Genomic DNA, 71,579 nt, shown 5'->3' on the forward strand with positions numbered 1-71,579 from the left:
GTACCCACAGCATGGTGTGTACCCACAGCAGAGCATGGTGTGTACCCACAGCACAGCATGGTGTGTACCCACAGCAGAGCATGGTGTGTACCCACAGGTGTGTACACAGCATGGTGTGTACCCACAGCAGAGCATGGTGTGTACCCACAGCAGAGCATGGTGTGTACCCACAGCAGAGCATGGTGTGTACCCACAGCAGAGCATGGTGTGTACCCATGGTGTGTACCCACAGCACAGCACAGCATGGTGTGTACCCACAGCACAGCATGGTGTGTACCCACAGCAGAGCAGCATGGTGTGTACCCACAGCACAGCATGGTGTGTACCCACAGCAGAACATGGTGTGTACCCACAGCATGGTGTGTACCCACAGCAGCATGGTGTGTACCCACAGCACAGCATGGTGTGTACCCACAGCAGAACATGGTGTGTACCCACAGTGTGTACCCACAGCACAGCATGGTGTGTACCCACAGCAGAGCATGGTGTGTACCCACAGCAGAGCATGGTGTGTACCCACAGCAGAGCATGGTGTGTACCCACCCATGGTGTGTACCCACAGCACAGCATGGTGTGTACCCACAGCAGAGCATGGTGTGTACCCACAGCAGAGCATGGTGTGTACCCACAGCAGACAGCAGAGCATGGTGTGTACCCACAGCAGATGGTGTGTACCCACAGCATGGTGTGTACCCACAGCACAGCATGGTGTGTACCCACAGCAGCATGGTGTGTACCCACAGCAGCATGGTGTGTACCCACAGCAGAGCATGGTGTGTACCCACAGCAGAGCATGGTGTGTACCCACAGCACAGCATGGTGTGTACCCACAGCAGAGCATGGTGGTGTGTACCCACAGCAGAGCATGGTGTGTACCCACAGCAGAGCATGGTGTGTACCCACAGCAGAGCATGGTGTGTACCCATGGTGTGTACCCACAGCACAGCATGGTGTGTACCCACAGCACAGCATGGTGTGTACCCACAGCAGAGCATGGTGTGTACCCACAGCAGAGCATGGTGTGTACCCACATGGTGTGTACACAGCATGGTGTGTACCCACAGCACAGCATGGTGTGTACAGCACACATGGTGTGTACCCACAGCAGCATGGTGTGTACCCACAGCAGAGCATGGTGTGTACCCACAGCAGAGCATGGTGTGTACCCACAGCAAAACATGGTGTGTACCCACAGCACAGCATGGTGTGTACCCCCACAGCACAGCATGGTGTGTACCCACAGCATGGTGTGTACCCAGCATGGTGTGTACCCACAGCACAGGTGTGTACCCACAGCATGGTGTGGTGTGTACCCACAGCAGAGCATGGTGTGTACCCACAGCACATGCATGGTGTGTACCCACAGCAGAACATGGTGTGTACCCACAGCACAGCATGGTGTGTATGCCCACAGCACAGCATACCCACAGCACAGCATGGTGTGTACCCACAGCAGAGCATGGTGTGTACCCACAGCACAGCATGGTGTGTACCCACAGCAGAGCATGGTGTGTACCCACAGCAGAGCATGGTGTGTACCCACAGCATGGTGTGTACAGCATGGTGTGTGTACCCACAGCACAGCATGGTGTGTACCCACAGCACAGCATGGTGTGTACCCACAGCATGGTGTGTAGCATGGTGTGTACCCACAGCAGAGCATGGTGTGTACCCACAGCAGAGCATGGTGTGTACCCACAGCATGGTGTGTACCCACAGCAGAGCATGGTGTGTACCCACAGCACAGCATGGTGTGTACCCACAGCAGAGCATGGTGTGTACCCACAGCAGAGCATGGTGTGTACCCACAGCAGAGCATGGTGTGTACCCACAGCAGAGCATGGTGTGTACCCACAGCACAGCATGGTGTGTACCCACAGCACAGCATGGTGTGTACCCACAGCACAGCATGGTGTGTACCCACAGCAGAGCATGGTGTGTACCCACAGCAGAGCATGGTGTGTACCCACAGCAAAACATGGTGTGTACCCACAGCACAGCATGGTGTGTACCCACAGCAGAACATGGTGTGTACCCACAGGTGTGTACACAGCATGGTGTGTACCCACATGGTGTGTACCCACAGAACATGGTGTGTACCCACAGCACAGCATGGTGTGTACCCACAGCACAGCATGGTGTGTACCCACAGCAGAACATGGTGTGTACCCACAGCACAGCATGGTGTGTACCCACATGCCACAGCAGAGCATGGTGTGTACCCACAGCAGAGCATGGTGTGTACCCACAGCATGGTGTGTACCCAGAGCATGGTGTGTACCCACAGCACAGCATGGTGTGTACCCACAGCAGAGCATGGAGTGTACCCACAGCACCCAGCATGGTGTGTACCCACAGCAGAGCATGGTGTGTACCCACAGCAGAGCATGGTGTGTACCCACAGCAGAGCATGGTGTGTACCCACAGCAGAGCATGGTGTGTACCCACAGCAGAGCATGGTGTGTACCCACAGCACAGCATGGTGTGTACCCACAGCACAGCATGGTGTGTACCCACAGCACAGCATGGTGTGTACCCACAGTACCCAGCACAGCATGGTGTGTACCCACAGCACAGCATGGTGTGTACCCAGCATGGTGTGTACCCACAGCATGGTGTGTACCCACAGCAGAGCATGGTGTGTACCCACAGCAGAGCATGGTGTGTACCCACAGCAAAACATGGTGTGTACCCACAGCACAGCATGGTGTGTACCCACAGCAGAACATGGTGTGTACCCACAGCACAGCATGGTGTGTACCCACAGCAGAACATGGTGTGTACCCACAGCACAGCATGGTGTGTACCCACAGCACAGCATGGTGTGTACCCACAGCAGAGCATGGTGTGTACCCACAGCACAGCATGGTGTGTACCCACAGCAGAACATGGTGTGTACCCACAGCAGAACATGGTGTGTACCCACAGCACAGCATGGTGTATACCCACAGCACAGCATGGTGTGTACCCACAGCAGAGCATGGTGTGTACCCACAGCACAGCATGGTGTGTACCCACAGCACAGCATGGTGTGTACCCACAGCACAGCATGGTGTGTACCCACAGCAGAGCATGGTGTGTACCCACAGCACAGCATGGTGTGTACCCACAGCACAGCATGGTGTGTACCCACAGCACAGCATGGTGTGTATCCACAGCACAGCATGGTGTGTACCCACAGCAGAGCATGGTGTGTACCCACAGCAGAGCATGGTGTGTACCCACAGCACCCAGCATGGTGTGTACCCACAGGTGTGTACAGAGCATGGTGTGTACCCACAGCAGAGCATGGTGTGTACCCACAGCAGAGCATGGTGTGTACCCACAGCAGAGCATGGTGTGTACCACAGCACAGCATGGTGTGTACCACAGCACAGCATGGTGTGTACCCACAGCAGAGCATGGTGTGTACCCACAGCAGAGCATGGTGTGTACCCACAGCAGAGCATGGTGTGTACCCACAGCAGAGCATGGTGTGTACCCACAGCAGCATGGTGTGTACCATGGTGTGTACCCACAGCAGAGCATGGTGTGTACCCACAGCACAGCATGGTGTGTACCCACAGCACATGGTGTGTACCCATGGGTGTGTACCCACAGCAGAGCATGGTGTGTACCCACAGCACAGCATGGTGTGTACCCACAGCACAGCATGGTGTGTACCCACAGCAGAGCATGGTGTGTACCCACAGCAGAGCATGGTGTGTACCCACAGCAGAGCATGGTGTGTACCCACAGCAGAGCATGGTGTGTACCCACAGCACAGCATGGTGTGTACCCACAGCACAGCATGGTGTGTACCCACAGCAGAGCATGGTGTGTACCCACAGCAGAGCATGGTGTGTACCCACAGCAGAGCATGGTGTGTACCCACAGCAGAGCATGGTGTGTACCCACAGCAGAGCATGGTGTGTACCCTATGACTATGGAGGCAGTGAGGAGAACATTTCTAGACAAAAAGAGACATGGAAAATATGGTCCAAATACTTTTTTTTTTTAAATGACAGTTTCCTATGCTGTGCTTCTCTCTGATGAGTTGAGACTGAAGTACATCAGCATGGTCGTTGGACAGGCTAGTCTGGACCGATTAGATTAGAGTAACTCACCTCAAATTCATCAACTGGTTCCAGGATCTCAACTCTACAGCTCTACAACACCTGGAAACAGAGTTTGTGTTATATTAGGCATGGCAATGACCATATGATTTGGCAAAACAGCACAAACAGACCTTGGACCAGGCCACTGCTTGACACAGTGGTCTACAGCTTGTACATAGTAACCCCATAGTAACCTGCACCAGAGATACAGTAGAAACACAAACAAATACATAGAGGAAGGTCATTCTAACTCTACAAATCTATTGAGTGTGTGTGCATGTTATCTTAGCGACCTGTTGATGAGAGGGGCTCTCCTAAACTCCTTAAACACAAACTGCCTCAGGTAGTCATCCAGGAAGTAACCCTGAGCTACAGCAGACACCTTACTGAGCACACTGCTGTCATTGGTCCCCTGCACCTGACACAGCAACAACACAACACAGTCACAACAGTATAATAACATTTATTTATTTATTTTTTACCTTTATTTTACTAGGCAAGTCAGTTAAGAACAAATTCTTATTTTCAATGACGGCCTAGGAACAGCGGGTTAACTGCCTGTTCAGGGGCAGAACGACAGATTTGTACCTTGTCAGCTCGGGGATTTGAACTTGCAACCTTTCGGTTACTAGTCCAACGCTCTAACCACTAGGCTACCTGCCGCCCCAAACATATAGCTAGTAGCCACAAACACACAGTTTCCACATTACAGACAAACTAATGAACAGAAAGGGCACCTGCATAACAGCAGTTATTACACTGCTATACTACTGATATGATTGCTATACTACTATTGCTCCAGTAATATTATGGCAGTTGCTGCATTAGATGTAAAGTCAAAGAGCAGAACATCAGAGCATCTCTCCCCTGATTTTGCTTTTCTTTTGTTGGTTACTGGCATTATCAGAACATCTGTCAATGAATTAGCTAGCTAGCTCACTTGTTCGTTTATTCATTAACACGTGTGCAGTTCTTCTTTCGCCAATGTTATTGGAAGAGAGATGGACCTATTAATTATTTAACTTACGTCACCTGAAATTAAATCAATTAGTAAATGAATTCAGGAGCTGGTTACATTGTTTATACAGATAAATAGAGAGAAGTGTTTTGATTTTGCAGCTTTGTCACGTGACGCCAGAGCTAGAACAACAAGGGTTGGTTAAACAAATCTTTGGTGGCGCTTAGGTTCTCTCTGGATGAAAAGAGCACAGTTATGTTGATCAAAGCTCTTACTGCGCCATCCTGTGGTACGGAGGGAAATGTGTCTTTGTTCAAAGGCAGGTCAGATACTTCTATGTAGGGCATTATAACCTCTGGCACAACACTAAGTAAAGGTTTAACTGTGACCTCACCTATCTATGAAAGATTGCCAGGATAATAATAATACATTCACCCGAATCAAATCCATGTTGACATAAAAGAAAGGTAATTGCCAACAACGAAATCTGATCATAGAATGTGAAAACTTTGGATGAAGGCACATGTGTCAAGGGCTTCTAACAATCGCAGATTACAAAAAGAATGCCAGTCACGTCGGACACCAACACCGCTCTACCGGACGAGGTAAACACCTTTTTCTCACGTTTCAAGCAAAACGACTAAGCTGCCGATGAGAGCCCCCTGAGGACAACAAGGATTACGTGCTTACGGTCTCCACGTGTTGACCCTCGTAAGGCTGCCGGCCAAGACAGCATCACTAGCTGCGCCCTCAGAGCATGTGCAGACCAACTAGTTGCTGTGTTTTCTGACATTTTCATAAAAATGCCCAAGAAAAGGAAAGTAATTGAACTAAACGACTATCGACCCCATGAAATGCTTTGAGAGGCTAAATTTGGTCGAAGACCAAATCATCTCCTCCCTCCCCAACACACTCGACCCTCTCCAATTCAATGACCGCCCCGACAGATCCATCGCCATTGCCATTGCACTGCCCACTGCCCTCACCCACCTGGACAACAGAAATGCATACTAGTTCATCGACTACAGCTCAACCTTCAATACCATAGCGCCCTCTAAGCTCACCACTAGTTGTTGCAAAGGGTCTGAAATTTTCCATGGGAAGTTAAGCCCAGGAATTTTGGGAATTTTGCTTAAATTCATTTTTAGAAATTATCTTATAACAGTGAACCTTTTTTTGTGGGATACACATAAGGCAATTCTAGGTCTTGTAGCATATTTTGGTTAAACTATCCCAAATTCAATGGAATTGCAACTCTCTGTATGCACAGTGCATTCTTCCATCACATGTGCAGTGCACTCTTCCATCACATGTGCAGTGCACTCTTCCATCACATGTGCAGTGCACTCTTCCATCACATGTGCAGTGCACTCTTCCATCACATGTGCAGTGCACTCTTCCATCACATGTACAGTGCACTCTTCCATCACATGTACAGTGCACTCTTCCATCACATGTGCAGTGCACTCTTCCATCACATGTGCAGTGCACTCTTCCATCACATGTGCAGTGCACCCTTCCATCACATGTGCAGTGCACTCTTCCATCACATGTGCAGTGCACTCTTCCATCACATGTACAGTGCACTCTTCCATCACATGTGCAGTGCACTCTTCCATCACATGTGCAGTGCACTCTTCCATCACATGTACAGCTGATTCTCAAGATTTCGCACACTAATGAGATACTATTGAGCCCACACTACTACACTGTCTGAGACAAGAACTACAATCTTTCTGATAAATGTTGATTACACTGGATGGGGTGAATATATATATGACATACATTATTTTTTGTTAACTAGTAAATAGTAGCCTACATCAAAGTGTGTTTAAATAATTTCTAATTTGTTAAAAAATTCTGCTAGTTAGTTTTTGCCACCTTGTGGATTTTAGCTGGCTTGAGCCTGCTAACTGAGGAGTGTTAATTCACCTGTTTCCAAACATGTTTTATTTTAAAACATTTATCTTACAAAGGAGTTGTTTAATCTGCTTAACTGCTTAACTATTTATCTGTACATGGAATTGTATTTGGGTTTTTAAACTTTTTTTCTTTCTTCTAATCTGTACAGGAAAATGCCACGGGCACTATCTGATCTGTGGAGACTTTTCACTGCAGCTAATGTAGAAGGAAACGCTGTGTACATTTGCAAATACTGTGCCAAATCATATGTGAAGAATGCAGCAAAGTTGCAGAATCATCTGGCCAAGTGCATAAAGATCCCTCAGCGCTCACAACAAGCAACCTCCGACAAAAGTCCCTCTACTTCTATTTGAAGTGAAAATGATAGATCAGACACCTTATCGATAGCAACAGTCCATGGTCCTCCTGGAATCAGGAGTTTATATGACTCAATGGAGGAACGTAGTCAGAGAAATGCTGATGAATGTCTTGCTCGAGCTGTGTATGCAACTGGTTCCCCTCTGATGCTCATAGACAATGTGTACTGGAAGAGATTTCTGAATGTTCTTCACCCAGCATACACCCCTCCAACCAGACATGCTTTATCTACTCATTTGCTGGATGCAGAGTTCAACAGAGTTCAAGTGAAGGTCAAGCAAATCATAGAAAAATCATATTGCAATCATCTCTGATGGGTGGTCGAATGTTCGTGGGCAAGGAATAATTAATTACATCATCTCCACCCCTGAACCAGTATTCTACAAGAGCACAGACATGAGGGACAACAGACACACCGGTCTCCATATTTCAGATGAGCTGAAGGCAGTCATCAATGGCCTTGGACCAGAGAAGGTATTTCCACTGGTGACAGACAATGTTGCGAATTTTTTTAATATATATATATATTTTTTTTAAATATTTTTATTTCACCTTTATTTAACCAGGTAGGCTAGTTGAGAACAGGTTCTCATTTGCAACTGCGACCTGGCCAAGATAAAGCATAGCAGTGTGAACAGACAACACAGAGTTACACATGGAGTAAACAATTAACAAGTCAATAACACAGTAGAGAAAAAAAGGGGAGTCTATATACAATGTGTGCAAAAGGCATGAGGAGGTAGGCGAATAATTACAATATTGCAGATTAACACTGGAGTGATAAATGATCAGATGATCATGTACAGGTAGAGATATTGGTGTGCAAAAGAGCAGAAAAGCAAATAAATAAAAACTGTGGGGATGAGGTAGGTGAAAATGGGTGGGCTATTTACCAATAGATTATGTACAGCTGCAGCGATCGGTTAGCTGCTCAGATAGCTGATGTTTAAAGTTGGTGAGGCAGATAAAAGTCTCCAACTTCAGCGATTTTTGCAATTCGTTCCAGTCACAGGCAGCAGAGTACTGGAATGAAAGGCGGCCGAATGAGGTGTTGGCTTTAGGGATGATCAATGAGATACACCTGCTGGAGCGCGTGCTACGGATGGGTGTTGCCATCGTGACCAGTGAGCTGAGATAAGGCGGAGCTTTGCCTAGCATGGCCTTGTAGATGACCTGGAGCCAGTGGGTCTGGCGACGAATATGTAGCGAGGGCCAGCCGACTAGAGCATACAAGTCGCAGTGGTGGGTAGTATAAGGTGCTTTAGTGACAAAACGGATGGCACTGTGATAAACTGCATCCAGTTTGCTGAGAAGAGTGTTGGAAGCAATTTTGTAGATGACATCGCCGAAGTCGAGGATCGGTAGGATAGTCAGTTTTACTAGGGTAAGCTTGGCAGCGTGACTGAAGGAGGCTTTGTTGCGGAATAGAATGCCGACTCTTGATTTGATTTTCGATTGGAGATGTTTGATATGGGTCTGGAAGGAGAGTTTGCAGTCTAGCCAGACACCTAGGTACTTATAGGTGTCCACATATTCAAGGTCGGAACCATCCAGTGTGGTGATGCTAGTCGGGCATGCGGGTGCAGACAGCGATCGGTTGAAAAGCATGCATTTGGTTTTACTAGCGTTTAAGAGCAGTTGGAGGCCACGGAAGGAGTGTTGTATGGCATTGAAGCTCGATTGGAGGTTAGATAGCACAGTGTCCAATGACGGGCCGAAAGTGTATAGAATGGTGTCGTCTGCGTAGAGGTGGATCAGGGAATCGCCCGCAGCAAGAGCAACATCATTGATATATACAGAGAAAAGAGTCGGCCCGAGAATTGAACCCTGTGGCACCCCCATAGAGACTGCAAGAGGACCGGACAACATGCCCTCCGATTTGACACACTGAACTCTGTCTGCGAAGTAATTGGTGAACCAGGCAAGGCAGTCATCCGAAAAACCGAGGCTACTGAGTCTGCCGATAAGAATATGGTGATTGACAGAGTCGAAAGCCTTGGCAAGGTCGATGAAGACGGCTGCACAGTACTGTCTTTTATCGATGGCGGTTATGATGTCGTTTAGTACCTTGAGTGTGAAAGTTGCTTGGTCTAAAGTGGAGGAGTCCTACCCTCACATCACACCCATTGGCTGTGCTGCTCATGCATTGAATCTGCTCCTCAAGGACATCATGGCACTGAAAACAATGGATACAGCGACCTGTTGATGAGCCAAGGAAATGGTTAGGTATGTGAAGGGTCATCAAGTTATGGCAGAAATCTACCTCACCAAGCAAAGTGAAAAGAATAAGAGAACCACTTTGAAGCTGCCCAGCAACACACATTCGGGTGGTGTTGTCATCATGTTTGACAGTCTCCTGGAGGGGAAGGTGTCTCTCCAAGAAATGGCCATATCACAGTCTGCCGATATGGACAGCCCCATCAAGAGGACCCATCTGGATGTATTTAGTTTCTTACCTTCATTTAAATAGGCAAGTCCGTTAAGAACAAATTCTTATTTTTAATGACGGCCTAGTGGGTTAACAGCCTTGGTCAAGGGCAGACCCCACAGATATTTGCCTTGTCAGCTCAGGGATTCGATCTTGCAACCTTTCAGTTACTAGTCCAACGCTCTAACCACTAGCCTACCTGCCGCCCCAGTTTTCCTGAAACCTATAGCAGTAGCCACTGCACGGATTGAGGGAGACAATGCCATCCTGTCTGATGTTCAGACTCTGCTTGCAGATGTAAGAGAAGAAATCCGTACTGCCCTGCCCACTTCACTGTTGCTCCATGCAGAGGAAACTGCAGTTCTGAAATACATCAAATAGCGTGAAGACTTCTGCCTGAAGCCCATACACACTGCAGCGTACATGTTGGACCCCAAGTATGTTGGCAGAGCATCCTGTCTGGAGCAGAGATCAACAAGGCCTATGGTGTCATCACTACCGTGTCTCACCACCTTGGGCCTGGATGAGGGCAAGGTTCTTGGCAGTCTGGCGAAGTACACTTCCAAGCAAGGGCTTTGGGATGGAGATGCAATATGGCAGTCGTGCCAACATATCTCATCAGCCACCTGGTGGAAGGTACTTTGTGGATCTGAGGCTCTTTCCCCTGTTGCCTCCATCATCCTCCAAATCCAACCAACATCAGCTGGAACACACACACCAAGGCAAAAGAAATTCAAAATGTCCCAGAGTACCCTCAATGTTCTACAGAAGCACCATTGAGAGCATACTGACATCACAGCCTGATACGGCAGCTCCACCGCTACTGAACATTTGTAAACATGAGTATATTATTATTTTTGTATTATTGTTTCATTCACACTTGCACTCTTGGAGCTTTAGTATTTCACTGTACACTGCAACTACATCTGCGACCCTGTGCATGTGACAAAATAAAAACCATCTAAATCTTAACTAATGTAATCTGCTGCCCCTCTCATTGAGTATCTCAAAATGAAGACGACCGGGGTACTGCAGGCTGCCATTATCAACTCAATTATATTATAAAGTAATTGGTTAAGGAAATACATCTGGTGAAATAGAAGCAATTATTTGTACCACGATTGTGTTCGATTTGTTTTTATAGACGGATGTCCACGAATATTGACCACGAGGATCGCCATTACCCCATTCACTATAATTTCACAATTTAATATAATGGGCAACCTGTTTTCTGAAACAATGCCTGCAGTACCGCGGTTAGCCTTCAATTTGAACTCTTCAATGCGAGGGGGCAGTCGTTTTCCGCTGCGTCTGATTAAAGGTAGGTAGCCGAGTCGAAATCCATTCTCTACATGTGTACACCTCATTGTACAATGGTCCTCATTTAGCTTTGAATTATTTTGTTGTGATTATACATTTCCATAATAGGCACAATAGACCATTCAGATACGGAGGCATCAAATTACAACCCAACCTATATGTATTAGCTACTGCAGTTCTGTTCTGATGCGGTTGTAAAGAAACAGTTTAAAGACATATTTTTGGTAATGAAAAACAGTCTGTTTTGAGACTGCGGGCCTTTGCACCTGACGAACTAAAACGTGGAGGAATGCGGTTATCTATCCGTTTAAGAAAATCGAGAATGCGACACTGACTGCGACTGCGCGAATTTGCAGGAAGTGTTAATAGTCGTTTTACCAGCTGATATATTGTCAACAGTCTCAAGACGGGGACCTCTGATCGTTTCAGAGAGCGCCGATATCGTCACTGGTATGTATTCATATTTTTCTACTCCCCGAGTACATATGGGATGTGGAGCTGCAAGAATGAAAGTGAGACGGCCGTCGAACCAGAGCTGGGGCGGATTTGGCTTAACCGCAACGGAGTCCATTCTGTACGGAGATACAGCAGTTTACAGATAAAACTGACGATACCTGCATAGCGCCTATTTTAATATTCATACCCCGATGTAAAATAAAATATACAGCTAAATGCTTAGCAGATAATGAAAAACAATGGCATACGGGGTTTGAGCTCTCGTGGTAATGAAAGTGAAAACACTGTGCGTGCTGTCACTCCACTGAAATGACAATAGCTCGCTGCCTGGCAAAATTCCAGCTTTTGGATGAATGTGACAGTGGGGAGTGGGACATCAACTCGCCGTTGTTGGTGCGCGCGACTGACATGACCAGGTCCATTCGTTCTATCAAATGGACCAGGAACAGCAGAAGCCAGTCCCATGTTTCGACCTCTCAATGACCCCTATGGCGGTTAATTTATATCGCTATAATAAATAAACCCAGCAAAAAAAGAAACATCCTCTCACTGTCAACAACAGGGGGGGGGCTCAAAAGTAACAGTCAGTATCTGGTGTGGCCACCAGCTGCATTAAGTACTGCAGTGCATCTCCTTGTGGACTGCACCAGAGTTGCCAGTTATTGTAGTGAGATGTTACCCCACTCTTCCACCAAGGCACCTGCAAGTTCCCAGACATTTCTGGGGGGAATGGCCCTAGCCCTCACCCTCTGACCCAACAGGTCCCAGACATGCTCAATGGGATTGAGATACGGGCTCTTCGCTGGCCATGGCAGAACACTGACATTCCTGTCTTGCAGGAAATCACGCACATAATGAGCAGTATGGCTGGTGGCATTGTCATGCTGGAGGGTCATGTCAGGATGAGCCTGCAGGAAGGGTACCACATGAGGGAGGAGGATGTCTTCCCTGTAATGCACAGTGTTGAGATTGCCTGCAATGACATGAAGCTCAGTCCGATGATGCTGTGACACACTGCCCCAGAGTACAGGCCTCGGTGTAACGCTCATTCCTTTGACTATAAATGCGAATCCGACCATCACCCCTGTTGAGACAAAACCGCAACTCGTCAGTAAAGAGCACTTTTTGCCGGTTCTGTCTGGTCCAGCAACGGTGGGTTTGTGCCCATAGGCGACGTTGTTGCCGGTGATGTCTGGTGAGGACCTGCCTTACAACAGGCCTTCAAGCCCTCAGTCTAGCCTCTCTCAGCCTATTGCGTACAGTCTGAGCACTGATGGAGGGATTGTGTGTTCCTGGTGTAACCCGGGCAGTTGTTGTTGCCATCCTGTACCTGTCCCACAGGTGTGATGTTCGGATGTACCGATCCTGTGCAGGTGTTGTTACACATGGTCTGCCACTGAGAGGACGATCAGCTGTCCGTCCTGTCTCCCTGTAGCGCTGTCTTAGGCATCTCACAGTACGGACATTGCAATTTATTGCCCTGGCTACTTCTGCAGTCCTCATGCCTCCTTGCAGCATGCCTAAGGCATGTTCACGCAGATGAGCAGGGTCCCTGGGCATCTTTCTTTTGGTGTGTTTCAGAGTCAGTAGAAAGGCCTCTTTAGTGTCCTAAGTTTTCATAACTGTGACCTTAATTGTCTACTGTCTGTAAGCTGTTAGTGTCTTAACGACCGTTCCACAGGTGCATGTTCATTAATTGTTTATGGTTCATTGAACAAGCGTGGGAGACAGTGTTTAAACCCTTTACAATGAAGATCTGTGAAGTTCTATGGATTTTTACGAATTATCTCTGAAAGACAGAGTCCTGAAAAAAGGGGTGTTTCTTTTTTTGCTGAGTTTATTTACATAGCACAAATCCGTAGGCTGGTGACAAGAAGGCGTCACACAATGAAATATGACTGTCATGCTCAAACATCCTCTATGCATGTGTTTTTGGTTTTGTCAGTCATCCTAGATTTGTGTGGATGGGCATTATTGCAGAACATGTAATAATGTTGTCATAAATAGATCATGATATTAATGGTCATCTGAACTGATGAAAAAAAAAATGACCCACCTGTCCAGACTGAATGACACCTGCTGTCATTTGAGCCAATCTTTCCTTTTTCCATTACCAGCATTGTCAATTACCAGTCCCCTCTGTTCTGTTCTCATATCTATTCCACATCAAGTAACCTGTGCAGTAAAATCAGATCAAATAAATAACACTACACCTTATGGAACAATGTGGACTGTGAGGACACACACACACACACACGTTTACGCACACACACACCAGCACACACACAGTTTTATTATATATATATATATATAGTGGTATTATAAATGTTGTATTTTAGATGTGTAATAATGTTTTTGCCTTCATTTGTTTGGACCCCAGGAAGAGGATCTTGAACCCCAGGAATGGGGATCTTTAATAAATACAAAAATAAAATCTTCTCTCATCAGCAGAGAGAAGAAGAGGGGAGTTGGAGAAAGACTTCACGTCCTAGAGTCCCCTGTAGTCTGAGCTCCCATCACTGGGAGGCTCCCGCCCTCCTCATCTCTGTCACCATGGCTACCAGAGGGAGTGGCCGGCCCAACTGCATGCTGCCCCAGACAAAGATATGCCAGTTTAAACTGGTGTTGCTGGGAGACATGGCTGTGGGCAAGTCCAGCCTGGTGCTGCGCTTCGTCAAGGGACAGTTTGATGAGTTTCAGGAGACCACCATTGGAGGTGAGGAGAGAGGGGAGGGGGAGGAGAGAAATTGACTGGCACACTGTTGGCCCCAGATCAGGGTTGGGCAACTCTGTTCATGGAGTGCCGTAACAAAATCTTCTGTTAAAAACACAGAGATTTTTATTCCTGGACCAAGAAGGGAGGGTTTGCAGAGATGAAAGGGTTGAGTTTTACATAATTAGTTTTACATTCACTCTCTCGTCTTCTCTGTCTCAGCTGCATTCCTGGCCCAGTCTGTGTGTCTAGACGACACCACTGTGAAGTTTGAGATCTGGGACACGGCGGGACAGGAGCGCTACCACAGTCTGGCTCCCATGTACTACCGCGGGGCACAGGCTGCTATTGTGGTCTTTGACATCACCAAGCCGGTACAGTCATCATTCAGCGCACCACAGAGCTGCATTTTCAGAGCTAACTTAAGGAATAAATAAATGTATTGGGTGATTCCATGCCAGCAGGAACAGAACATATGTTTGGTATCTGATAGAAACTTCATTGGGAGGAAGGATGTTTACCATGCTTTTACATTTGTATCACAAACCATTTTTGAGAAGATCATGATGAAATGGCCAATTTTAGACATACACTGACCGTACCAAACATTAGGAACACATTGTTAATATTGAGTTGAACCCCTCCATTTTGCCCTCAGAACAGCCTCAATTCGTCGGGGCATGGACTCTACAAGGTGTCAAAATGGTTCAACAGGGATGTTCGCCCATGTTGACTCCAATGCAAAGTTGTGTGAAGTTGGCTGGTGGACCATTCTTGATACACATGGGAAACAAACTGTTGAGTGTGAAAAACCCAGAAGCGTTGCAGTTCTTGACTCAAACCGGTGTGCCTGGCACCTACTACCATACCCTGTTCAAAAGGCACTTAAATATTGTCTTCCCCATTCACCTTCTGAATGGCACACGTACACAATCCATGTCTCAAGGCTTAAACATCCTTCTTTAACATGTCTCCTCTCCTTCATCTATGGATTTAACAAGTGACATCAATAAGGGATCATAGCTTTCACCTGGATTCACCTGGTCAGTCTGTCATGGAAAGAGCAGGTGCTCTTAATGTTTTATATGCTAAGTGTATACCTGTCTCCTGGAAGACCCTATGATGCGTGAACCGTACATGATACAGACAACATCTTGGTGTCATTATACTCCTTATAGTGTTCTCTCAAATATGGAGTGTCAAGATTCAGAAATAAAAATGTTCATTTATTCAACATTACAAATATTAATATCTCAACTTCCTTTTTTGACGTAGCTTAAATTTTAGACACATTGTAACAGTACTCTTAAAACACATCACATTTCAAGAGTGGCTCTCTGATACTATTAATGATATGACCCATTTTATACATAGAAATTGACATTCTAGGTCATTAACCAATCACAGCCCTCCTTTAGGATTGCACATTCAGCAAATCACCAGCAGTGGGAGGGAGTTCCCTTTGAATCCCTTTACAATTCACTGTATTGCTGGTGTCCATATAAATGTGTCATACCTTCAGAATTAGCAGAGAGTCCACTCTGGAAGTGTGATGTACTTGTAGAGGTTATTGTTCCAAACAATATGTCTTTTGAGATTACAGATTTTTTTTATGTTGAATAAATGAATGTGCAAAATTATATTTCATAATGTAGACATTTTTAGAGCACACTATAAGGAGTATATTTTATTTAACCTTTTTTTTTTTTTTTTTTAACTAGGCAAGTGGCAACTAAGCCGACCGAGAGGCAAAATTCCTCCTAAGGGGATGGGGGCTGGGATTCTAATAAAACATTTAGGATAAAACACATATCACGAAAAGAGAGACAACACTACATAAAGATAGACCTAAGACACAGCATGACATCAACACAACATGGTAGCAACCTGACAACAGATGGTAACAACATGGAAGCAGCGAATAATGACACCAAGCTGCTGTCTGTATCCTGTACGGTTCACAGATCATAGGGTCTTATAGTATAATGACACCAAGCTGCTGTCTGTATCCTGTACGGTTCACAGATCATAGGGTCTTATAGTATAATGACACCAAGCTGCTGTCTGTATCCTGTACGGTTCACAGATCATAGGGTCTTATAGTATAATGACACCAAGCTGCTGTCTGTATCCTGTACGGTTCACAGATCATAGGGTCTTATAGTATAATGACACCAAGCTGCTGTCTGTATCCTGTTCACAGATCATAGGTTTATAGTATAATGACACAGATCATAGGGTCTTATAGTATAATGACACCAAGCTGCTGTCTGTATCCTGTACGGTTCACAGATCATAGGGTCTTATAGTATAATGACACCAAGCTGCTGTCTGTATCCTGTAATTCACAGATCATAGGGTCTTATAGTATAATGACAAGCTGCTGTCTGTATCCTTCACAGATCATAGGGTCTTATAGTATAATGACACCAAGATCATAGGTTCACAGATCTTCTTATAGTATAATGACACCAAGCTGCTGTCTGTATCCTGTACGGTTCACAGATCATAGGGTCTTATAGTATAATGACACCAAGCTGCTGTCTGTATCCTGTACGGTTCACAGATCATAGGGTCTTATAGTATAATGACACCAAGCTGCTGTCTGTATCCTGTACGGTTCACAGATCATAAGGTCTGACAGGAGTAATGTACAGGTATAAAATGGCCACTTTCACCATGTTTAAAAAAAAAAAATGGCTTGTGATACAAATGTAAAAAGCATTTCAAAGACCCTTCCTCCCTTCTATGTGAGAACTGCCAGAACAATCTGAGATACCAATATTTTCTGCTGCCATGGAATCGCCCCATTGTACTGTATAGACGCTCTAGCCCTCTATCATGTGAACATTGCCATGTTATTTAAATGTTGCACTGTATCTGACTCCCTCTTTCTCACCAACTCGCCCCTCTCCTATGGCCTCTGCTTTGCCCTCCTGTAGGAGACGTTTGAGCGAGCCAAAGCCTGGGTGAAGGAGCTACAGAGGCAGGCTAGCCCCAACATTGTCATCGCTTTGGCAGGGAACAAGGCTGACCTGGCTGAGAAGAGACTAGTGGAGTACGAGGTACTGTACTCTCCACTGACTCAGTAACATGTTATAGTCGTCCCTATACACTGACATAATACTATATCAAATTGGATTCCCAATACTGATGGATTGTTGCCTCCTGTCTGACAGGAGGCCCAGACTTATTCTGAAGACACTGGGCTTCTCTTCATGGAGACCTCTGCCAAGACGGCCATGAATGTCAACGATCTGTTCCTGGCCATTGGTAAGCTTCCATCTTCCCCCATCAATCTATAGGGATACTTATAGGTGACAAGATTTTTGTTCATTTCAATTGTTAACAGTTTTTCATGACATGGCCTGCCCAAGAAAAACCCCAGGCCCTAGTTAGAACTAGGTCAGAATAGTAACAGTGTGTTTCACTGTCTCTGCAGCCAAAAAGATGCCAAAAACAGACACCCAGAACCCTACACACTCAGCACGACACAGAGGAGTGAACCTACAGGACCCTGATGCCCACAACACCCGATCCTGCTGTGGAGGAGGAGGAGGGAACTAGGACCGCTCCACTTCCACCCTGCCATCCCTGCTCCCAACCTCTGGGGTCGGCAAAGGGACACCCCCTTCAAACCTCCACCCTCCCTCCCATCCACCCTGTCAGCCACAGAGAGATAGAGACATAGGGAAAGAGTCGGAACAGGACGGTTGTCTTTTGAGAAGACAGATAGATTTCTGACAGACAGAGTCTGATAAAGACTGACAGACAGGAAGAAAGAGTGAGTGTGACAAGACTATATTATTTAGCACTAATCGTGGATGTTGTTTTGCCTTCTGTCTGTCTCGATTCATTTCAATCATGGTTCCATTTCATTATGCAATCGCTGCAGTGTCGGTTCTTGAGTGGCAGAGAGGGAAGAAAGGAGAGCTGGAGCGAGGGAGTCTTAAGGGATGAGGGGGGAAAAGAGTGAATGGGATGCAGGTCACACTCCCCCAAAGTATTCCCTTTACTGCTGTCCTGAATGCCCCCTCATCACCCCCTCTAGCATGAGCCCCAGGCTGCCTGAACAACCTAAACCCTGAAGCCTTGGCCTGAGCCATTCCAGACACTTCCTGGTTGCCACAGATAGAATAACCCATGTTAGATGGCACAGTTTACCCACAACCGCATGAGAGGGAGGGAAACACAGTTCATGGCCTCTTCTGATGCCCTTATTTCCTCTGGCCTCATTTATTTATTTCCCCTAGGCTATATTATTATTATGATGATTATTATTATTACTCCTCAGAGCAGCGGTGTTGTGAGACATCATGATGCCAGTCTGGTATCATCCAGGCCCCTCGTCCTCGATCTCACCTCCACCCACATATGTACAGTAGATATACACTGAAGAACCCACAGTACAGAGTGAGTCTGCTCTATGCCATGTCTGAGTCTGGCCCTCGCTGGAGACCACCGCTGTTTCTAACAATCAATCCACTGTCTAGTGCAGCATTTCACAAACTCCTTCCTGGGCCCCTCCTGGGTGAGTGTTTTGTTTTTGTTGCCCTAGCACTACACAGCCAGGGGGCCCAGGACCGAGCTTGGAAAACCCTGGTTACTGCAGTGATATCCAGGGCTGCAGTTTCTCCTGGTCAGGAGAAAATCCTTGCCTCTCCTGAGTGATAATATATAGTAGGATCTCAAAACCCTAGCCTGGTCTCAGATCTGTTTGTGCTGTCATTGCCAAGTCCCTATGGTTGACAATGATCGTGGAGCTAGACAGAAATAGCAGATCTGGGACCAGGCTACAAACCCCTCTAGGGATGAAGTCCTGTAGTTAGGAAACCATTGTATCTTGCCTGTCATGTTGTGAATGCATGGGCCATGATATACATGCTATGTTCTGCTGTTCCTCGTTTGTCCTGTGTCTTACTGCGTAAGAGTTGATGTAAATTAAAACAATGTGATAACGCTTTTAATGACTGACTAACGAGCTGATGCTGTTCAAAGCACTGGTTTGGAGACGGACAGCTGTGAATACAGAGCTACCCACTCTGTTGATGGACTCCATTAACACATAACCCCTATACATTCCAGATAGGTCTGGATGGATGAGAGAAGGCATGTTTGCTTCACCTTGTCAACTGATCGACTGGGTGGATTTATGTTTGCCATATTGCTTCTAACTCTCCATTTGTTTCAGATCTACAGGGAAGTAGGTAGGTGATGGGGGGGGGGGGATCGTTTTGGAATTGCATATGTTTAGCTAAGAAGAATAAGGGTGCTTACAAGGGGTTTGAAAAACAACAAAGTGCCTACTCTGTTTTATTCCCCTGTATGCTCTGGGGTGTGCTTAGTAGGTAGCAGTCCAAGTAAAGCACATCCCTGTAACTATTAGCTGCCTGCACGTTGTCTGTCAGTCTGCCCTTTGAACTCTTGTCAAATACACTATGTATTCTCACCTAATTGTATTGAACCTGTTTTGTTTGTTGATTTTACTGACTAGAAGACCTATGTCATCCTGGAATGAATCGCTAACTAAGGACCCTAATCGATGTGATGAGCTCTACTTAATTTAACTAGTTGTTTCATGGGCTCATCATGATTAACTGATGAATCCATGAGTCACTCATTCATTAACTCGCTGATCACAGGTTGTGTGTAATAAAGTTCACACAATGTGGGGGAAAAAACTGAACTCCCATCAGCACCTCTGTAAAGCGTTGTTCAATAAAGATGTTCTATTGCGCCACGTGTGCAGTCAGTGACTGAACCGATAGTATGTCTCAATGGTTTAGTCAGTGGTGACACTGCTCTCCTGTCATGGGTTTTGGCTTGAAACTGTAGTTTTTTTGTGTGTGTGTGTGTGGTGGTTGGGGGGTCTGCTAAAGAGCTCAGGAACCACAGGTCCTGGGGCCCCTCCCTGGGTGCACGTTTTGGTTTTTGCCCCAGCACTACACAGCTGATTCATATCACCAACTCATTATTAAGCTTTAATTATTTGAATCAGCTGTGTAGTAGTGCTGGGGCAAAAACCAAAACGTGCACCCAGGGAGGGGCCCCAGGACCGGGGAGGGGCCCCAGGACCGAGTTGGGGAGACCCTGGCCAGTTATGAAGTTGTCCATGGACCCTCTTATCTGTGCATTTGTATAAAACAGTCATATCTTGTGGACCGATTAAACGGTGAACAGGAAATTAAACTTTTGCAAGAATTTGACTTCTGGCTAAAGTAAAGTAACGATGTCATAAGGTTAATGTTCAAAATTGGTTTATGACTATTTGGTGTACAAACATATTCATGTTCTTAACGTTTTCTTGTTTCCCAACACAGCCCTTTGGAAGTTGACCCACAGTGGAAAACTACTGAGGAAACAGTGTGCCTCATCTGAAATTAAACTGATTTTTTTTCTTAAAATCACCATTTTCTTTATTTCATAATTTAAAAAAAGGAACTGAACAGACTTAAAAAAATACATTTCCATCAGGGATTCTCCACTCTCCCTATACTAAAAAAAACTGTTGGTTTGCATTGAAGGACAATAGCAATATAAAAAGGAGATAATAATAATCTTCTATTTGACAACAGTTCCTACTGACTTCCTTCCCCCTGAAACCTGGGTCAAGTTCCAGCCCTAGTCCTCACTCTCGTCATCGTCCACTGCAGTGTAGATGACCTGGTTCCTGCGTTTGATCCTAGGGGTGCTGCCTGTACTGATAGGGTCCCCCGTCTCCCCACTGGTGCGCTTAGGGATCCGGACATGGGGCTCCTCCTCCTCCTCCTCCTTTTTCGGAGGTGAGGAGTGAGAGGGGGGAGGTAGGTTGAGGGACAGGCGTGAGGGAGGAGCAGGGTCTGATTTGGGCTCAGGCATGGTCAGAACCATGCGGCTGGGGGGAAGCTCTCTAGAGGGAGGCCCCGAGTCCAGTCTCCCCCCTGCCTCCCCCTCTGGGACCACTGCATCAGGGCTCTTCCCCCTTCCCTCTTTCTCTCCTCCCTCCTCCTCCTCCCACTCATCCTCTATGGTGATCTCATCAGGGTTGTAGGAGCTGGACAGGCCTGAGGTGTCACTAGGGTACTCACTGGGTTCATCTCCACTCTGGACTTCATCATCCTCCAGCTCTGGGGTGCCTATCTGGCCCCCATACCCTCCCTGCCCAACCTGGGCATAGATGTCTCTGAGACCCAGGGTGGCACAGAGCTCGGTGGTCTGCGGGTTGGTGCTGTAGCTGGGGTGGGCATGGGGCTGTGGCCGGGCAGGGTCGTAAGCTGGCACGGTCAGGCAGAAGTTGTCAGGGATGGACAGTTCACCCCCCAGGTCACCCACAGCCTCCATCATGGCTGCCTCAGAAGCACTGAAGTCCCACCTGGACAACATACAGAAGTAGGTAGACACAGATCATGAGCAGCACATTACACGTGTGTGTGGGGGAGTATGCATGTGAGACAGCAGGGTTTAATGTGAGACAGCGGGGTTTAATGTGTGTGTGAGAGAGATGGCGACAAAAAAAAAAGAGATTGAGAGAGAGGTGTGTGTAGTATATGAGAGAGAGAGAGAGAGAGGTGTGTGTAGTATATGAGAGAGAGAGAGAGAGGTGTGTGTAGTATATGAGAGAGAGAGAGAGAGAGGTGTGTGTAGTATATGAGAGAGAGAGAGAGAGAGAGGTGTGTGTAGTATGTGTGTGTGTAGAGAGAGAGAGAGAGATATGAGAGAGTGTGTGTATATGTATATGAGAGAGAGAGAGAGAGAGAGGTGTGTAGTATATGTATATGAGAGAGAGAGTGTAGTATATGAGAGAGAGAGTGTGTGTAGTATATGAGAGAGAGAGAGAGAGAGAGAGTGTGTGTAGTGTGTGAGAGAGAGAGAGGTGTGTATATGAGAGAGAGAGAGAGAGAGAGAGAGTGTGTAGTATATGAGAGAGAGAGAGAGAGAGGTGTGTGTGTATATATATGTGTATGAGAGAGAGAGAGAGAGAGAGAGGAGAGAGTGTGTAGTATATGAGAGAGAGAGAGAGAGAGAGTATATGAGAGAGAGAGAGTGTGTGTAGTATATGAGAGAGAGTATAGAGAGAGAGAGTGTGTGTAGTATATGAGAGCCAGTGAGAGAGAGAGAGGTGTGTGTAGTATGTGAGTGTGTAGTATGTGAGAGAACCAGTGAGAGAGAGAGAGAGAGAGGTGTGTAGTATGTGAGAGAGAGAGAGAGAGGTGTGTAGTATGTGAGAGCCAGTGAGAGAGAGAGAGAGAGTGTATGTAGTGAGAGCCAGTGAGAGCCAGTGAGAGAGAGAGAGAGAGAGAGAGGTGTGTAGTATGTGAGAGCCAGTGAGAGAGAGAGAGAGAGAGAGAGTGTGTGAGAGAGAGAGGTAGTATATGAGAGAGAGAGAGAGAGAGAGGTGTGTGTAGTATGTGAGAGAGAGAGAGAGAGAGTGTGTGTAGTATATGAGAGAGAGAGAGAGAGAGAGAGAGAGAGTGTGTGTAGTATAGCCAGTGAGAGAGAGAGATATGAGAGAGAGAGAGAGAGTGTAGTATATGAGAGAGAGAGAGAGAGAGTGAGAGCCAGTGAGAGTGTGTGTAGTATGTGAGAGAGAGAGAGAGAGAGAGAGGTGTGTGTAGTAGTGTGTGAGAGAGAGAGGTGTGTGTAGTATGTGAGAGCCAGTGAGAGAGAGAGAGAGTGTAGTATGTGAGAGTGAGAGTGTGTGTAGTATGAGAGTGAGAGAGAGAGAGGTGTGTGTAGTATATGAGAGAGAGAGAGAGAGGTGTGTAGTATGTGAGAGCCAGTGAGAGAGAGAGAGAGAGAGAGGTGTGTAGTATGTGAGAGCCAGTGAGAGAGAGAGAGAGAGTGTGTAGTATGTGAGAGCCAGTGAGAGAGAGAGAGAGTGTGTAGTATGTGAGAGCCAGTGAGAGAGAGAGGTATGTGTGTAGTATGTGAGAGCCAGTGAGAGAGAGAGAGAGAGTGTGTGTGTAGTATGTGAGTGATGTGAGTAGCCAGTGAGAGAGAGAGAGAGGTGTGTAGTATATGTGAGAGCCAGTGAGAGAGAGAGAGTGTGTAGTATGTGTGAGAGCCAGTGAGAGAGAGAGAGTGTGTAGTATGTGAGAGCCAGTGAGAGAGAGAGAGAGAGAGAGTGTGTATGTAGTGATGTGAGAGCCAGTGAGAGAGAGAGAGAGGTGTGTAGTATGTGAGAGCCAGTGTGTAGTATGTGAGAGCCAGTGAGAGAGAGAGAGAGAGTGTGTAGTATGTGAGAGCCAGTGAGAGAGAGAGGTGTGTGTAGTATGTGAGAGCCAGTGAGAGAGAGAGAGAGGTGTGTGTAGTATGTGAGAGCCAGTGAGAGAGAGAGAGGTGTGTGTAGTATGTGAGAGCCAGTGAGAGAGAGAGAGAGGTGTGTGTAGTATGTGAGAGCCAGTGAGAGAGAGAGAGAGGTGTGTGTAGTATGTGAGAGCCAGTGAGAGAGAGAGAGGTGTGTGTAGTATGTGAGAGCCAGTGAGAGAGAGAGAGGTGTGTGTGAGTATGTGAGAGCCAGTGAGAGAGAGAGCCAGTGAGGTGTGTGTAGTATGTGAGAGCCAGTGAGAGAGAGAGATGTGAGAGCCAGTGAGAGAGAGAGAGAGTGTGTAGTATGTGAGAGCCAGTGAGAGAGAGAGAGAGCCAGTGTGTGTAGTATGTGAGAGCCAGTGAGAGAGAGAGAGAGTGTGTGTATGTATGTGAGAGCCAGTGAGAGAGAGAGTATGTGAGAGCCAGTGTGTGTAGTATGTGAGAGCCAGTGAGAGCCAGTGAGAGAGAGAGAGTGTGTGTAGTATGTGAGAGCCAGTGAGAGAGAGAGAGAGAGAGAGAGAGGTGTGTGTAGTATGTGAGAGCCAGTGAGAGAGAGAGAGAGAGAGGTGTGTGTAGTATGTGAGAGCCAGTGAGAGAGAGAGGTGTGTGTAGTATGTGAGAGCCAGTGAGAGAGAGAGAGGTGTGTGTAGTATGTGAGAGCCAGTGAGAGAGAGAGAGGTGTGTGTAGTATGTGAGAGCCAGTGAGAGAGAGAGAGGTGTGTGTAGTATGTGAGAGCCAGTGAGAGAGAGAGAGTGTGTGTGTGAGAGAGAGAGAGGTGTGTGTATGTAGAGCCAGTGAGAGAGAGAGAGGTGTGTGTAGTATGTGAGAGCCAGTGAGAGAGAGAGTGAGAGCCAGTGAGAGAGAGAGGTGTGTGTAGTATGTGTGATGTGAGAGCCAGTGAGAGAGAGAGTATGGAGCCAGTGTGTGTGTAGTATGTGAGAGCCAGTGAGAGAGAGAGAGGTGTGTGTAGTAGTATGTGAGAGCCAGTGAGAGAGAGAGAGGTGTGTGTAGTATGTGAGAGCCAGTGAGAGAGAGAGAGTATGTGTGTGTGTGTGTAGTATGTGAGAGCCAGTGAGAGAGAGAGTATGTGTGTGTGTGTAGTATGTGAGAGCCAGTGAGAGAGAGAGAGGTGTGTGTAGTATGTGAGAGCCAGTGAGAGAGAGAAAGGTGTGTAGTATGTGAGAGCCAGTGAGAGAGAGAGAGAGGTGTGTGTAGTATGTGAGAGCCAGTGAGAGAAAGAGAGGTGTGTGTCTGACCTTGTGTGCAGGCCGTTGTTCTGCGGGGGGTTCCAGTAATTAGGGCTGACATTCTGCAGGCTGTCTGTAGCTTTGAGGATGGCCAGCCACTCAGTGAGAGAGAGAGGTGAGAGAGAGAGTGAGAGAGAGAGAGGTGTGTGTAGTATGTGAGAGCCAGTGAGAGAGAGAGAGGTGTGTGTAGTATGTGAGAGCCAGTGGATCATACTCCAGACCCTGGGACGATCCTGGCCTGTCTGCTACCTCTACGATCTGAAACACACACCCTACAAGTCAGCATCAACTCAGACATGCACTACAGAGAACACGCCTGTAGCAAATACTAGCCCAAAATAAGACCCACACGCAGGCTGTTTCACAGACCAATATGAAAAGATTCTCCATTCAAAAGTAGGTTTAATCTGGATCTATGAAACCAGAACATAATCCCTTCACATCTCTCTAATCACCCCCTCTCTATAATCATCATCCTCTCTATTAATCACCCCCCCCTCTCTATTAATCACCCCCTCTCTATTAATCACCCCCTCTCTTTTAATCACCATCATCCTCTCTATTAATCACCCCCCCTCTCCTTTAATCACCCCCTCTCTATAATCATCATCATCCTCTCTAATCACCCCCTCTCTCACCTGTAGGAAGTCCCTGTATGGGAGGCACTTATCCAGTGAGAGGAATTTGGTAGTGCGGGGGGCAGCATCAACTTTGGCCTAAAGAGACAAACAGAGCAGTGATATAACCAGTGCTGCATATACAATATCAGTTATGTGATCTGGCAGCACATACATTAGATATACAATCAGGAGAAAGAAGATGTGGGAAAATGTCAATGTCGGTGCTGAATCAACACATCATGCGACAATCACAGAATCTTAAATTCTAATTAATCAGAAAGAATCCAAACTTTGAATGTGCACGGCAGTCTCTCTCTCAACTGTCTTCAGTTCAGCTCACCGGGTGCTGCATTAGGGCAGCGAACTTGACGTGGAGGTGCGCAGAGAACCAGTAGTTAGGCTGCAGGTGGGCCAGGAGCTCTGCTGCTGCAGGACTACCCAGTGTGTTGGACTCCACCTCCTGCCTCAGGAACTTCTTCTTCCTCAGCAGCTCCCCTGTGCTGCCGTAATGGTAGATCCCACGAGGCCAGTCATGGGTCAGGAACACATCCACAGGCATCTGGATCTAGTGGTAAAATAGGGGGGACATAATATGACATATGATAATAATAGGGGGACATATGACATATTAACCCTGTGAGTGGTAGTCACCTGTTTGAGTTTGAAGACATCGATGTTCCTGATGTGGTAAACACTGCGTAGAGTTTCTGGGTTATATGGAGGGAACTCATAATGTCCTGAAAAAAAGAGCATTGATTACATTTTATAGACAGTTGAGCTGCAACACATTTGCAGAGACAGGAGAACATCTACTAGAGCTTTATGATCTCACCTTTCCTGTAATCATGCCCTTTGAAGAGTCCAGACAAGCCCCCTATCCTTACTCCTTTATGACCTCACCTTTCCTGTAATCATGCCCTTTGAAGATTCCAGACAAGCCCCCTATCCTTACTCATTTATGACCTCACCTTTCCTGTAGTCATGCCCTTTGAAGATTCCAGACAAGCCCCCTATTCTTACTCCTTTATGACCTCACCTTTCCTGTAATCATGCCCTTTGAAGATTCCAGACAAGCCCCCTATCCTTACTCCTTTATGACCTCACCTTTCCTGTAGTCATGCCCTTTGAAGATTCCAGACAAGCCCCCTATTCTTACTCCTTTATGACCTCACCTTTCCTGTAGTCATGCCCTTTGAAGATTCCAGACAAGCCCCCTATTCTTACTCCTTTATGACCTCACCTTTCCTGTAATCATGCCCTTTGAAGATTCCAGACAAGCCACCTATCCTTACTCCTTTGTAGCGCACAACACCAGCATAACCTGATGGAAGACCATATACACTGTTATTATTAGATTAACATTTTCGGGCAAGTGAACGCTCCCAAATTTCCTGATTGACAAGTGGCATTGAGAGAGCAATCCATGGAACTTGTAATATGTGTTTTAGCTTCGTAGCCAGAGTGTGAAGGTAAGGTCTTACCCATGTAGTAGATGTTGGGAGCCACCCAGCCCCCGTACGGGAGCTCCTGAAGATGGTTGGAGGCCTCGTGATTCCCACCGATGAAGATAGTCAGGACCGGAGCCTTCTTCTCTCCAGAGTAGTACCTGCACGAACCAAGATACAACCATCAGAAATACAACAGATTGTCCCTTAAACTAAAGGAACCATAAGTAGTACTGACAGGGTTGGGCTTAACCAATTTAACCCACCTGGATGTTGATTCCTATGGCATCTAAAGCCATAGGGGTCAACAGCCATCTCTCAGAGTAAGGTAAGGTCTAGAGTTTTTCCAGGATCAGGTCATGCAGGGTTCAGGAAAAACTCCTGGCCCTACATGAAAGAGAGAGAGCAGAGGTGATAGGAAGGTACTAACTTGTAGAAGGTCTGCATCTGCCTGTACTTTTGCGGCACAGCCATGCACTTCATGTCCCCCTCGTTCCTCACAGCCTGGAAGTCTCCACAACACAGCAGCAGGTCTACCTTCACCCCCTCCTTCTGCTCCAGGTAGCCAATCGTCTCATAGATCTTATCCAGCTCTCCATGGCAACACCCTTCCACAGCTATTTTCATGGCGGATGATTGGCTGTAGACTCCCGTAAGGGCCTTCTTTTTCTGTGATGAGCTGAATTATATGAGGAAGACGATTATATAATTGAATAAAATACAATGTAGCAAGTTAGCATATTAGCTCAATAATTTGTGTTAATTGATTGCTACTAGCTCCAGTAGATAACTGCTAGCTATCACACGTCCACTGTCCGGGGTTGTAGACTTGTCCTGGCTAAGAGATGCATGCAATGCAATCACTAGTCAAATCAAACTAACATGTTCAATTGTTTCTCGTCTTTTGCACTTTGACGTTACGATAGAGTTAGCTAACTAGCCACCATGATTATGTTGGTTTGTTCTGTTTATCTCAACCAAAATGTATGAACGTTTTTCCCACCTCCGCGTAGTTAGACCTCAGCGCATGCTCCAATATTCCCCAAAGTAAATCGACTGATGGATTCGTAGGTAGCACTTTCCACAATCAAAATAATTTACAAATAGTCAAATACCTATACATTATCCCAAACTGTAATAATTCCCAATACCAGCACTTCTTTACGAATACAAATGTTTGTTGTATGCACATAAATGCTTAAAACAATCGCGTCTTAATCAGCCATGCTTCAATGTCAAACCTGCGCGTTTAGAAGCAAAATGTACTTGATTGAGTTGATTTACAAATTGACATTCGATCATCTACAATGTAGCCAGTTGGTAAATATAAATACTAGTTTCATTAGAAAAGGAAACGATATTTGTGGCTCAAACAGACCAAAGACACTCGACATAACCCATCATATACTAACTTATTCTGAAGTGTTGCGTGATTAAGCTATATTTACTTTTTAAATCTGAGCAGCTGGTCTGGAGGGCGGGGTATTCGGAAAGTGCTGCTCGGATTGGGGCGCTCGATAGGGGGAAGAGATGGCGTGCTTGTTGGAGGCCCCTCTCCGCATCAGCGTGTTATCTGTGAGTGTCCCACTTATACTATTGAATAAATACTAACGTTTTCTGTGCATTATTCAGTACATTGGATAGTGAAACTCTTTTTGTGTGTCTCATCAATAGCAATGTCTTTGACGACATGCACTGAAGTTGCTGCTAGCTAGCTAGCACAGGCTTTGCAACATGTACTGTATCTAGCTAGCTAGCAAGGGCGGTCTCCCGACTGTCACCCGGAATGAGTTAGTTAGCAACCGGTGACACATTTTATGTGAATCCAATTAAGATGAAAAATCCCAAACATGTAGCTAACAACTTTATTGCACAAAACGTTAACGATGCAATCAAAAGGTTATGCTAGTTAACTGGAACCAACCGCTAGTTAGTTAGCTGTAAATAACCATAGTTACTCTAGCTACATAGACACTGGTTCAACTGCTATCTGCAAATCACTCATTACTGCCGCGCACAGGTTGGAAGTCTAGAACAGCTCAATACATTGGAGGTGCCGAAGATGATTTCCCCCCGGTTGTTTGTACATTTTATCTTTAGACGATTTTTGAAAGTACAGCGAAACTCCATATTTGGTGTAAACGAACGTATTTTGACATAACTCTTGCAGAGCTGGTAAATGGGAGTTTGAATCTAAGCTTCCTGGGCGTTATGCTTCGTTCACACCGACAGTGTTTAGCGCAATACACGACGCAGCATCATCTGGATATGTGTGCGACAAAAGTTCAACATTCACCTTCTGCTACCATTTCTGTCAAGCGGTCTACTAGTTTGACGCATACATTCGATAAATGCAACAATGCACTACAATGAACGCACTGCAACTGTCGCTGCTAGGCAAACACAGTATTTCATTGGGAATTAATGTAATTCTGGTGTACCAAAATGAAATGACGCTTTCGGTGCCAACTGCTGTCAGTTTTGTGATCGAGACGCTACTTTTTCAAACTTTAACGTTAGCACTTTGCTTACGCTTCGAACACACCGACAGCGTTTTGCATTTTGGTACACCAGAATTACATTCATTTCCAATGAAACGCTGGGTTTGCCTTGTTTATAAAAAAGGTTTACCTTTTATTTAACCGGGAAAAGCCTATTGAGACCCAGAGTCTCTTTTTCAAGGGAGATCAGGCCAAGAAGACAGCAACAATCAATACATTACAGAATTAAAACATACAACCCGATCCAGACTAAAAAAAGCATTTTACAGTCCTCTGTAACAGAGTATCCCTTCAATATTTTAAATTCATTCAGTGGCACTAACATATCGAGATGAAGCATGGATTGTAGATGATTCCATGAGTCTGGTGCACAAGAAGAGAAGGCAGTCTTGCCTAATACTGTGAATGTCCTGGGGACTTTAAGTAGCAACCACCTATCAGATCGGGTATGGTAAGGAGACCAGACTACAGAGTTAAAGAGGGAGTTTACCCAAAAAGGCTTTGTAGATGAACACATACAAATGTATTTTTCTGCGCATATAAAGTGAGGTACCAAATGGTAGGTTGGACAATGTGCAATGACGGGTGAGTGACTTGGCATTGGTAATAATGCGCTAGAATGGACTCTGCTTATCGTGCAGTCTCTAAGACTGAGGAGGTTGCATGCATATACAACAGGTCACCATAATCAATTACAGAGAGAAAAGTGGCCTGAACAAGCTTCTTCCTAGCCATAAGCGGGAAGCAAGCCTTATTACGAAAATAAAAACCCAATTTCAATTTAAGCTTTGTCACAAGATTATCCACATGAACTTTAAAGGACAATTTGTCATCCAACCAAATACCTAGGTATTTGTAGGATGACACTTTTCCAATGGATAAGCCACCAGATGTGACAATGCCAACGTTCTCTGGCAGAGTTCTAGCTCTGGTAAAGGTCATGAATTCAGTTTTTGTATATTCGAGACCATAAAGGGAGGCCTGCAGTGACTGAAAAGCAGTCTGGAGCTCTTCAACAGCCTGAACCAGAGAAGGAGCACATGAATATATAACTGTATCATCTGCATATAGATGTAACTTTGCTGGTTGCATCCCATTTCCCAAATCATTAATAAAAATTGAGAAGCTAAAATGGAACCCTGGGGCACATCTCTATTAATCTCTAGACAGCTAGACCTGTGACTGTCAGTATATACACATTGTGTTCTGTCAGAAAGATAGTTCCTAAACCAATTTACTGCCCCTTCACTGAGACCAATGTTTCTGAGTCTAGCTAGCAACAATTCATGGTCAACTGACTGAAAGGCATTTTGATAAATTCACATAAATCCTTAAAGCGTTGCAGTGCGTTCATATGTTGGATTTATCGAATGTATGTGTCAAACTGTATGCGTAGACGGGTTGACAGAAACGGTAGCAGAAGGTGAACGTTGAACTTTTGATGCAGACATATCCAGATGATGCTGCGTACTATTTGCACAATGACACTGTCGGTGTGTTGGAAGCTTTAAGGTTCACCAAGATACCGAACATCTAGCTAGCTACACACTTTATAAAGTTAACGTTAATAAGATGGCTTGAGATTTAAGTTATCATGCAGGAAACACCCCCCCCCCCAACCTCAGCCACATCGAACACCTTTGGGATGAATCGGAATGCTGCCCCCAGAAACATTTCCCAGGACGTAGACAGATCTGATATGGGCAGAAAGCTTCAATTCTTGTTCATCTACCTGGACTGTCCAATTTACAGTAGTTATTATAGTGAAATAACATCATGCTATTGTTTGAGGAGAGTGCACAGTTTTGTCTTTGTGTCATCTCTTACCAGATCTAATGTGTTATATTCTCCTACATTCATTTCACATTTCCACAAACATCAAAGTGTTTCCTTTGGAACATTGCTGCGGGGACTTGCTTCCATTCAGCCACAAGAGCATTAGTGAGATCGGGCACTGATGTTGGGCCTGGCTCGCTTCGGGCGTTCCAATTATGTTTTTTCATATTTTTTATTAACAACAAATCAATACAAAAAGTACATGGAAAGTACATGGGCATCTTGCCTATGCCTTTCGGCCATCGCTCATCCATATGTTTATATGTACATATTCTTATTCATTCCTTTACGCTTGTGTGTATAAGGTAGTTGTTATGAAATTGTTTGATTACTTGTTAGATATTACTGCACGGTTGGAATTAGAAGCACAAGCATTTCGCTACACTCGCATTAACTTTGCTAACCATGTGTATGTGACCAATAACATTTGATTTGATTTGAAATGGTATCAAGAATATGCATATCCTTGCTTCAGGTCCTGAGCTACAATCAGTTATATTTGGGTATGTCATTTTAGGTCCTGAGCTACAAGCAGTTATATTTGGGTATGTCATTTTAGGTCCTGAGCTACAAGCAGTTATATTTGGGTATGTCATTTTAGGGGAAATTTGGAGGGAAAAAATGGGTCCGATCCTTAAGAATGAAGTTTCTTTTAAAATTATTAATAAATATTATCCTGCCAACCACTACATGAAAATAACTAATTCAAATTGTACCTTTTGTAATTACCACTCAGAAACAGTGTTGCATTGTATTCATGAAAGGAATCTGTGGCAAGACATCAGTAGATTTATAATTGAACACATTTATGAAGATTTTACACTTATGAAGAGATATACTGCTTGGATTCTTTACTTATCATAGAAATAAGTTGAAACAATTTTATGTAATTCATTTCATTACTCTTTTGGCCAAATTTCATATTCACAAATGTACATTTACAAACAAAACAACACCTTTTATTACCTTGCAAAAAGAAATTGAACTATATTTTAAGACAATTAAAACCTCTGCCAACAAAAAAGCTGTTAGAATTATAAATGTGTGTATGTCCTTAAAGGTCCTTGTGTAATGTGATATTGTATCCCCTAGCCCCGCCCCTAGCCCAAATTTCCTTTTTATATTCTTTATATATACTTGTGTTCCCATGTACTTTTTGTATTGATTTGCTATTAAGAAAAAAATAAGAAGAAAAAATATTGGATCTCCGACTGCGAGCCAGGCCCAACATCAGTGCCCGACCTCACTAATGCTCTTATGGCTGAATGGAAGCAAGTCCCCGCAGCAATGTTCCAACATCTAGTGGAAAGCCTTCCCAGAAGAGTGGAGGCTGTTACAGCAGCAAAGGGGGGACCAACTCCATATTAATGCCCGTGATTTTGGAATGAGATGTTTGACGAGCAGGGGTCGGATTCACAAAACACTACTTACGAAAAAAAAGTAAGAAGTTTCTTAAGGAAAAAATTGCATTAAAGAAGACATTTCTTCTTAAGAGTTTGTGAATTTGGGCCCAGGTGTCCACATACTTTTAGTCATGTAGAGTATTTCACATAGTGAGTAGTGTGGAAAGTTCTGGACAGTCCCCACCACTCGATGATAAAGTTATTAAGTGGCATACAGCCGTCTCGGGCTCTGGATGAGTTTACAGCTTGGCGAGAGTAGCCTAGTGCCTGTTGACCAGTTATATAGTTAGGAGGGGCTTTTCTGGGATGGCGTATCTGTCTGGCCCCTGACCAGTCCTGACTGCTGAGTGTGTGTGTGGTTGGCGTCAGCGGTGGGAAGAGGAGGGAGGCCAGTGCCGACTCACTGTTGTTCTCTCTCGTGTCACCATGCAGGAGGTCACGGCCACCAGCCGCCATTATGTTGACCGGCTGTTCCACCCCGATCCACAGAAAGTGCTGCAGGGAGTCATGTAAGTACATTATAATTTACATGACCTTGTTTTGTATTAGCCTATGTCTTACTATAGGAACACTTTATATTTGTCCTGTCACTGTCCCTCTTTGTTTTTTGGGGTCCCAAATGGCACCCTTTCCTCTACTTAGTGCACTACTTTTGACCAGAGCCTTATGGGAAATAGGGTGCCATTTGGGACACAGCCTCTGTGTCTGTCCCTGTGTTAGTCTGAATGCCCAGTGTGAGCTCAGTGAGAGCTGCTTAGACCACTTTGTTTACATGTGGCTGTACGACCTGTGTGTGATCAGTCAGTCTGCTTCATCTTTATTTTTTTCTCCGAGGCCCAGCTCTGATTACGGTTTTAGGCAGCTGGCCGCATCACTACCTGACTGGTGCAGCTGTTCTGTTCCACTGGCCTCTGCCAGCTCATGGCTATTCCACTCCATTAACTACTAGTATCTTTATATCGCATGCATTACATTCTATAGGGTCTCATCATTTGGCGAACCACAGTTAGAATTCTGTACTCTGGATAACTTTTCATATGTTATTGGCTTATATAAATGGTGTGTGATATTTAAGCAATATGGCCCGAGGGGGTGTGGTATATGGCCAATATACCATGGCTAAGGGCTGTTCTTATGCACGACACAACGCGGAGTGCCTGGATACAGCCCTTAGCCGTGGTATACAGGCCATATACAACAAACCCCGAGGTGCCTTATTGCTATTATAAACTGGTTACCAACATAATTAGAGCAGTAAAAATGTAATGTTTTGTCATACCCATGGTATACGTCCAATCAGCATTTATGGCTCAAACCACCCAGTTTATAATCATTATTCTATCCTCTCAAAGCAATACGTTAACAAGCTGGAGCAGCACTGATGCTTCTCAGCTGAGCCTGTAGACGTTAGTTAGCCATAGTGTTTAGTGTTTAGACGTGTTTAGCTCTGGTGATAGGAATTATACTGTGGATGAACTCTGACAAGTGTCGTTATTGTGGCTGTTGGTAACATGCTGAGGGAGCTCCACACATCTGACTCTCTGTGTGTGTTCACAGTGACATGAAGAATGCTGTCATCGGAAACAACAAACAGAAAGCCAACCTGATTGTCCTGGGAGCTGTGCCCAGGTATCTCTCACTTTCCCCCTTACCTTCGTTCTCCTCTCTCACCTCCCTTCTTTTCCTGTCTTCTTTTTTTTCTCTCTCACGGAGTCTGTCCTTCCTTCCCCCCAGGTTACTGTACCTGCTCCAGCAGGGCTTATCCAGCTCTGAGCTGAGGACAGAGGTGTTGGGCTCAGAACTGAGGACAGAGGGTGCGGTGGTGCTGAGGACAGAGGTGCTGGGCTCAGAACTGAGGACAGAGGGTGTGGTGGTACTGGGCTCAGATCTGAGGACAGAGTGTGTGGTGTTGCTGGGCTCAGAACTGAGGACAAAGGGTGCGGTGGTGCTGAGGACAGAGTGTGTGGTGGTACTGGGCAGTCTGGCCATGGGCACAGAGAACAACATCAAGTCCCTGGTGGACTGTCACATCATCCCTGCTCTGCTGCAAGGTACACACGCACACACACACACACACACACACACACACACACACACACACTGCAAACAATAGGGAAACAACGAATAGATAATGGCGCCGGAGGAAATGGCTGCAGTTTTACGGTCTCCTAACCAATTGTGCTATTGAGTGTGTTTTTTCATGTTATTTGTAACTTATTTTGTACATAATGTTTCTGCCACCGTCTGTTATGACTGAAAAGAGCTTCTAGATATCAGGACAGATTAATCACCCCGTACTGGAAGAAGATTCTTTCTTTAATGAGTCGGACGTCATTCGCAGGAGAAAGAAACAGGGATATCTGGGACGTAGGTCAGGGTGCCTTGTAAGGATCCGACGGCGAATGGGTAATCTGCCTTTACCATCGGTCCTATTAGCCAACGTACAATCATTGGATAACAAAATAGATGAACTACGATCACGTATATCCTACCAACGGGACATTAAAAACAGTAATATCTTGTGTTTCACCGAGTCGTGGCTGAATGACGACATGAATAACATACAGCTGGCGGGTTTTACACTGTATCGGCAGGATAGAACAGCAGCCTCCGGTAAGACAAGGAGGGGCGGTCTGTGTATATTTGTAAACAACAGCTGGTGCACAAAATCGAATAGTAAGGAAGTCTCTAGGTTTTGCTTGCCTGAGGTAGAGTATCTCATGATAAGCTGTACCACACAGTCTTTACCAAAATAGTTTTCATCTATATTCTTCGTAGCTGTTTATTGACCACCACAAACCGATGCTGACACTAAGACCGCACTCAACGAGCTGTATACGGCCATGGCCTTAACAAGAAAATGCTCATCCTGAGTCGCCGCTCCTAGTGGCCGGGGACTTTAATGCAGGGAAACTGAAATCTATTTGACCTAATTTCTACCCGCATTTTAAATGTGCAACCAGAGGGAAAAAAACTCTAGACCACCTTTACTCCACACACAGAGATGCATACAAAGCTCTGCCTCGCCCTCGATTTGGCAAATCTGACCATAATTCTATCCTCCTGATTCCTGCTTACAAGCAAAAACTCAAGCAGGAAGCACCAGTAACTCAGTCAATAAAGAAGTGGTCAGATGACGCAGATGCTAAGCTACAGGACTGTTTTGCTAGCACAGACCGGAATATGTTCTGGGATTCTTCCGGCATTATGTAGTACACCACATCAGTCACTGGCTTTATCAATAAGTGCATTGAGGACGTCGTCCCCACAGTGACTGTACGTACATACCCCAAACAGAAGCCATGGATTACAGGAAAAATCTGCACTGGGCTAAAGGGTAGAGCTGCCACTTTCAAGGAGCGGGACTCTAACCCGGAAGCTTATAAGAGATCCCGCTATGCCCTGCTACGAACCATCAAATAGACAAAGCATCAAAACAGTATTAAGATTGAATCGTACTACACCGGCTCCGACATTCATCGGATGGGGCAGGGCTTGCAAACTATTACAGACTACAAAGGTGTTAGCAATTGATGTTATTCTTCAATAACACAAACTCCAAAGCAAATCAGGGGGAGGACAATAGGTTTATTTGAAAAGGACAAATCAAGTTGTTGTGCTGGGAGGTAGATGTTAAGTCTCCCATTTATAACCCCCCACCCTAGTCTGGGGTTAACCAATGAGAAGACCTTGCAGTACCACATGGCCAAATAACAAGTATCCTGTTCCCGACTCAATGTACGGAATGTAGCGCATGTAGCTCTGAGTTCAGGAGTGACCTTTCACAGATTTTAAACAGCTGTTGAACTGAAACCCAACTCCTATTTACGTTGACAATTCCCTATTGACCATTAGTACTATATTTAGTTTAGTACTCTTGTCCTCTCATCCTCTGCATTGTGTATTTATCTTCAAAATATTATTGTAAAGGGAAGCTCAGCCGCGATCTGCCCAGTGACATTAGTCTACCAGATGAGTTAAATTACTTCTATGCTGGCATCGAGGCAAACAACACTGAAGCATGCATGAGAGCATCAGCGGTTCCGGAAGACTGTGTGATCACGCTCTCCACAGCTGATGTGAGTAAAACCTTTAAACAGGTCAACATTCACAAGGCCGCAGGGCCAGACTGATTAACAGGACGTGTACTCCACGTATGCACTGACCAACTGGCCAGTTTTCAACCTGTCCCTGACTGAGTCTGTAATACCAACATGTTTCAAGCAGACTACCATAGTCCCTGTGCCCAAGAACACTAAGGTAACCTGCCCAAACAGATCCACAGATGATGCAATCTCTATTGCACTCCACACTTCCTTTTCCCACCTGGACAAAAGGAACACCTACGAGAGAATGCTACTCCTTCACTACAGCTCAGCGTTCAACACCATAGTGCCCTTAAAGCTCATCACTAAGCTAACAACCCTGGGACTAAACACCTCCCTCTGCAACTGGATCTTGGATTTCCTGATGGGTCGCCCCCCAGGTGGTGAGGGTAGGTAGCAACACATCCGCCACACTGATCCTCAACACTGGAGCTCCCCAGGGGTGCGTGCTCAGTCCCCTCCTGTACTCCCTCTTCACTCATGACTGCATGGCCAGGCACAACTCCAACACCATTTAGTTTGCTGATGACACAACAGTGGTATGCCTAATCACTGACAACAATGAGACAGCCTATAGGGAGGAGGTCAGAGACAATGCCAGGACAACAGCCTCTCCCTCAACGTGATCAAGACTAAGGAGATGATTGTGGACTACAGGAAAAGGAGGACCGAGCATGCCCCCATTCTCCTCGACGGGGCTGTAGTGGAGCAGGTTGAGAGCTTCAAGTTCCTTGGTGTCCACATCACCAACAAACTATCATGGTCCAAGCACACCAAAACAGTCGTCAAGAGGGCAAGACAAAGCCTATTCCCCCTCAGGAGACTGAAAAGATCCTCAATAAGTTATACAGCTGCACCATCGAGAGCATCCTGACTGGTGGTATCACTGCCTGGTACGGCAACTGCTCGGCCTCCGACTACACGGCACTATAGAGGGTAGTGCGTACGGCCCAATACATCACTGGGGCCAAGCTTCCTGCCATCCAGGACTTCTATAACAGGCGGTATCAGAGGAAGGCCCTAAAAATTGTCAGACTCCAGCCACCCTGGTCATAGACTGTTCTCTCTGCTACTGCATGGCAAGTGGTACCGGAGCTGCAAGTTTAGGTCCAAAAGGCTAATTAACAGCTTCTACCCACAAGCCATAGAGTTCTGAACAGCTAATCAAATGGCTACCCAGACTATTTGCATTGTCCCCATTCCCTCTTTTACACTGCTGCTACTCTCTGTTTATAATCTATGCATAGACACTTTAACTCTAACTACATGTACATATTACCTCAACTAACCGGTGCCCTCGCACATTGACTCTGTACCGGTACCCCCTGTATATAGCGTCGCTACTGTTATTTTACTGTTGCTCTTCAATTACTTTATTTTTTATTTCGAACTTAACATTGCATTGTTGGTTAGGTAAGTAAGCATTTCACTGTAAGGTCTACACCTGTTGTATTCGGCGCATGTGACTAATAAAATGTGATTCGATCAGTGACTTATGCTCTCTGTGTATATGCAGGTCTGGTATGTCCAGACCTGGTCTTCATCGAGGCTTGTCTTCGCTGCCTCAGGACAGTCTTCATCAGTCCAGTCACCCCAGTGCAGCTGCTCTACACTGTAAGTCTTAGTCACTTATTCTCTGATACACATCCATAGGGGTGTAACGTAATATTACAACATGCTCTCTCTAGCACTCATCTGAGCCGTGTGTTCTGAGCCGGGTGTTCTGAATCTGAGCCGTGTATTCTGAGCCGTGTGTTCTGAGCCGTGTGTTCTGAATCTGAGCTGTGTGTTCTGAATCTGAGCCTTGTGTTCTGAATCTGAGCCGTGTGTTCTGAATCTGAGCCGTGTGTTCTGAATCTGAGCCGTGTGTTCTGAATCTGAGCCGTGTGTTTTGAGCCGTGTGTTCTGAATCTGAGCCGTGTGTTCTGAATCTGAGCCGTGTGTTCTGAATCTGAGCCGTGTGTTCTGAATCTGAGCCGTGTGTTCTGAATCTGAGCCGTGTGTTCTGAGCCGTGTGTTCTGAATCTGAGCCGTGTGTTCTGAATCTGAGCCGTGTGTTCTGAATCTGAGCCGTGTGTTCTGAATCTGAGCCGTGTGTTCTGAATCTGAGCCGTGTGTTCTGAGCCGGGTGGACAGTCACAGTGTCTGTCTCCTTCAGGACCCCACTGTGATTCCCCACTTGATGTCCCTGCTGACTCGGTCTCCGCGGACGCAGGACTACATCACCCAGATCTTCTCCCACTGCTGCAAGGTCAGTACAGCAGTACACATTTAAAACGCTCATCTAGTAGAAGACATGTTAATTAGTCTGTCTGAGGAATGACTCAGTTATGTGTGTGTGTGTGTGTTCTGTAGAGTCCAGAGCATCAGACGGTTCTGTTTAACCACGGGGCAATCCAGAACATTGCTCCCATGCTCATCTCTCTCTCCTATAAGGTACTGTTTGAATCTATTACTCACCCATTGTCTCAGTTCAACCATCTCTCATCTCTCACATCTCTCGTTGCAACACTGTATATATACGTAATATGACATTTGTAATGTCTTTATTGTTTTGAAACTTCTGTTTGTTTAATGTTTACTGTTAATTTGTATTGTTTATTTCACTTTTGTATATTATCTACCTCACTTGCTTTGGCAATGTTAACACGTTTCCCATGCCAATAAAGCCCCTTGAATTGAATTGAATTGTATTAACATCTCACCCTTTCTCTCACCCTCTCTCCCCTTTCCCCCCTGTTATCTCACTACCTCTCTTTCTTTGGTTCTCTCATGCCATACAGGTACGTATGCAGGCATTAAAATGCTTCTCAGTCCTGGCCTATGAGAACACTCAGGTCTCCATGACATTGGTGAATGGTAAGACTACTTTTCCTTTTTATTTCTCTCTCCCTGCCTCCCTCTCTCTCCCTTTTCTCTCCCTGCCTCCCTCTCTCTCCCTTTTCTCTCCCTCTCTTTCTCTCTCGCTATTTCATTCTTGCCTGCTCTGAGACCTAACTGGGACAGATTATGTTGTTTACTCTGTGTCAGAGGTGTTCTGTTATTGCCATTACATTGTTATCGTCATGGTAGCAGACATGTTGTCAGATGGTGATAATATAGTATTATGATGCTACGATACAAATCTATGTTCTCCTCTCTGTTCTCAGTGCTGGTTGATGGGGATCTGCTCTCTCAGGTGTTTGTCAGAATGTTGCAAAGGGATCTGCCCATTGAAATGCAGCTCACAGCAGCCAAGTGGTAAGTGTTTCACTTGACTATTAAACTAAGTGTGCTGCGATTGACCATGTCGACGTAAGTGCTAGTAGGTGTGAATCTGCGGACTGAAGTTAAGTGTGTGAAAGTGTTTTTCTTTCTGAAGGTGACATTTCTCTCCCTCTCTCTCTCTCTGACCCCCCCCAGTCTAACATACATGTGTCGAGCGGGAGCCATCAGAACAGATGACAGGTGCATTGTTTTAAAGGTGATTATACTAGTTTGCTTGTAACGACTCAATCTAATACTGGTGTGTGTGTGTGTGTGTGTGTGTGTGTGTGTGTGTGTGTGTGTGTGTGTGTGTGTGTGTGTGTGTGTGTGTGTGTGTGTGTGTGTGTGTGTGTGTGTGTGTGTGTGTGTGTGTGTGTGTGTGTGTGTGTGTGTGTGTGTGTGTATGTGCGCGTGTGGACATTTATTGGGATGGATCTTGTCCTGGAAGCTGAGCGGTTTCCACTAGATGGGCCAGAATGCAAAGTCAAAATTGTCTATAACTTAAAGCATTTATGGAAACAAAATGTAGCTTTTTGGTAATAATTTAAGTTTAGGGTTTGGCACAAGATTAGCAGTGTGGTTAGGGTTCAAATCAGATTTGATGACTTTGTGGCTGTGCCAGCTAGTGACCACCCTGCAGAGCTGCCTCTAGGACATGAGTCATCCCAACAAGTGCCAACCTGTCTGTAGAACTCTGGTTCCACCCCTGTCTGTAGAACTCTGGTTCCACCCCTGTATGTAGAACTCTGGTTCCACCCCTGTCTGTAGAACTCTGGTTCCACCCCTGTCTGTAGAACTCTGGTTCCACCCCTGTATGTAGAACTCTGGTTCCACCCCTGTATGTAGAACTCTGGTTCCACCCCTGTATGTAGAACTCTGGTTCCACCCCTGTCTGTAGACCCTGCCGTGCCTGGTGAGGATGTGCAGTAAGGAGCGTCTGTTGGAGGAGCGTGTGGAGGGGGCAGAGACCCTGGCCTACCTGATGGAGCCCGATGTGGAGCTGCAGAGGATCGCCAGTGTAACCGACCACCTAGTGGCCATGCTGGCTGACTACTTCAAATACCCCAGCTCTGTCAGCGCCATCACTGACATCAAGAGGGTGAGACACTGGACTGTAGTCATTGAACCTAGCCAGGCAGTCTTACAAGGCAGAGAAAACACTGAAACTGTGGTGAGAAAAGAACACCACAGTCCTTCATTTGGACAAAAATTTATTTTACCTAACAATAATGGTTTATTTCATTTTTTATTTATCTGCAGTTGGATCACGACCTGAAGCACGCACATGAGCTGAGGCAAGCTGCCTTCAAGCTGTACGCCTCACTGGGCTCCAACGATGAAGACATCCGCAAGAAGGTGACTTCAACAGTACACTCACCCACCCTAACCCAGCCACTTTTAGAAGTGTCCTTCTCGTAACCCCCCGCTCCTGTTTCTCCCTCCTCAGATCACAGAGACCGAGAACATGATGGACAGGATAGTGAGCGGCCTGTCAGAATCCAGCATCAAGGTGCGGCTAGCAGCCGTCAGGTACGGAAAACACATCTCTACTTCTCTGCTCTCCACTGAGTGTCCTGTCACATTCTGTTCCTCTCTATTTTATATATATACACTTCCGTTCAAGAGTTTGGGGTCACTTAGAAATATCCTTGTTTCTGAAAGAAAAGCTAATTTAAAAATAATAATAATTAAATAATAATGAAAATAATAATGAAAATAACATCAAGTTGATCAGAAATACAGTGTAGACATTGTTAATGTTGTATTGACTATTAATGACTATTGTAGCTGGAAACTGCAGATAAAAAAAAAGTGAATATCTACAGAGGCCCATTATCAGCAACCATCACATCAAATCAAGGTTTATTTGTCACGTGCGCTGAATACAACAATTGTAAACCTTAGTGAAATGCTTACTTACAGGCTCTAACCAATAGTGCAAAAAAGGTATTAGGTGAACAATGGGTAGGTAAAGAAATAAAACAACAGTATTTTACCAGATAGGGCTATCTCCTGTATACCACCCCTACCCTGTCACAACACAACTGATTGGCTCAAATTCATTAAGAAGGAAATACATTTCACAAATGAACTTTTAAGAAGACACACCTGTTAATTGAAATGCACTCCAGCTGATTACCTCATGAAGCGGGTTGAAAGAATGCCAGGAGTGTGCAAAGCTGTCATCATGGCAAAGGGTGGCTACTTTGAAGAATCTCAAATATAAAATATATTTTGATTTGTTTAACACTTTTTGTTAAAAAATGTTAACCTTTATTTAACTAGGCAAGTCAGTTAAGAACAAATTCTTAATTCCATATGTATAGTTTTGATGTTTTGATGTCTTCTATTATTCTGCAAAGTAGAAAATTGTAAAAATAAAGAAAAACCCTTGAATGAGTAGGTGTGTCCAAACTTTTGACGTGTGTCTATATAGAATTTTATTATTATATAATATTCCTTTTTTCAGGTAAACATCATAAACAAATAGTACATATATCTGAATGTCTAAATGTAACAAACATATAATAACCAACAAACACCAACAATGACAGTAAACAAAAACGTACACAAGCAATAAGATTTATGCCTTCTTTCAGTTCTCTGCGCTTCATGTTCATTACCTCCTGACAGTGTTTCATTCATTCCCCCTACCCGTGTTTCATTCATTACTCCTACCCGTGTTTCATTCATTACTCCTACCCGTGTTTCATTCATTACCCCTACCCGTGTTTCATTCATTTCCCCCTACCCGTGTTTCATTCATTACTCCTACCCGTGTTTCATTCATTACTCCTACCCGTGTTTCATTCATTACTCCTACCCGTGTTTCATTCATTACCCCTACCCGTGTTTCATTCATTACCCCTGCCCGTGTTACATTCATTACCCCTACCCATGTTTCATTACCCCTGCCCGTGTTTCATTCATTACCCCTGCCCGTGTTTCATTCATTACCCCTACCAGTGTTTCATTACCCCTACCCGTGTTTCATTCATTACCCCTACCCGTGTTTCATTCATTACTCCTACCCGTGTTTCTTTCATTACCCCTGCCCGTGTTTCATTCATTACCCCTGCCCGTGTTTCATTCATTACTCCTACCCGTGTTTCATTACCCCTACCAGTGTTTCATTACCCCTACCAGTGTTTCATTACCCCTACCATTGTTTCATTACCCCTACCAGTGTTTCATTCATTACCCTGGCCCGTTTTTATTTTAGTTTCATGCCTTTATTAATTTGCCTGTCACAAAATGTGTGGTTGTAGTCTGTAAAATACAAGATTCCCCTAACGTAGTATAGAGGCCCTACCACTATAAAACCAAAAACTATTTCATCCAGTTGACCCATAGAGTCAAAGAATTTGTATATTGAAACTGTTTCCCTCTTAGCCTATGAACATCTCTTGTAACTAAGATATCTGACTCTTCCTCTGTCTCACTCTGTGTCCAGGTGTCTTCACAGTCTGTCCCGGTCAGTCCAGCAGTTGAGGACTAGTTTTCACGACCACGCAGTATGGAAACCCCTTATGAAGGTCTGTACTCTAGTATTACCCTCTACACCTCTACATAGTCACATCATGTTTGTGTAAGCTACAGAGGAAATGGCCAATATTTGGGGCTATTATTAAGACTGAAGGTACTCTTCTCTCTCTGTGTGTAGTTGTTACAGAACGCTCCAGACGAGGTGCTGGTCATGGCCTCTTCTACACTATGCAATCTGCTGCTGGAGTTCTCCCCCAGCAAAGAGGTGAGACCGGCAGCAATACAACACTACTACTGTTACCTAGTGGTAGGCAGCAATACAACACTACTACTGTTACCTAGTTGCAGGCAGCAATACAACACTACTACTGTTACCTAGTGGTAGGCAGCAATACAACACTACTACTGTTACCTAGTGGTAGGCAGCAATACAACACTACTACTGTTACCTAGTAGCAGGCAGCAATACAACACTACTACTGTTACCTAGTAGCAGGCAGCAATACAACACTACTACTGTTACCTAGTGGCAGGCAGCAATACAACACTACTACTGTTACCTAGTAGTAGGCAGCAATACAACACTACTACTGTTACCTAGTAGCAGGCAGCAATACAACACTACTACTGTTACCTAGTGGCAGGCAGCAATACAACACTACTAATGTTACCTAGTAGCAGGCAGCAATACAACACTACTACTGTTACCTAGTGGTAGGCAGCAATACAACACTACTACTGTTACCTAGTAGCAGGCAGCAATACAACACTACTACTGTTACCTAGTAGCAGGCAGCAATACAACACTACTACTGTTACCTAGTAGCAGGCAGCAATACAACACTACTGTTACCTAGTAGCAGGCAGCAATACAACACTACTACTGTTACCTAGTGGTAGGCAGCAATACAACACTACTACTGTTACCTAGTGGTAGGCAGCAATACAACACTACTACTGTTACCTAGTGGTAGGCAGCAATACAACACTATTACTGTTACCTAGTGGTAGGTAGCAATACAACACTACTACTGTTACCTAGTAGCAGGCAGCAATACAACACTACTACTGTTACCTAGTGGTAGGCAGCAATACAACACTACTACTGTTACCTAGTAGCAGGCAGCAATACAACACTACTACTGTTACCTAGTAGCAGGCAGCAATACAACACTACTACTGTTACCTAGTAGCAGGCAGCAATACAACACTACTACTGTTACCTAGTAGCAGGCAGCAATACAACACTACTACTGTTACCTAGTAGCAGGCAGCAATACAACACTACTACTGTTACCTAGTAGCAGGCAGCAATACAACACTACTACTGTTACCTAGTGGCAGGCAGCAATACAACACTACTACTGTTACCTAGTGGCAGGCAGCAATACAACACTACTACTGTTACCTAGTAGCAGGCAGCAATACAACACTACTACTGTTACCTAGTAGCAGGCAGCAATACAACACTACTACTGTTACCTAGTAGCAGGCAGCAATACAACACTACTACTGTTACCTAGTGGCAGGCAGCAATACAACACTACTACTGTTACCTAGTGGCAGGCAGCAATACAACACTACTACTGTTACCTAGTAGCAGGCAGCAATACAACACTACTACTGTTACCTAGTGGTAGGCAGCAATACAACACTACTACTGTTACCTAGTGGTAGGCAGCAATACAACACTATTACTGTTACCTAGTAGCAGGCAGCAATACAACACTACTACTGTTACCTAGTAGCAGGCAGCAATACAACACTACTACTGTTACCTAGTGGTAGGTAGCAATACAACACTACTACTGTTACCTAGTAGCAGGCAGCAATACAACACTACTACTGTTACCTAGTGGTAGGCAGCAATACAACACTACTACTGTTACCTAGTAGCAGGCAGCAATACAACACTACTACTGTTACCTAGTAGCAGGCAGCAATACAACACTACTACTGTTACCTAGTAGCAGGCAGCAATACAACACTACTACTGTTACCTAGTAGCAGGCAGCAATACAACACTACTACTGTTACCTAGTGGCAGGCAGCAATACAACACTACTACTGTTACCTAGTGGCAGGCAGCAATACAACACTACTACTGTTACCTAGTAGCAGGCAGCAATACAACACTACTACTGTTACCTAGTGGCAGGCAGCAATACAACACTACTACTGTTACCTAGTGGCAGGCAGCAATACAACACTACTACTGTTACCTAGTGGTAGGCAGCAATACAACACTACTACTGTTACCTAGTGGTAGGCAGCAATACAACACTACTACTGTTACCTAGTAGCAGGCAGCAATACAACACTACTACTGTTACCTAGTGGCAGGCAGCAATACAACACTACTACTGTTACCTAGTGGCAGGCAGCAATACAACACTACTACTGTTACCTAGTAGCAGGCAGCAATACAACACTACTACTGTTACCTAGTAGCAGGCAGCAATACAACACTACTACTGTTACCTAGTAGCAGGCAGCAATACAACACTACTACTGTTACCTAGTGGCAGGCAGCAATACAACACTACTACTGTTACCTAGTGGCAGGCAGCAATACAACACTACTACTGTTACCTAGTGGCAGGCAGCAATACAACACTACTACTGTTACCTAGTGGTAGGCAGCAATACAACACTACTACTGTTACCTAGTAGCAGGCAGCAATACAACACTACTACTGTTACCTAGTGGCAGGCAGCAATACAACACTACTACTGTTACCTAGTGGTAGGCAGCAATACAACACTACTACTGTTACCTAGTAGCAGGCAGCAATACAACACTACTACTGTTACCTAGTGGCAGGCAGCAATACAACACTACTACTGTTACCTAGTGGCAGGCAGCAATACAACACTACTACTGTTACCTAGTGGCAGGCAGCAATACAACACTACTACTGTTACCTAGTAGCAGGCAGCAATACAACACTACTACTGTTACCTAGTGGCAGGCAGCAATACAACACTACTACTGTTACCTAGTGGCAGGCAGCAATACAACACTACTACTGTTACCTAGTGGCAGGCAGCAATACAACACTACTACTGTTACCTAGTGGCAGGCAGCAATACAACACTACTACTGTTACCTAGTGGCAGGCAGCAATACAACACTACTACTGTTACCTAGTAGCAGGCAGCAATACAACACTACTACTGTTACCTAGTAGCAGGCAGCAATACAACACTACTACTGTTACCTAGTGTAGCAGGCAGCAATACAACACTACTACTGTTACCTAGTAGCAGGCAGCAATACAACACTACTACTGTTACCTAGTAGCAGGCAGCAATACAACACTACTACTGTTACCTAGTGGCAGGCAGCAATACAACACTACTACTGTTACCTAGTAGCAGGCAGCAATACAACACTACTACTGTTACCTAGTGGCAGGCAGCAATACAACACTACTACTGTTACCTAGTGGCAGGCAGCAATACAACACTACTACTGTTACCTAGTAGCAGGCAGCAATACAACACTACTACTGTTACCTAGTGGCAGGCAGCAATACAACACTACTACTGTTACCTAGTAGCAGGCAGCAATACAACACTACTACTGTTACCTAGTGGCAGGCAGCAATACAACACTACTACTGTTACCTAGTGGCAGGCAGCAATACAACACTACTACTGTTACCTAGTAGCAGGCAGCAATACAACACTACTACTGTTACCTACAACACTACATGATTGGTCGACAAACTCAACTCAGTAAAATTTGCTTGACTTTTTAGGACTAAATATTAGCTGTCAGGTTGTATATTTGCCGTGTATCTTGACCAGTGGGAGTAAGTGTATGTGTTGTGTGTATGTCTGCAGCCTATCCTGGAGTCAGGGGTGGTAGAGTTACTGTGCAGTCTGACCCAGAGTGACAGTCCAGCCCTGAGGGTCAACGGCATTTGGGCTCTCATGGTGAGTCCCCACTTTACCCCCTCTCTGTCTTGCTCTGCTCGCCCACTTTACCTCGACAAAAGGTTGCATAACCAAACTTCCCAGGTTTCTTAGCGATCTTGGCTGGAGGATTCTCAGAATCAGTAGAGAACAAGCAGTGAGGGAACGCTTCAGCTGACAATCTTCCAACCAGAGCTTTGGTAGTGTCTGTCTAACCTACACCCTTTTTGTTTGTGTTTAGAACATGGCGTTCCAGGCAGACCAGAAGGTGAAAGGGGAGATTGTGAGAGCTTTGGGGACGGAGCAGCTTTTCCGTCTGCTCTCTGACCCGGACACTAACGTCCTGATGAAGACCTTGGGCCTGTTACGGAACCTGCTCTCCACACGACCTGTAAGACCGACAGACTGACAGACAGACAGAGACACACACACACACACACACACACACACACACACACACAGCTCTCCAAATTCCTTTAAAGACAAAAACTCTTTCTCTCTCTCTCAGCACATAGACCAGATCATGAGTTCCCATGGGAAGCAGATCATGCAGGCGGTCACTCTGATCCTGGAGGGGGAACACAGCATCGAGGTCAAGGAGCAGGTAGGACCCCCTCAACATACTGTAGGACCCCCTCAACATACTGTAGGACCCCCCCCCCCCCAACATACTGTAGGACCCCCTCAACATACTGTAGGACCCCCTCAACATACTGTAGGACCCCCTCAACATACTGCAGGACCCCCTCAACATACTGTAGGACCCCCTCAACATACTGTAGGACCCCCCCTCAACATACTGTAGGACCCCCTGAACATACTGTAGGACCCCCTCAACATACTGTAGGACCCCCTCAACATACTGTAGGACCCCCCTCAACATACTGTAGGACCCCCCTCAACATACTGTAGGACCCCCTCAACATACTGTAGGACCCCCTCAACATACTCCCCCTCAACATACTGTAGGACCCCCTCAACATACTGTAGGTCCCCCTCAACATACTGTAGGACCCCTCAACATACTGTAGGACCCCCTCAACATACTGTAGGACCCCCTCAACATACTGTAGGACCCCTCAACATACTGTAGGACCCCCTCAACATACTGTAGGACCCCCTCAACATACTGTAGGACCCCCTCAACATACTGTAGGACCCCCTCAACATACTGTAGGTCAAGGAGCAGGTAGGACCCCCTCAACATACTGTAGGTCCCCCTCAACATACTGTAGGACCCCTCAACATACTGTAGGACCCCTCAACATACTGTAGGACCCCCCTCAACATACTGTAGGACCCCCCCTCAACATACTGTAGGACCCCCTCAACATACTGTAGGACACCCTCAACATACTGTAGGACCCCCCTCAACATATTGTAGGACCCCTCAACATACTGTAGGACCCCCTCAACATACTGTAGGACCCCTCAACATACTGTAGGACCCCCTCTCAACATACTGTAGGACCCCTCAACATACTGTAGGACCCCCTCAACATACTGTAGGACCCCCTCAACATACTGTAGGACCCCCTCAACATACTGCAGGACCCCCCTCAACATACTGTAGGACCCCTCAACATACTGTAGGACCCCTCAACATACTGTAGGACCCCCTCAACATACTTTAGGACCCCCTCGACATACTGTAGGACCCCCCTCAACATACTGTAGGACCCCTCAACATACTGTAGGACCCCCTCAACATACTGTAGGACCCCCTCAACATACTGTAGGACCCCTCAACATACTGTAGGACCCCTCAACATACTGTAGGACCCCCTCAACATACTGTAGGACCCCCTCAACATACTGTAGGACCCCCTCAACATACTGCAGGACCCCCTCAACATACTGTAGGACCCCTCAACATACTGTAGGACCCCCTCAACATACTGTAGGACCCCCTCAACATACTGTAGGTCAAGGAGCAGGTAGGACCCCCTCAACATACTGTAGGTCCCCCTCAACATACTGTAGGACCCCCTCAACATACTGTAGGACCCCTCAACATACTGTAGGACCCCCTCAACATACTGTAGGACCCCCTCAACATACTGTAGGACCCCTCAACATACTGTAGGACCCCTCAACATACTGTAGGACCCCCTCAACATACTGTAGGACCCCCTCAACATACTGACCCCTCAACATACTGTAGGACCCCCTCAACATACTGTAGGACCCCTCAACATACTGACCCCCTCAACATACTGTAGGACCCCCTCAACATACTGTAGGACCCCCAACATCAACATCAACATACTGTAGGACCCCCTCAACATACTGTAGGACCCCCTCAACATACTGTAGGACCCCCTCAACATACTGTAGGACCCCCTCAACATACTGTAGGACCCCCTCAACATACTGTAGGACCCCCTCAACATACTGTAGGACCCCCTCAACATACTGTAGGACCCCCTCAACATACTGTAGGACCCCTCAACATACTGTAGGACCCCTCAACATACTGTAGGACCCCCTCAACATACTGTAGGACCCCCTCAACATACTGTAGGACCCCCTCAACATACTGTAGGACCCCCTCAACATACTGTAGGACCCCCTCAACATACTGTAGGACCCCCTCAACATACTGTAGGACCCCCTCAACATACTGTAGGACCCCCTCAACATACTGTAGGACCCCCTCAACATACTGTAGGACCCCCTCAACATACTGTAGGACCCCCTCAACATACTGGAGGACCCCCTCAACATACTGTAGGACCCCCCTCAACATACTGTAGGACCCCCTCAACATACTGTAGGACCCCCTCAACATACTGTAGGACCCCCCCCTCAACATACTGTAGGACCCCTCAACATACTGTAGGACCCCCTCAACATACTGTAGGACCCCTCAACATACTGTAGGACCCCCTCAACATAGGACCCCCTCAACATACTGTAGGACCCCCTCAACATACTGTAGGACCCCCTCAACATACTGTAGGACCCCCTCAACATACTGTAGGACCCCCTCAACATACTGTAGGACCCCCTCAACATACCCCCTCAACATACTGTAGGACCCCTCAACATACTGTAGGACCCCCTCAACATACTGTAGGACCCCTCAACATACTGTAGGACCCCCTAACATACTGTCCCCCCTCAACATACTGTAGGACCCCCTCAACATACTGTAGGACCCCCTCAACATACTGTAGGACCCCCCTCAACATACTGTAGGTCCCCCTCAACATACTGTAGGACCCCCTCAACATACTGTAGGACCCCCTCAACATACTGTAGGACCCCTCAACATACTGTAGGACCCCCCTCAACATACTGTAGGACCCCCTCAACATACTGTAGGACCCCTCAACATACTGTAGGACCCCCTCAACATACTGTAGGTCAAGGAGCAGGTAGGACCCCCTCAACATACTGTAGGTCCCCCTCAACATACTGTAGGACCCCCTCAACATACTGTAGGACCCCCTCAACATACTGTAGGACCCCCTCAACATACTGTAGGACCCCCTCAACATACTGTAGGTCAAGGACCCCCAACATACTGTAGGACCCCCTCAACATACTGTAGGACCCCCAACATACTGTAGGACCCCTCAACATACTGTAGGACCCCCTCAACATACTGTAGGACCCCTCAACATACTGTAGGTCAACCCCCTCAACATACTGTAGGTCCCCCTCAACATACTGTAGGACCCCCTCAACATACTGTAGGACCCCCTCAACATACTGTAGGACCCCCTCAACATACTGTAGGACCCCCTCAACATACTGTAGGACCCCCTCAACATACTGTAGGTCAAGGAGCAGGTAGGACCCCCTCAACATACTGTACCCCCTCAACATACTGGGACCCCCTCAACATACTGTAGGACCCCCTCAACATACTGTAGGACCCCCTCAACATACTGTAGGACCCCTCAACATACTGTAGGACCCCCTCAACATACTGTAGGACCCCCTCAACATACTGTAGGACCCCCCCTCAACATACTGTAGGACCCCCTCAACATACTGTAGGACCCCCTCAACATACTGTAGGACCCCCCTCAACATACTGTAGGACCCCTCAACATACTGTAGGACCCCCTCAACATACTGTAGGACCCCTCAACATACTGTAGGACCCCTCAACATACTGTAGGACCCCCTCAACATACTGTAGGACCCCCTCAACATACTGTAGGACCCCTCAACATACTGTAGGACCCCCTCAACATACTGTAGGACCCCCTCAACATACTGTAGGACCCCCTCAACATACTGAAGGACCCCCTCAACATACTGTAGGACCCCCCCTCAACATACTGTAGGACCCCCTCAACATACTGTAGGTCCCCCTCAACATACTGTAGTTCCCCCTCAACATACTGTAGGACCCCTCAACATACTGTAGGACCCCCTCAACATACTGTAGGACCCCTCAACATACTGTAGGACCCCCTCAACATACTGTAGGACCCCCTCAACATACTGTAGGTCAAGGAGCAGGTAGGACCCCCTCAACATACTGCAGGACCCCCTCAACACACTGTAGGACCCCCTCAACATACTGCAGGACCCCCTCAACATACTGTAGGACCCCCTCAACATACTGTAGGTCAAGGAGCAGGTAGGACCCCCTCAACATACTGTAGGACCCCCTCAACATACTGTAGGACCCCCTCAACATACTGTAGGACCCCCTCAACATACTGTAGGTCCCCCCCTCAACATACTGTAGGACCCCCTCAACATACTGTAGGACCCCCTCAACATACTGTAGGTCAAGGACAGGTAGGACCCCTCAACATACTGTAGGACCCCCTCAACATACTGTAGGACCCCCTCAACATACTGTAGGACCCCCTCAACATACCCCCTCAATATACTGCAGGACCCCCTCAACATACTGCAGGACCCCCTCAACATACTGTAGGACCCCCTCAACATACTGTAGGACCCCCTCAACATACTGTAGGACCCCTTCAACATACTGTAGGTCCCCCTCAACATACTGTAGGACCCACTCAACATACTGCAAGACCCCCTCAACATACTGTAGGACCCCCCCCCTCAACATACTGTAGGACCCCCTCAACATACTGTAGGACCCCCTCAACATACTGTAGGTCAACATACTGTAGGACCCCCTCAACATACTGTAGGACCCCCTCAACATACTGTAGGACCCCCTCAACATACTGTAGGACCCCCTCAACATACTGTAGGACCCCCTCAACATACTGTAGGACCCCCTCAACATACTGTAGGACCCCTCAACATACTGTAGGACCCCTCAACATACAACCCCCTCAACATACTGTAGGACCCCTCAACATACTGTAGGACCCCCCTCAACATACTGTAGGACCCCCTCAACATACTGTAGGACCCCCTCAACATACTGTAGGACCCCCTCAACATACTGTAGGACCCCCTCAACATACTGTAGGACCCCCTCAACATACTGTAGGACCCCCTCAACATACTGTAGGACCCCTCAACATACTGTAGGACCCCCTCAACATACTGTAGGACCCCCTCAACATACTGTAGGACCCCCTCAACATACTGTAGGACCCCCTCAACATACTGTAGGACCCCCTCAACATACTGTAGGACCCCCTCAACATACTGTAGGACCCCCTCAACATACTGTAGGACCCCCTCAACATACTGTAGGACCCCCTCAACATACTGTAGGACCCCCTCAACATACTGTAGGACCCCCTCAACATACTGTAGGACCCCCTCAACATACTGTAGGACCCCCTCAACATACTGTAGGACCCCCTCAACATACTGTAGGACCCCAACATACTGTAGGACCCCCTCAACATACTGTAGGTCAACATACTGTAGGACCCCCTCAACATACTGTCCCCCTCAACATACTGTACCCCCCCTCAACATACTGTAGGACCCCCTCAACATACTGTAGGACCCCCTCAACATACTGTAGGACCCCCTCAACATACTGTAGGACCCCTCAACATACTGTAGGACCCCCTCAACATACTGTAGGACCCCCTCAACATACTGCAGGACCCCCAACATACTGTAGGACCCCCTCAACATACTGAAGGACCCCCTCAACATACTGTAGGACCCCCTCAACATACTGTAGGACCCCCTCAACATACTGTAGGACCCCCTCAACATACTGTAGGACCCCCTCAACATACTGTAGGTCAAGGAGCAGGTAGGACCCCCTCAACATACTGTAGGTCCCCCTCAACATACTGTAGGTCCCCCTCAACATACTGTAGGACCCCCTCAACATACTGTAGGACCCCCTCAACATACTGCAGGACCCCCCTCAACATACTGTAGGACCCCTCAACATACTGTAGGTCAAGGAGCAGGTACCCCCTCAACATACTGTAGGACCCCTCAACATACTGCAGGACCCCCTCAACATACTGTAGGACCCCCTCAACATACTGTAGGACCCCTCAACATACTGTAGGACCCCCTCAACATACTGTAGGACCCCCTCAACATACTGTAGGACCCCCTCAACATACTGTAGGACCCCCTCAACATACTGTAGGACCCCCTCAACATACTGTAGGACCCCCTCAACATACTGTAGGTCAAGGAGCAGGTAGGACCCCCTCAACATACTGTAGGACCCCCTCAACATACTGTAGGACCCCCTCAACATACTGTAGGACCCCCTCAACATACTGTAGGACCCCCTCAACATACTGTAGGACCCCTCAACATACTGTAGGACCCCCTCAACATACTGTAGGACCCCCTCAACATACTGGGTCAGCAGGTAGGACCCCCTCAACATACTGTAGGTCCCCCTCAACATACTGTAGGTCCCCCTCAACATACTGTAGGACCCCCTCAACATACTGTAGGACCCCCTCAACATACTGCAGGACCCCCTCAACATACTGTAGGACCCCCTCAACATACTGTAGGTCAAGGACAGGTAGGACCCCTCAACATACTGTAGGACCCCCTCAACATACTGTAGGACCCCCTCAACATACTGTAGGACCCCCTCAACATACTGTAGGACCCCTCAACATCAACATACTGTAGGACCCCCTCAACATACTAGACCCCCTCAGGACCCCCTCAACATACTGCAGGACCCCTCAACATACTGTAGGACCCCCAACATACTGTAGGACCCCCTCAACATACTGTAGGTCAAGGACAGGTAGGACCCCTCAACATACTGTAGGACCCCCTCAACATACTGTAGGACCCCCTCAACATACTGTAGGACCCCTCAACATACTGTAGGACCCCCCTCAACATACTGTAGGACCCCTCAACATACTGTAGGACCCCTCAACATACTGTAGGACCCCCTCAACATACTGTAGGACACCCCCTCAACATACTGTAGGACCCCTCAACATACTGTAGGACCCCCTCAACATACTGTAGGACCCCCTCAACATACTGTAGGACCCCCTCAACATACTGTAGGACCCCTCAACATACTGTAGGACCCCCAACATACTGTAGGACCCCCTCAACATACTGTAGGACCCCTCAACATACTGTAGGACCCCCTCAACATACTGTAGGACCCCTCAACATACTGTAGGACCCCCTCAACATACTGTAGGACCCCTGAACATACTGTAGGACCCTCAACATACTGTAGGACCCCCTCAACATACTGTAGGACCCCCTCAACATACTGAAGGACCCCCTCAACATACTGTAGGACCCCCTCAACATACTGTAGGACCCCCTCAACATACTCTAGGACCCCCTCAACATACTGTAGGTCCCCCTCAACATACTGTAGTTCCCCCTCAACATACTGTAGGACCCCTCAACATACTGTAGGACCCCCTCAACATACTGTAGGACCCCCTCAACATACTGTAGGACCCCCTCAACATACTGTAGGACCCCCTCAACATACTGTAGGTCAAGGAGCAGGTAGGACCCCCTCAACATACTGCAGGACCCCCTCAACACACTGTAGGACCCCCTCAACATACTGCAGGACCCCCTCAACACACTGTAGGACCCCCTCAACATACTGTAGGTCAAGGAGCAGGTAGGACCCCCTCAACATACTGTAGGACCCCCTCAACATACTGTAGGACCCCCTCAACATACTGTAGGACCCCCTCAACATACTGTAGGTCAAGGAGCAGGTAGGACCCCCTCAACATACTGCAGAACCCCTCAACACACTGTAGGACCCCCTCAACATACTGTAGGTCAAGGAGCAGGTAGGACCCCCTCAACATACTGTAGGACCCCCTCAACATACTGTAGGACCCCCTCAACATACTGTAGGACCCCCTCAACATACTGCAGGACCCCTCAACATACTGTAGGACCCTCTCAACATACTGTAGGACCCCCTCAACATACTGTAGGACCCCCTCAACATACTGTAGGTCCCCCTCAACATACTGTAGGACCCACTCAACATACTGCAAGACCCCTCAACATACTGTAGGACCCCCTCAACATACTGCAGGACCCCCTCAACATACTGTAGGTCCCCCTCAACATACTGTAGTACCCCCTCAACATACTGTAGGTCAAGGAGCAGGTAGGACCCCCTCAACATACTGTAGGACCCCCTCAACATACTGTAGGACCCTCTCAACATACTGTAGGACCCTCTCAACATACTGTAGGACCCCCTCAACATACTGTAGGACCCTCTCAACATACTGTAGGACCCCCCTCAACATACTGTAGGTCAAGGAGCAGGTAGGACCCCCTCAACATACTGTAGGACCCCTTCAACATACTGTAGGACCCTCTCAACATACTGTAGGACCCCCTCAACATACTCAACATACTGTAGGTAAATGAGCAGGTAGGACCCCCCTCAACATACTGTAGGACCCCCTCAACATTCTGTAGGTCAAGGAGCAGGTAGGACCTCTCAACATACTGTAGGACCCCCTCAACATACTGTAGGACCCCCTCAACATACTGTAGGACCCCCCTCAACATACTGTAGGTCAAGGAGCAGGTAGGACCCCCTCAACATACTGCAGGACCCCCTTCAACATACTGTAGGACCCCCTCAACATATTGTAGGTCAAGGAGCAGGTAGGACCCCCTCAACATACTGTAGGTCAAGGAGCATGTAGGACCTCCTAAACATACTATAGGACCCCCTCAACATACTGTAGGACCCCCTCAACATACTGTAGGACCCCCTCAACATACGGTAGGAACACCCCCTCAACATACTGTAGGACCCCCTCAACATACTGTAGGACCCCCCTCAACATACTGTAGGTCAAGGAGCATGTAGGACCTCCTAAACATACTATAGGACCCCCTCAACATACTATAGGACCCCCTCAACATACTGTAGGACCCCCTCAACATACTGTAGGACCCCCCTCAACATACTGTAGGTCAAGGAGCAGGTAGGACCCCCTCAACATACTGTAGGTCAATGAGCATGTAGGACCTCCTAAACATACTGTAGGTCAGAACGGGTTCCCCTGCTCAGACATTGCATGCATCAACCAATGATTGCTGTAACATATGATGTGGTTAGCTGGTACGTAAAATACCTATCCAGGTGGTGTACGATCTGGCATGCGTCAGTTACGCCTGGGCAGGGGAACACAACCTTTAACTGCTCTCTATATTTCAGACACTCTGCATCCTAGCCAATATTGCCGATGGCAACACAGCCAAGGAACTCATCATGACCAATGACGACATCCTCCAGAAAATCAAATATTCCATGGTAGAATCTCTTCCCTCCATGATCCACTGTAGCAATACTAGTAAAATATAGGTTTGTTCTCAAGTTCACTGAACTCTCTGTTGCCAACCTTGATATTTGTATCCACGTGGGGTAATGTTTATTTAGAACGAGTTTCACTGTCTCTTTACATACAGTACCAGTCAAACATTTGGACACACCTACTCATTCAAGGGTTATTCTTGGTCTTTACTATTTTCTACAATGTCGAATAAGTGAAGACATCAAAACTATGAAATAACACATATGGAATCATGTAGTAACCAAAAAAGTGTTAAACTAATCTAAATATATTTGAGATTTGAGATTCTTCAAAGCAGCCACCCTTTGCCTTAATGACACACTCTTGGCATTATCTCACCCAGCACCATCAGGAATGCTTTTCCAACAGCCTTGAAGGAGTTCCCACATATGCTGAGCTCTTGTTGGCTGCTTTTCCTTCACTCTGCGGTCCAACTCATCCCAAACCATCTCAATTGGGTTGAGGACAGGTGATTGTGGAGGCCAGGTCATCTGATGCAGCACTCCATCACTCTCCTTCTTTGTAAAATAGCCCTTACACAGCCTGGAGGTGTGTTGGGTCATTGTTCTGTTGAAAAACAAATGATAGTCCAACTTAGCCCAAACCAGATGCGATGGTGTATCACTGCAGAATGCTGTGGTAGCCATGCTGGCTAAGTGTGCCTTGAATTCTAAATCAATCATGAGGGTGTCACCAGCAAAGCACCATCACACCTCCTCCTCCATGCTTCACGGTGGGAACCACACATCTGTTCACCTACTCTGCATCTCACAAAGACACAGCGGTTGGAACCAAAAATCTCAAATTTGGACTCATCCTACCAAAAGACAGATTTCCACTGGTCTAATGCCCATTGCTCATGTTTTTTGGCCCAAGCAAGTCTTTTCTTATTGGTGTCCTTTAGTAGAGGTTTCTTTGCAGCAATTTGACCATGAAGGCCTGATTCACGCAGTCTCCTCTGAACATTTGATGTTGAGATGTGTCTGTTACTTGAACTCTGTGAAGCATTTATTTGGGCTGCAATCTGAGGTGCAGTTAACTCTAATGAACTTATCCTCTGCAGCAGAGGTAACTCTGGGTCTTCCTTTCCTGTGGCGGTCCTCATGAGAGCCAGTTTCATTATAGTACTTGATGGTTTTTGCAACTGCACTTGAAGAAACTTTCAAAGTTCTTGACATTTTACGGATTGACTGACCCTCATGTCTTAAAGTAATGATGGACTGTCGTTTCTCTTTGCTTATTTGAACTGTTCCTGCCATAATATGGACTTTTACCAAATAGGGCTATCTTCTGTATACCCCACCTACCTTGTCACAACACAACTGCTTTTTCCACAAATTAACTTCTAAGAGGGCACACCTATTAATTGAAATGCATTCCAGGTGACTGCCTCATGAAGCTGGTTGAGAGAATGCCAAGAGTGCTGCAAAGCTGTCATCAAGGCATTCTTCTACTTTGAAGAATCTCAAATATATTGTGATTTTGTTTTAACACTTTTTTGGGGGTACTACATGATTCCATGTGTTATTTAATCATTTTGACGTCTTCACTATTCTACGATGTGGATAATTAAAAAAAAAATTATTAAGAAAAATCCTTGAATGAGTAGGTGTGTCAACTTGACTGGTACTGTATATGATTGACACATCTAAACTAAATACTGAGAACAGTTCTCTGTGGTGTCCTCTCAGGGTCACTCTAATGCGAAGCTCCAGCTGGCAGCAACATTCTGTATCTCCAACCTGATCTGGAATGAGGAGGGCAGTGAGGCCGATGCCATGACAGGTTGTTACATGCTGGGGGGGGGGGGGGTGTGTTACCTGGGTGTTAGCTAGGAAAGGGCTAGTGGTTCTTGTGGATGTAGTGGTAAAGATTGTGGATCAAGTTAATACAACTCTGAACCGCAGTGCAGATGAAGCACGGTCTGTAACATACACTAATGTATTTACGCTCCATTACATCCCTGGTTTTCATCTGTGATTCCACTCAACATTCCACAAGCTCCGTTGTTATGTAATGTTCAATGCTTTACTGTTGGACTTGGTCTCTGCCTCCGGCTCCAACATCATCCCCTCTAACCTTCCTACGTCGGTGTCTCTGTTCTCAGGCTGCCAGGAGCGTCAGGACAAGCTGAGGGAGTTGGGCTTTGTAGACATTCTGCACAAACTCACCCAGGCCTTAGACCCCAACCTCTGTGAAAGGTGTGATACACACACACACACACACTCATTATGTTATAGGATAGTGTACTGACTCTCTCCGTCTCTCTCAGGGCGAAAACAGCGATGCAGCATTATCTGGCGTGACCCCACGGGGGCAGTCTCAGATGTTGTTTCCCCTAACAACACAACTAACAAACCAACCGCCTGCCAGGAGGAGACCTGCCTCCTTGCTGCCATTGTTTTGTTCTGATCTCCTTCACTTTAATCTTCCGTTTTTGTTTGGTTGCACAAAAAACACCTTTTGAGCTGCAGAGGCAGAGCCCCCTGCCACCTCATCACCCCAATACTGACCTCCATCCCAGCCGGAGACTTTAAGACTCGGTTGGATGGGGAAACGAGTGCTTGCTGCTCACCAAGGTTTCATTATTATAATAATTTTTTTATTCAAAAAGGGGAAGATTTTGTTTTTGCTTCTTGGACTTGATGTGAAGAAAGAAAGGATTAGTAATGTGCAGCACAGCAGCCAGCCATCGCAGCACAACGCCACCTTGTGGCCAGGAGGCCTTGGTGCTTTTGGACTCGTTATGGAGGAGATGGACAGAAAGACGTCACAGAGCAGGACTAAAGGTTCTGACGGACTAAAGGTTCTGACGGAGAGGGCAGGGTTGTGGGAGCATCACTTCCTCTTGCTTTAATGTAGCTAATTATTCAAATGGCTTTATGTCACGAGAGGACACGTTTGGGTAAAAAAGACTGTTAATTTTTAAATGTGTGGTGGTTTCTTTTTTTGTGTGTATACATACCTCGTAAATATATATAAACATATAAATATATTTTTGGGATTTTTCATCTCTTTGTTTTCTTCCTGTTTCTGATCCTGGTTCCTACAGGTGTGAACAGAGCAACAATGGGAGGATCCTGTGGTCAATAAAATATAAAAAAATGTTTTAAACCTTTTATTTAACTAGACAAGTCAGTTAAGAACAAATTCTTATTTACAATGACAGCCTAGGAACAGTGGGTTAACTGCCTTGTTCACGGGCAGCTCGGGCAGAACGACAGAGTTTTATTTACCTGGTCAGCTCGGGGATTCGATCCAGCAACCTTTCGGTTACTGGCCCAACGCTCTAACCCTAGGCTGCCTGCCGCACCCCATAATGGTAGTAGATGGACTGGACCCAGATTAATCTTAGTCCTGGACTAAAAAGCACTTTCAATGGTGAATCACCATTGAGCATAATTCTTAGTCTAGGATTAGGCTTAACCTGTATCTGGGGAAACCGGCCGTAGAGGGTCACTATAGTGTCAGTGGGTGACTCTGAACCGGCCCGTAGAGGGTCACTATAGTGTCAGTGACTCTGAACCAGCCCGTAGAGGGTCACTATAGTGTCAGTGGGTGACTCTGAACCGGCCCGTAGAGGGTCACTATAGTGTCAGTGACTCTGAACCGGCCCGTAGAGGGTCACTATAGTGTCAGTGGGTGACTCTGAACCAGCCCGTAGAGGGTCACTCAGTGGGTGACTCTGAACCGGCCTGTAGAGGGTCACTATAGTGTCAGTGGGTGACTCTGAACCGGCCTGAACTGAGGGTCACTATAGTGTCAGTGGGTGACTCTGAACCGGCCTGTAGAGGGTCACTATAGTGTCAGTGGGTGACTCTGAACCGGCCAGTAGAGGGTCACTATAGTGTCAGTGGGTGACTCTGAACCGGCCTCACTATAGTGTCAGTGGGTGACTCTGAACCGGCCTGTAGAGGGTCACTATAGTGTCAGTGGGTGACTCTGAACCGGGCCTGTAGAGGGTCACTATAGTGTCAGTGGGTGACTCTGAACCGGCCCGTAGGGTCACTATAGTGTCAGTGGGTGACTCTGAACCGGCCCGTGAGGGTCACTATAGTGTCAGTGGGTGACTCTGAACCGGCCTGTAGAGGGTCACTATAGTGTCAGTGGGTGACTCTGAACCGGCCTGTAGAGGGTCACTATAGTGTCAGTGGGTGACTCTGAACCGGCCTGTAGAGGGTCACTATAGTGTCAGTGGGTGACTCTGAACCGGCCTGTAGAGGGTCACTATAGTGTCAGTGGGTGACTCTGAACCGGCCTGTACACTATCAGTGTCAGTGGGTGACTCTGAACCTGTAGAGGGTCACTATAGTGTCAGTGGGTGACTCTGAACCGTAGAGGGTCCTGTGTCAGACTCTGGGTCACTATAGTGTCAGTGACTCTGAACCGGCCCGTGGGGTCACTATAGTGTCAGTGGGTGACTCTGAACCGGCCTGTAGAGGGTCACTATAGTGTCAGTGGGTGACTCTGAACCGGCCTCACTGAGTGGGGGTCACTATAGTGTCAGTGGGTGACTCTGAACCGGCCTGTAGAGGGTCACTATAGTGTCAGTGGGTGACTCTGAACCGGCCTGTAGAGGGTCACTATAGTGTCAGTGGGTGACTCTGAACCGGCCTGTAGAGGGTCACTATAGTGTCAGTGGGTGACTCTGAACCGGCCTGTAGAGGGTCACTATAGTGTCAGTGGGTGACTCTGAACCGGCCTGTCACTATAGTGTCAGTGGCTCTGAACCGGCCCGTAGAGGGTCACTATAGTGTCAGTGGGTGACTCTGAACCGGCCTGTAGAGGGTCACTATAGTGTCGGTGGGTGACTCTGAACCGGCCTGTAGAGGGTCACTATAGTGTCGGTGGGTGACTCTGAACCGGCCCGTAGAGGGTCACTATAGTGTCAGTGGGTGACTCTGAACCGGCCCGTAGAGGGTCACTATAGTGTCAGTAGGTGACTCTGAACCGGCCCGTAGAGGGTCACTATAGTGTCAGTGGGTGACTCTGAACCGGCCCGTAGAGGGTCACTATAGTGTCGGTGGGTGACTCTGAACCGGCCTGTAGAGGGTCACTATAGTGTCAGTGGGTGACTCTGAACCGGCCTGTAGAGGGTCACTATAGTGTCAGTGACTCTGAACCGGCCCGTAGAGGGTCACTATAGTGTCAGTGACTGAACCGGCCTGTAGAGGGTCACTATAGTGTCAGTGGGTGACTGAACCGGCCTGTAGAGGGTCACTATAGTGTCAGTGACTCTGAACCGGCCCGTAGAGGGTCACTATAGTGTCAGTGGGTGACTCTGAACCGGCCTGTAGAGGGTCACTATAGTGTCGGTGGGTGACTCTGAACCGGCCCGTAGAGGGTCACTATAGTGTCAGTGGGTGACTCTGAACCGGCCTGTAGAGGGTCACTATAGTGTCGGTGGGTGACTCTGAACCGGCCTGTAGAGGGTCACTATAGTGTCAGTGGGTGACTCTGAACCGGCCTGTAGAGGGTCACTATAGTGTCAGTGACTCTGAACCGGCCTGTAGAGGGTCACTATAGTGTCAGTGGGTGACTCTGAACCGGCCCGTAGAGGGTCACTATATTGTCAGTGAATCTGAACCGGCCCGTAGAGGGTCACTATAGTGTCAGTAGGTGACTCTGAACCGGCCTGTAGAGTGTCACTATAGTGTCAGTGACTCTGAACCGGCCTGTAGAGGGTCACTATAGTGTCAGTAGGTGACTCTGAACCGGCCCGTAGAGGGTCACTATAGTGTCAGTGGGTGACTCTGAACCGGCCCGTAGAGGGTCACTATAGTGTCAGTGGGTGACTCTGACACTCTCTAGTCTGTTACCTTTCAGGAGGCTCTAAGATGGATCCATAACAGGATAAAATGTTAAATGTTCTTTACTTTTAGCCGTTTGGTTTGTTCCCCTCAGAATCGTCTAAACTTTTCCTCTCCCTGACATTTCAAACCTTACTGAAGCTCTGATAGAATGAATCTTACCATTTTGAAATATATGCAGACCTGAAAGATGGACTTGGTCAGTGAGTACTGTTTTTTTTTGTCCTCGGACAAGGTGGAGGTACAGCAAAGTTGTTTATCAATGTGGGGCAGGTGAAAAACGAGTCCCAGGTGTGACAACTGAACGTGTAAATCAGTTGGAGGTTCACTGGTTACAAGGGTATTACCCCTGGTTGATTAAATCAACTTGGAACTGGGATGTGAAACCACTTAACATCACATCACAGACAAAGAGTCGGGTACGAAACATTACAGAAGCCTGGATCTTATAAAACAACACTTTGTTTATTGTTGTATCGTGTTTCTGGTTAAGTTGGTAAGAGTTAATAAAATACATCTTAAGCCTGTCCAAACCTCTGGCAGCACAGTAAGCCCACCCCCCTCTCCCCTCGTTCTGAAACAAGCACATTCCTCATGCAGTTAGCTGTGACAAGCATTAACATCTTGACCCCGGACCTGCACCCTTTGTCTGCCACTCCTCCAACACATCTCCACGCATCCTCAGCCTCATCCTCAGTCTCATCCTCAGCCTCATCCTCAGCCCGTTACAGAAAATAGAAACAAGTATCTCAATCTGACTGTGCCCCGCAAAAACAACTCTAGTGCACCTAGTACACAGAGCACCAGACAATGCTAATACAATTAGTCCTCTGACCACTTCAGCAATGTCTGAGCATTGTGTCTTTGTAGGATAAACCTGTGTCATCCAGAGGTTGACACTTAAACATGGGATGCAGATGATGCTGCGGACATGGCAGGTGTGTGTGTGCGTGTCCATGCGTGCGTGTGTGTGTGCGCGTGCTTCAGTGGAGGCTGCTGAGGCGAGGACGGCTCATAATAATGGTTTGAATTGAGTTTAATGGATGGAATGGAGTGAATGGAACGGTATAAAATGTGTTTGATTCCATTTATGCCATTCCAGCCATTATTAGCCATCCTCCCCTCAGCAGCCTCCACTGGTGTGCTTGTGTTGGTGCGTGTGGGCTTTGATATGACGCTGAGATGTCTCTGGTTGAACTAGCGATGGATGAAAAAAGGCCAGAACACCCGAATCCAACAGGAGAGTTTAACACACATTCTACATAAAATAAATGACTTTCAAAATAAAAGTGAGGCGTTCGTAATGGTCAACGGTAAATCACAACATAATCACCAGGTGTGGATGATATGATGTATACAACTAGCAGTGTGTGTGTTCCAAGGAGAAGGCACGAATGGCTGGATGCCTAAAGCTGGAGTTGATGGGAACTCATTCACTGTACAGTCTGGTTGTCACTCATAGACTTACTGTATATTCCACTCACCCACCCGTATGCATGGCTTCTTAAACCTAAACCTTGCCTCTGTGGCACACCAGCTCCCTCCCTTCTACCTCCAGACCTACTGTATATTCCACTCACCCACCCGTATGCATGGCTTCTTAAACCTAAACCTGGCCTCTGTGGCACACCGGCTCCCTCCCTTCTACCTCCAGACCTACTGTATATTCCACTCACCCACCCGTATGCATGGCTTCTTAAACCTAAACCTGGCCTCTGTGGCACACCAGCTCCCTCCCTTCTACCTCCAGACCTACTGTATATTCCACTCACCCACCCGTATGCATGGCTTCTTAAACCTAAACCTGGCCTCTGTGGCACACCGGCTCCCTCCCTTCTACCTCCAGACCTACTGTATATTCCACTCACCCACCCGTATGCATGGCTTCTTAAACCTAAACCTGGCCTCTGTGGCACACCGGCTCCCTCCCTTCTACCTCCAGACCTACTGCGGTGTTGTCTTCATGTTTTGGTTGGTTCCATGTGTTTTGTAAGCTCACTGATTGTCTTGTGTTGAATATGGCCACTTGTTGGAGGGACTGAACTGATTGTGTGTGTAGGCTGGATTGAGACTTATAGGATGTCACATAATGTAAGACCACAGTGCAAGTGTGTGTGTTCTTTGTGGAGATGTATGTAACAAATCACCCCCATATAACAAGTAGCAGAGAAACTCTGAAGAAACATTAAGTTGAAGTTAAATGAACTCCTCATTTGAAGTCAGCCGTGGTTGATATTCAAGCAATAGATGTTAGTATAATTTTGAAACCACACAACAGAGGTTGAACTAGAGTTTACATTCCCAGTCCTATGTACTGTCTGTGATGTCATGAAGGGGTGGTTGGTTGGGGACATTTGGCCAGAAGAGGAGTAGGGATGCACATTTCACTTATGACATCATGAAGTCCATAGACGGAGGAGGATGTGTTGCTTTAACATGACCAGAGTGCCTGATCAGAGTACTGTTAGAACTGGTGTCTTGCTACTGTCCTGGTGGGGTATTTTTCAGTGATGCTATTGGTTTCCACCTATAGTCATTTTGATCTCTGTCTGTCTGCCTGTCTGTCTCACAGGTTCAATGTTGGATTCTGGACGAGCGGGCTACGTACTCTCCTCTCTTCTCTTCAGTCTGTTTCTGCTGTTTCTACTTGCATGTCATCTACCTCTCTGTCACAGAGCTGGCCCTTCCTCGTCCATGTAGCTGATGTGCTCCATCATCTGGGAGCGTCCCCCCCCCCCCTCTCCTCCCCTCTCCTGCATCTCCAGCGCCAGGTGTCCTGCCTCCAGCCTGGTGCCCCCCTGCGTCTCCCCCCTCAGAGAGTCCAGGGAGAACGGGCCCAGGGAGAGGGTCGAGGGGTAAGGAGAGGGGAGGGGAGGGATGAGGGGAGTGGAGTAGGAAGAGGGGAAGACCAACTTCAGCTTATGGTCTCCAGGTGAGGAGCTGAGTGACGGAGGAGCGGAGCAATGGGAGGAAGGCGGGGGCGTGTTGTCCTGGGAGGGGGGCGGGGGGAGCAGGCCCCTGCTGTGGCTACCAGATCGTGAGTGATGGGGACCCTGGCAGGGAGAGCAGGAGGGGGAGGAGGAGAGGGACAAGGAGAAAGAGAGGGAGGGGGACATGGTGCCAGAGGCTAGGGTACATCTGTCCTGGGCAGAGGGAAGGAAACTGTTGCTAGAGGTGGTGTGGTTGGAGAGGTGGGGTGACCCCCTCATGTCTTCTGTCCCAGGGGAAGGGGGGTTGGAGTGGGGTAAGTCCTTAGAACTTCTCTCTGGGGAGATTGGAGACTGGGTCTGGGCTGGAGGCCTCTGTGGAGGGGGGGTTGGGAGGAGGCAACTTGGCAAGCCCACTTTCCCCGTGTCAGCACTGTCCATGTCCAATAGTGAGCAGGACTGCGTTCGTTGGGGGTGGGGCGACGGGGAGCAGGGCGGGGCTGGAGGTGGGACCACCAGAGGTGTGTTGGAGGACGGTTTGTTGGCACTGCTGGGGGGTGGAGTCAGGTTGGGCGTAATGGCTGTCAGGATTGGCTGAGGCGCCACAAGGAGGAGGGGCCGGAGCAGGCGGGTCATTTCCTTTAGCTCCTGGCTGAGATGAGAGACTTGCTGGGAGAGAGTGCTCATCTGTGGACAAGACGGACAGACACTTGAGAGTTAGGTGTTTTACGTGTTATGTTACTGTGTGTTTATGTTGTAAGATTCATATGGATTCTAGGATACCTAACTACAACCTCTCACCTCGTCACTCAGCTTAGAAACACTCTGCTTGATATCTGACTGCTCCAGGATCCCTACACACACACACACACACACACACACACACAGAGATGTAAGTTCCTTGTTAAAATATGTGTTGGATAGTGAGAGCAGCAACAGACTAGTGGGGAGAAGATTGTATTTGTATTTATTATGGATCCCCATTAGTTCCTGCCAAGGCAGCAGCTACTCTTCTTGTAGTCCAGCTAAACTAAGGCATTCATTCACAACATAACAAGTGTGTGCCCTCAGGCCCCTACTCTATTACCACATTACTACAACACAAAATCCATTTGTACATGTGTATGTTATCATGCGTCTGTGCCTGTTTGTGTTGCTTCACAGTCCTCCACTGTTCCAGTATTTTTATCTGTTTTTAAATCAAATTCTACTGCTTGCATGAGTTACTTGATATGGAATAGAGTTCCATGTAGTCATGGCTCTATGTCGTACTGTGCGCCTCCCATAGTCTGTTCTGGACTTGGAGACTGTGACGAGACCTCTGGTGACATTTTTTTAACATTTATTTTTATTTAACCTTTATTTAACTAGGCAAGTCAGTTAAGAACACATTCTTATTTTCAATGACAGCCTAGTAACAGTGGGTTAACTGCCTGTTCAGGGGCAGAACGACAGATTTGTACCTTGTCAGCTCGGGGGTTTGAACTTGCAACCTTCCGGTTACTAGTCCAACGCTCTAACCACTACGCTACCCCGCCCCCGTCTTGTAGGGTATGCATGGGTGTCTGAGCTGTGTGCCAGTAGTTCAAACAGACAGCTTGGTGCATTCAACATGTCAATATCTCTCACAAATACAAGTAGTGGTGAAGTCAATCTCTCCTCCACTTTGAGCCCGGAGAGATTGACATGCATATTATTGTTAGCTCTCTGTACATACAAGGGCCAGCCGTGCTGCCCTGTTCTCAGCCAATTGCAATTTTCTAAGTTCCTCTTTGTGGCACATGACCACACGACTGAACTGTGGTCCATGTTCGACAAAACTAGTGCTGTTAAGAAGGTAGAGCAGCACTTTATTATGGACAGACTTCTCCCGATCCTAGCTACTGTTGTATCAATATGTTTTGACCATGACACTAAACAATAGTTTACAGGGTTACTCCAAGTTTAACATGATAGTTTACAGGGTTACTCCAAGCAATTTAGTCCCCTCAACTTGCTCAATTACCACATGACTAATTTCAAGATTTAGTTGAGGTTCAGGGTTTAGTGAATGATTTATCCCAAATACAATGCTTTTAGTTTTTGAAATATTTAGGACTAACTTATTCCTTGCCACCCACTCTGAAACTAACTGCAGCTCTAACTGTTGCAGTCATTTAAGTCGCTGTTGTAGCTGACATGTATAGTGTTGAGTCATCTGCATACATTTGACGTTGGAAGTTTACATACACCTTAGTCAAAGACATTTAAACTCAGTTTTTCACAATTCCTGGCATTTAATCCTAATAAAAATTACCCTGTTTTAGGTCAATTAGGATCGCCACTTTATTTTAAGAATGTGAAATGTCAGAATAATAGTAGAGAGATTTATTTCAGCTTTTATTTCTTTCATCACATTCCCATTGGGTCAGAAGTTTACATACACTCAATTAGTATTCGGTAGCATTGCCTTTATTTTGTTTAACTTGGGTCAAACGTTTCAGGTAGCCTTGCTCAAGCTTCCCACAATAAATTGGGTGAATTTTGGCCCATTCCTCCTGACAGAGCTGGTGTAACTGAGTCAGGTTTGTAGGCCTCCTTGCTCGCACAATCTTTTTCAGTTCTACCCACAAAGTTTCTATAGGATTGAGGTCAGGGCTTTGTGATGGCCACTCCAATACCTTGACTTTGTTGTCCTTAAGCCATTTTGCCACAACTTTGGAAGTATGCTTGGGGTCATTGTCCATTTGGAAGTCCCATTTGCGACCAAGCTTTAACTTCCTGACTGATGTCTTGAGATGTTGCTTCAATATATCCACATCATTTTCCTGCCTCATGATGTCATTTATTTTGTGAAGTGCACCAGTCCCTCCTGCAGCAAAGCACCCCCACGACATGATGCTGCCACCCCCGTGCTTCACGTTTGGGATGGTGTTCTTCGGCTTGCAAGCATCCCCCTTTTTCCTCCAAACATAACGATGGTCATTATGGCCAAATAGTTCTATTTTTGTTTCATCAGACCAGAGGACATTTCTCCAAAAAGTATGATGTTTGTCCCCATGTGCAGTTGCTTTTTTATGGTGGTTTTGGAGCAGTTGCTTCTTCCTTGCTGAGTGGCCTTTCAGGTTTTGTCGATATAGAACTTGTTTTACTGTGAATATAGATACTTTTGTACCTGTTTCCTCCAGCATCTTCACAAGGTCCTTTGCTGTTGTTCTGAGATTGATTTGCACTTTTCGCACCAAAGTACGTTCATCTCTAGGAGACAGAATGAGTCTCCTTCCTGAGCGGTATGATGGCTGCATGGTCCCATGGTGTTTATACTTGCGTACTATTGTTTGTACAGATGATCATGGTACCTTGAGGCATTTGGAAATTGCTCCCAAGGATGAACCAGACTTGTGGAGGTCTACAATAGTTTTTCTGAGGTCTTGGCCGATTTATTTTGATTTACCCATGATGTCAAGCAAAGAGGCACTGAGTTTGAAGGTAGGCCTTGAAATACATCCATAGGTACACCTCCAATTGGCTCAAATGATGTCAATCAGAAGCTTCTAAAGCCACAACAACATTTTCTGGAATTTTCTAAGCTGTTTAAAGGCACTGTCAACTTAGTGTATGTAAACTTCTGACCCACTGAAATTGTGATTCAGTGAATTATAAGTGAAATAATCTGTCTGTAAACAATTGTTGGAAAAATTACTTGTGTCATGCACAAAGTAGATGTCCTAAATGACTTGCCAAAACTATAGTTTGTTAACAAGAATTTTGTGGAGTGGTTGAAAAACGATTTTTAATGACGCCAACCTAAGTGTATGTAAACTTCTGACTTCAACTGTACATAGACACACTGGCTATGCTCAAAGCAAGTGGTATGTCGTTAGTAAAGATTGAAAAAAGTAAGGGGCCTAGACAGCTGCCCTGGGGAATTCCTGATTCTACCTGGATTTTGTTTGAGCGGCTTCCATTAAAGAACACCCTATGTTCTGTTAGACAGGTAACTCTTTATCCACAATATAGCAGGGGGTGTAAAGCCATAACACAAGTTTTTCCAGCAACCGACTGATCGATAATGTCAAAAGCCGCACCAAAGTCTAACAAAACAGCCCCCACAATCTTTTTTAGCATCAATTTCTCTCAGCCAATCATCAGTCATTTGTGTAAGTGATGTGCTTGTTGAATGTCCTTCCCTATAAGCATGCTGAAAGTTTGTTGTCAATTTGTTTAATGTAAAATAGCATTGTATCTGGTCAAATACCATTTTATCCCAAAAGTTTACAAAGGGTTATTAACAGGCTATTTGAGCCAGTAAAAAGGGCTTTACTATCCTTAGGTAGGGGAATAACTTTTGCTCCCTCCAGGCCTGAGGGCACACACTTTCTAGTAGGCTTGTCATTGTTGATAGACAACCATTTTTTTTCACCTCTTCCACACTTACTTTACGGAATTCAAAATTACAATGCTTGTCTTTCTTAATTTGGTCAGATATACTTGGATGTGTAGTGTCAGCGTTTGTTGCTGGCATGTCATGCCTAAGTTTGCTAATCTTGCCAATGAAAAAAATCAATAAAGTAGTTGTCAATATCAGTGGGTTTTGTAATGAATGAGGCATCTGATTCAATGAATGATGGAGCAGAGTTTTCCTTTTTTGCCAACATTTCATTTAAAGGTGCTCCAAAGCTTTTTACTATCATTCCTTATGTCATTTGTCTTTGTTTCATAGAGTAGTTTCTTCTTCTTTTGATTCAGTTTAGTCACATGATTTCTCAATTTGCAGTATGTATTGCCATTTATTTTGCCTCATCCCTCTCAACCACACCGTTTTTCAATTCCTCTTCACTCATGTTCTTAATGGTTGCATGCTTATTTGTAACTGGGATACGCAATTTCATAAATGTGTCAAGTGCAGCGTCTGGTTGCTCCTCATTACACATCACGGACCAACAAATATTCTTTACATCAACAACATAGGAATCGCTACAAAACTTTGTATTACCTAGTCCTGGGGATGGTTGACCACTGTGTACCAGCCTGGAGCTAAACTCAAACTTCTGGGAGGAGTTCCCACTGCTCTCTGTCTCAATACCATCCACAAACCTAGAAAGAGAGAGAGAGGGAGAGATGAATAAAGATGAATAAACAAGTTGAGCTCTCTCCCATTTCCTTTTCTCCTCCTCTCTACTCTACCCGTTCCACCAATTCAGTGCCTTTTGAGTGTAACTCGCAACAACAAAAAAAACTTGATTTTAACATTCTATCATAAAGAACACATTTTCAACTTCATAAAAAATGGAATTTCCCATCTCGAGATGTTAAATAAAAACAATACTATATTAAGTGCAGGGTTGACCGTATCAGTGTTGACTGTAACATGGTTGACGATTTAACCTTAAATCAGCCATAAATCCTCTTGTTACAGAGGGAATAGAAGCTTGTTATGTGGAACAGGGAGTGTAAATTGACTGCAAGCTTCACCCCAAAAATGTAATTGCTAAAACATTTCTAGCCTGTCTATTTATGAGTAATGGCGTTGACGTGTTATACTCCGTCGAGCTCAGTTTTCCACAAATCACCTGCTTGTACACTATGATTTGACTATTAGATCTTCCATTTTTATTTTGAGAAAAAAAAGGAATAGTTTCACCATATTAAACCGAGTTCAGTTCATGTAACAGGGTTGACCTTAAAATGAGGGACAGACATTAATCACATGAAATAAATCATCTTCAGACTTTGACTTTGTCAAAGCAACAGACTAACTAGGACTTTACAATGATGTTGGAGAT

General features: G+C 46.3%; 4 protein-coding genes across 10 annotated transcripts in view; 2 read left to right on the forward strand and 2 right to left on the reverse strand.

Moving 5' to 3' along the window:
* Positions 1-11,324: 11,324 nt before the first annotated feature.
* On the forward strand, positions 11,325-20,019 carry LOC115130256 (ras-related protein Rab-5B-like). 2 transcript variants are annotated; one of them, XM_029661203.2, is made up of 6 exons: positions 11,325-11,533; positions 13,991-14,255; positions 14,475-14,626; positions 17,195-17,317; positions 17,432-17,525; positions 17,695-20,019. In XM_029661203.2, exons 2-6 carry the CDS (start codon positions 14,093-14,095, stop codon positions 17,817-17,819), a joined length of 657 nt encoding a protein of 218 aa, XP_029517063.1. In that variant the 5' UTR covers positions 11,325-11,533; positions 13,991-14,092; the 3' UTR covers positions 17,820-20,019. The 2 variants fall into 2 exon arrangements, with proteins under 2 accessions (XP_029517063.1, XP_029517055.1); XM_029661195.2 differs by having other exon boundaries at positions 11,326-11,533; positions 13,988-14,255.
* Positions 20,020-20,492: 473 nt separating this feature from the next.
* dbr1 (debranching RNA lariats 1) lies at positions 20,493-28,407 on the reverse strand. Of its 4 annotated transcripts, none has more exons than XM_065018885.1 (10): positions 28,302-28,407; positions 27,284-27,532; positions 26,890-27,014; positions 26,649-26,729; positions 26,060-26,145; positions 25,749-25,973; positions 25,427-25,504; positions 24,993-25,046; positions 24,798-24,889; positions 20,493-21,603 (listed from the first exon to the last, which is right to left on the reverse strand). In XM_065018885.1, exons 2-10 carry the CDS (start codon positions 27,478-27,480, stop codon positions 20,874-20,876), a joined length of 1,668 nt encoding a protein of 555 aa, XP_064874957.1. In that variant the 5' UTR covers positions 27,481-27,532; positions 28,302-28,407; the 3' UTR covers positions 20,493-20,873. The 4 variants fall into 4 exon arrangements, with proteins under 4 accessions (XP_064874957.1, XP_064874954.1, XP_064874964.1 ...); XM_065018882.1 differs by lacking the exon at positions 28,302-28,407 and adding an exon at positions 27,857-28,176; XM_065018892.1 differs by lacking the exon at positions 28,302-28,407 and adding an exon at positions 27,736-27,850.
* Positions 28,277-60,086, forward strand: LOC115130212 (armadillo repeat-containing protein 8-like). 3 transcript variants are annotated; one of them, XM_029661119.2, is made up of 22 exons: positions 28,277-28,428; positions 33,026-33,102; positions 34,151-34,222; positions 34,328-34,644; positions 38,216-38,313; positions 38,858-38,950; positions 39,055-39,135; positions 39,483-39,558; positions 39,849-39,939; positions 40,102-40,162; positions 40,844-41,044; positions 41,206-41,301; positions 41,393-41,475; positions 43,400-43,481; positions 43,610-43,696; positions 47,281-47,373; positions 47,594-47,743; positions 47,861-47,956; positions 56,942-57,037; positions 58,769-58,862; positions 59,185-59,278; positions 59,350-60,086. In XM_029661119.2, the coding sequence occupies exons 1-22, from the start codon at positions 28,384-28,386 to the stop codon at positions 59,381-59,383; spliced, it is 2,217 nt and encodes a 738-aa protein (XP_029516979.2). In that variant the 5' UTR covers positions 28,277-28,383; the 3' UTR covers positions 59,384-60,086. The 3 variants fall into 3 exon arrangements, with proteins under 3 accessions (XP_029516979.2, XP_029516988.2, XP_029516997.2); XM_029661128.2 differs by lacking the exon at positions 39,483-39,558 and having other exon boundaries at positions 39,878-39,939; XM_029661137.2 differs by lacking the exons at positions 59,185-59,278; positions 59,350-60,086 and having other exon boundaries at positions 56,942-57,088; positions 58,769-58,852.
* A 3,253-nt stretch (positions 60,087-63,339) lies between these two features.
* The window catches only part of kcnh3 (potassium voltage-gated channel, subfamily H (eag-related), member 3), a 98,451-nt gene continuing 90,211 nt past the window's right edge, over positions 63,340-71,579 (reverse strand). The window contains 2 exon segments of the mRNA XM_065017083.1: positions 63,340-66,501; positions 70,821-70,890. Coding sequence (XP_064873155.1) covers positions 65,557-66,501; positions 70,821-70,890 — 1,015 coding nt within the window. The 3' untranslated portion in view covers positions 63,340-65,556.

Source organism: Oncorhynchus nerka, linkage group LG1, assembly GCF_034236695.1.
Source record: "Oncorhynchus nerka isolate Pitt River linkage group LG1, Oner_Uvic_2.0, whole genome shotgun sequence".
Lineage (NCBI taxonomy): Eukaryota > Metazoa > Chordata > Actinopteri > Salmoniformes > Salmonidae > Oncorhynchus > Oncorhynchus nerka.

Coding starts and splice junctions, on each gene's coding strand:
- LOC115130212 (XM_029661119.2), top strand. CDS start 28,384: ATGGCGTGCTTGTTGGAGGCCCCTCTCCGCATCAGCGTGTTATCT. Junction 40,163..40,843: donor ACAGGTGCATTGTTTTAAAG/GTGATTATACTA, acceptor CCCTGTCTGTAG/ACCCTGCCGTGCCTGGTGAG. Junction 43,482..43,609: donor TATGGAAACCCCTTATGAAG/GTCTGTACTCTA, acceptor CTCTGTGTGTAG/TTGTTACAGAACGCTCCAGA.
- dbr1 (XM_065018885.1), bottom strand. CDS start 27,480: ATGAAAATAGCTGTGGAAGGGTGTTGCCATGGAGAGCTGGATAAGATC. Junction 25,047..25,426: donor CATACAGGGACTTCCTACAG/GTGAGAGAGGGG, acceptor TGTGTGTTTCAG/ATCGTAGAGGTAGCAGACAG. Junction 21,604..24,797: donor AACAACGGCCTGCACACAAG/GTCAGACACACA, acceptor TATGTTGTCCAG/GTGGGACTTCAGTGCTTCTG.
- LOC115130256 (XM_029661203.2), top strand. CDS start 14,093: ATGGCTACCAGAGGGAGTGGCCGGCCCAACTGCATGCTGCCCCAGACA. Junction 14,627..17,194: donor TCTTTGACATCACCAAGCCG/GTACAGTCATCA, acceptor GCCCTCCTGTAG/GAGACGTTTGAGCGAGCCAA. Junction 17,526..17,694: donor CGATCTGTTCCTGGCCATTG/GTAAGCTTCCAT, acceptor CTGTCTCTGCAG/CCAAAAAGATGCCAAAAACA.